The 60948-nt window shown below is 30.3% G+C and overlaps 7 protein-coding genes and 8 pseudogenes across 10 annotated transcripts; 11 read left to right on the plus strand and 4 right to left on the minus strand.

The window, feature by feature from the left end:
- Positions 1 to 745: 745 nt before the first annotated feature.
- On the plus strand, positions 746 to 2547 carry LOC149496534 (UPF0481 protein At3g47200-like; annotated as a pseudogene).
- Positions 2548 to 2794: 247 nt separating this feature from the next.
- Positions 2795 to 3619, minus strand: LOC149496535 (putative WRKY transcription factor 46; annotated as a pseudogene).
- Positions 3620 to 9701: 6082 nt separating this feature from the next.
- On the plus strand, positions 9702 to 11573 carry LOC149496536 (UPF0481 protein At3g47200-like; annotated as a pseudogene). Its single transcript, XR_016320881.1, has 3 exons — positions 9702 to 9785; positions 10037 to 10704; positions 10737 to 11573. The product of XR_016320881.1 is annotated as a UPF0481 protein At3g47200-like (transcript).
- A 7790-nt stretch (positions 11574 to 19363) lies between these two features.
- On the plus strand, positions 19364 to 19895 carry LOC149496537 (NADPH HC-toxin reductase 1-like). The gene is made up of 2 exons (XM_089721358.1): positions 19364 to 19617; positions 19754 to 19895. The coding sequence occupies exons 1-2, from the start codon at positions 19364 to 19366 to the stop codon at positions 19893 to 19895; spliced, it is 396 nt and encodes a 131-aa protein (XP_089577484.1).
- A 713-nt stretch (positions 19896 to 20608) lies between these two features.
- On the plus strand, positions 20609 to 22498 carry LOC149496538 (UPF0481 protein At3g47200-like). Its single transcript, XM_089721880.1, has 2 exons — positions 20609 to 20793; positions 20918 to 22498. Exon 2 carries the CDS (start codon positions 20935 to 20937, stop codon positions 22384 to 22386), a length of 1452 nt encoding a protein of 483 aa, XP_089578006.1. The 5' UTR covers positions 20609 to 20793; positions 20918 to 20934; the 3' UTR covers positions 22387 to 22498.
- A 2521-nt stretch (positions 22499 to 25019) lies between these two features.
- LOC149496539 (UPF0481 protein At3g47200-like) lies at positions 25020 to 26822 on the plus strand (annotated as a pseudogene).
- A 247-nt stretch (positions 26823 to 27069) lies between these two features.
- LOC149496540 (putative WRKY transcription factor 46) lies at positions 27070 to 27894 on the minus strand (annotated as a pseudogene).
- Positions 27895 to 33989: 6095 nt separating this feature from the next.
- On the plus strand, positions 33990 to 35866 carry LOC149496541 (UPF0481 protein At3g47200-like). Its single transcript, XM_089720990.1, is given in 3 exon segments — positions 33990 to 34073; positions 34330 to 34765; positions 34768 to 35866. Coding segments are annotated over 2 exon segments (1407 nt in total). The 5' UTR covers positions 33990 to 34073; the 3' UTR covers positions 35739 to 35866.
- Positions 35867 to 43682: 7816 nt separating this feature from the next.
- On the plus strand, positions 43683 to 44214 carry LOC149496542 (NADPH HC-toxin reductase 1-like). The gene is made up of 2 exons (XM_089721359.1): positions 43683 to 43936; positions 44073 to 44214. The coding sequence occupies exons 1-2, from the start codon at positions 43683 to 43685 to the stop codon at positions 44212 to 44214; spliced, it is 396 nt and encodes a 131-aa protein (XP_089577485.1).
- A 1078-nt stretch (positions 44215 to 45292) lies between these two features.
- LOC149496543 (UPF0481 protein At3g47200-like) lies at positions 45293 to 46646 on the plus strand (annotated as a pseudogene).
- A 484-nt stretch (positions 46647 to 47130) lies between these two features.
- Positions 47131 to 49016, plus strand: LOC149496544 (UPF0481 protein At3g47200-like; annotated as a pseudogene). Its single transcript, XR_016321025.1, has 2 exons — positions 47131 to 47257; positions 47489 to 49016. The product of XR_016321025.1 is annotated as a UPF0481 protein At3g47200-like (transcript).
- A 2257-nt stretch (positions 49017 to 51273) lies between these two features.
- LOC149496545 (UPF0481 protein At3g47200-like) lies at positions 51274 to 53081 on the plus strand. Its single transcript, XM_089722098.1, has 2 exons — positions 51274 to 51397; positions 51647 to 53081. Exon 2 carries the CDS (start codon positions 51647 to 51649, stop codon positions 53018 to 53020), a length of 1374 nt encoding a protein of 457 aa, XP_089578224.1. The 5' UTR covers positions 51274 to 51397; the 3' UTR covers positions 53021 to 53081.
- Positions 53082 to 53142: 61 nt separating this feature from the next.
- Positions 53143 to 53978, minus strand: LOC149496546 (putative WRKY transcription factor 46; annotated as a pseudogene).
- Positions 53979 to 56919: 2941 nt separating this feature from the next.
- On the plus strand, positions 56920 to 58873 carry LOC149496547 (UPF0481 protein At3g47200-like). Of its 2 annotated transcripts, none has more exons than XM_089721219.1 (2): positions 56920 to 57038; positions 57281 to 58873. In XM_089721219.1, the coding sequence occupies exon 2, from the start codon at positions 57281 to 57283 to the stop codon at positions 58688 to 58690; it is 1410 nt and encodes a 469-aa protein (XP_089577345.1). In that variant the 5' UTR covers positions 56920 to 57038; the 3' UTR covers positions 58691 to 58873. The 2 variants fall into 2 exon arrangements, with proteins under 2 accessions (XP_089577345.1, XP_089577344.1); XM_089721218.1 differs by having other exon boundaries at positions 56951 to 57038; positions 57267 to 58873.
- A 154-nt stretch (positions 58874 to 59027) lies between these two features.
- Positions 59028 to 60748, minus strand: LOC149496548 (putative WRKY transcription factor 53). Its single transcript, XM_089721221.1, has 3 exons — positions 60254 to 60748; positions 60023 to 60151; positions 59028 to 59801 (listed from the first exon to the last, which is right to left on the minus strand). The coding sequence occupies exons 1-3, from the start codon at positions 60526 to 60528 to the stop codon at positions 59261 to 59263; spliced, it is 945 nt and encodes a 314-aa protein (XP_089577347.1). The 5' UTR covers positions 60529 to 60748; the 3' UTR covers positions 59028 to 59260.
- Between the last annotated feature and the right edge of the window lie 200 nt (positions 60749 to 60948).

A 60948-nucleotide genomic window follows, 5' to 3' on the forward strand; every position in this document is an offset into this window, starting at 1 on the left:
CATAATGATTTTTTAAAAATATAGAATAAAATGCGTAAATTGTCCTTCTTAATATATTAAAAGCTCTTTATCTAATTTTGCTATAAAACACTCAATAAATATAGATAAAATTTTTAAAAATAATAATTAATATAGTCTCAAAATCTTAAATAAATACTTAAAGTAGAACAAGATAAAATGTCTAATTGTTACTGTTAAAGTGTAACGAAGGCGGGAGTACTATATTAGGACAGGACAGATTGCATTATCGAGGAGAAAAGGACAATGAAAGAGATCATTCGACTTAAATTGATTGGAAAAATATGCACCCTACTATATATTATACCTAACACATTTTTGTCGCTTTTGAAGGGATAAAATCTATCTTTCAATCGCCAAAACACTTCTCGCACTTCAGGTTTGCACCCTTCTCCCTTTCATATATAAACATGTATTTTCATGTTCACATTGAGATAGTATTCGGTTAAAATTTTGTAACGATAAATTTTTGAGAAATACACTTGAAACGTACCTTATCTTTTTAAGAAAAAACTTTAATTTTGTTATCCGTCAACTGATTTACAAACAAAAGAAATTAATATAAAAGGTACTACTGATAAAGACAATACAATTATCAAAATTAATTAATTAATTAATTGGAAGGACAACAGAGCCTTGCATTATTAATGAGAAAAGAAAATTCAAAGAGAGCATTCGTCTATAAAAAGGTTTAAATTGTTTGGATACACCCACGCCCAACACATTTTTGTCGCCTTTGAAGGAGAAAATCTGAGTGCTTTCAACTGCCAACTAGACCACTTCTTCAGGCAAAGATCTTGCACTTCAGGTTGGCACACTCTCCTGAAAAATTTTGCCGTTTTTTTAGTAATGAAATGTAATATTGATAACCTTGAATTAACTTTGATTTCCAATTCTTATACATTTCCTTTTATATCAGTTTTGATCTCTCCCTGTCAAAAGTTCTTTTTGATTGCTAAAAAGATGTGTTGTGTGCAAATGGAGTTAATTAATTAACAAATATTTTTTTAAAAAAGATATATATGAAGTATATTAGGTGTTCTTGGGCAGATGGGACAGAATGGTGAAGGAAGTAATTCAAATGATGTCGAAGCTGAAAGCGGAAAGCAATTAGTCATTGACATAACAGACAACTTAGCGCGTTTACTATCGGAGCCAGCTTTATGGCCAGAAATTTGTATCTACAGAGTTCCAAGAAAACTTCGAGCTATAAATCCGTCAGCCTACACTCCTCAAATGATTTCCATAGGCCCTTTTCACCACAATGAAGATTCATTGAAACCTATGGAGAAGCAAAAACTGAGATATTTGGCAGAATTCTGCAGAAGGACTGGCAAGACTTGGGTTGAGCTTGAAAACAAAATTAGAGAATACGAATTAACAATCCGTCACTGTTATGACCAAACATTTGAGCAGTATGAACAGAACATGTTTGTAAGAATGATTCTATTGGATTCTGTGTTCATTATCGAATTTTTCTTGAAAAGAGGAGAGAGTTTTATTTGGACAGAAAAATATAAAGCTGATTATATATTAGGCAAACCATCGCGCGAAGATGGCATATTAGAAGATTTGATATTGCTTGAAAATCAGCTGCCTTATTTTGTGCTTGAGGATTTATATAAATTTGCTACTGGAAATTTTGGTTTTCTTTCTCTCGTGCGCCTCAACTTATCGAATTACTTGCGTCCTCCGAAACTTCGTGATGATGATCATAAAACTCGCGATTGCTTCTCCATTTTTTATGGGTTTTGGATTTCGAATATGTTCTGCTGTCAAAAAGAGAACAAAACTATGAGAGTGCAAGCGTAGAAGGAGAAGAAATTGAGGAGAAACCTAAGCACTTGACTGATTTGATTAGAAGAAGAAGATCCTACAAACATCCAGTGTCAAAGAATGATGCTTGTATTGAAAGTCTTTATAGTGCTACAAAGTTAAATGAGGCAGGAGTCAAGTTTAAGGTGGATAAACAGGCGTGGCCCCTAGATATAAAATTTGAAAGTGGAGAATTGAAAATGCCGAGATTTGAATTTCATGATGGCACAGAACGATTGATAAGAAATCTGATGGCTTTTGAGCAGTGTCACTATCCAAATGATCCTTACATATGTGAGTATATATGGATATTAGATTTTCTAGTAGATACTGAGAGAGATGTGGAATTGCTTATTCAAAATGGTATTATCACTAATTTGCTTGGGGAGTACAAATCAGTGGCTAAGATGGTGAATAAGCTTTGTCTTGAAATTACAACATGTGGGTCTTGTTTCTATGGAGTAAGTGTGGATCTTAATAAACATTATGAGAATCGTTGGTTTAAGACTGTGGCTATCATGAGAAGTGTATATTTTAGCAATCTCTGGAGAGGGACTGGAACTATTGCAGCACTTGTACTTCTATTTCTCACTTTTATACAATCTGTATACTCGCTCAGTCGTATATTTTAAGTTCAGTATGCTTATGTTGTTGTAGTGATGTTCTTATTATATGTTGTTGTGGTAATGTTATTATATTTTAATGTTCTTATTATATTATATGTTACTTTAATAAGACTCTGCTCGGTTTGTGATTTGTATTTGTTTTCCAACTTTTGACATTCTAATAAGAGTTTGCTTTATCTGTATTGCAAAGTGCTTCGGCTCCCTTCATCCCCTCCCTCCTTTTTATTGCTTTGTTTAGCTATCAAAAGGGCAGAGTCTTACTGTTTTAGCTGTAAGTTACCTTATCTGCCGCATTTGCCAAATTTAAAGCCATAAACTTTTAGTCCACAAGCGAATTAATTTTTAATCTACTATTAGTTTACGAGCCAAATTGATAAAAAAAAAAGGTTACACCTACTCGTCATTAAACTCCCTAATCAACTGAAAAATTTTCTGGGAAGGCACCACCCGAGACTCAAGAACCTTCTCTTAATCTCTCTTTCGAAGCACTGACCCATCAACATCATAAAATTAATCCTATTAATAATTAACCAAATAATTCTAAAGGGAGATTGGAGTCGAAATCCACCTTATCTATTGAAAGATCCCAATCTCCGATTGGCGAATTGGTAACTGAAGTTGGAGCGGAATCAGATTCCGGCGTTCTTGCATTATTGTCTATTCCAAAGCCGGACGACGTCGCCGGAGATATCGATGCAGGTGAAAAATTAATAAAGAAATCATTCTCCATTATTGACTTCTTGAAAATATCAGTTTCTTCATTGAGAGAAAATGGTGGAAATATTTCCAAGTCGTCGCTTTTACTGAGTCCTTCTCTGTAGTTGAAAGATATCTCTTTGAATAGCTTGGGCTTCACTTCTTCGTGTTGTTGCTGTCGTTCTATTGAGCAATTATCCTCACCTTCTTGCGACTTGTCGTTTATTGAGGCTGCTAAACGAGCAGCTTGAAAACATGTGTGCCTTCCTCTATAGGTCACTTGAAATATTGGTCTTGATCTGATCTCTGAAATTGTTTTGTGGCTAAACAAACTTGTGAGTGACGGTGAGTGCATCTATAGTATCCTCTGCAACAAAACATGTCGTTTAGTGAATGTGGTGTGGTGTCTGGAAAACTCAGAATTTTATATTTTAAGATTATAAAAGTCAAAATTGGTGTGAATATCGTGGAATGGAAATATTATATTTTTTGGTTCCTTGAATCAAATCTATATCACGTAGAAAAGTGAAATAATGAGATTTTCGATAATGCCTTTAATGAAATTTAAAATGTTATAAAATAACTTTATTAATAACCAATTAATTTTTTTAAATATTATGTTTAATGAATAATTAAAGTTAAACACATACCAATTAAATTTTTATTTTAAATACTATGCTTAATAGATAATTAATGTTAACCATATATTAATAATATATTTTATTTTTAATTATTTTAATGTCATATAATAAGGCTATACGTGAAAATTAAAAATTCTTTTATTTACGATATGCTTTAAATTTTATTCAATTTATGATTTAAATTAAATGTTAGAGCGAAATACATATTATATACTTCATGTATTTATTATTTAACTTAATAGATAATAAAATAAATTTACAATCTATAATCTACGTACATGTGGGAATAGAGGAGGGAATTATGAGATTTCCTAAAGTAACCCTAGTTTAATTTGAAATTCATGATATATCATTTTAATTAATTTTTTAATGCATTTTAATCGGAGAAAATAAATCTATTTATCCTTTTGAAGATCCTTTTTATTCTATTTTTACTGCCTTTTAATCGAAGAAATAGATTTCATTTATACTTTTGAATATCCTTTTAGTTAGATTTTTATGCATTTAATTCGAGAAAATATATATATATATATATATATATATATTCTCTATTTGATCTTGTAATATTATTGTCTAATGATTTTTATAATTAATAGTTTTTTATATTTTTAATCATATATTCTCGTGTTATATTGCTTTTTATGAGGTAAATCGAAAACTTTATTTCAACTATTGAAAGTGGAACTTAAATTCTATTAATTTATTATGTTATAAATTTTTAAAATAACTAAACATTTTATTATTACTATATTAGTTAATTACAATGAAATTAAAATAATTTTTTTAAATATATAATTTCTCTTTAATTTTTTTAGAGAGGATGATGTACACTTATTTGAATCATTTACGTATTATTGTATTTTAAAATTTTTTAAATTTAACAAAACAATGGAATTATGAAACTATAATATTTGACTAATATAAAAAAATAGATTTTTTTATATTTTTTTAGTCTAATGAAATTTTTTTGAAAAAATATGCTATAAATATTTGAATTTGCTAGAAATAAAAAGAAAATTCAAGAGCTCTATTTTCATTCAATATTTTATTCTTTTATTTTTGAAATTTATAGAAATTTATTTAATTTTTCTATAATTTAATAGGATATGTTTTTTAAAATATTTTTTAATAGATATAAAGATAATTAGACCTTTAAAATTTTAATATTTTTTCAAATATTTTATACGTGACTTTGTAATTTTTGAATTTAATCTCATTTATATCTTCTTTAAACTTGATAAAGTACATTCTATTATTAATGTTATTAATTACAACTTTAAGTAATTTATTTTGGATTTTGTGCAAAGATATTGTCCAAAATATTATCTACTATTGATAAAATTTCAGTTTAATTTCATCCGATGAAAATAATTGATGTGAAGATCAAAGTCATACATTATATTGTGGCTATGTACAGTAAATCGTGATTTATTAGATTAATGTTATAATATTACCAAATTATAGAATATTTTGCAGTATGATAAATGCGAATTTGTAGTGATTTTATAAAATTAATTAACAATAAAATTATATATATTTTTTATTAAAGAGGGAGAAACATAAACATCATTTTCTTTTGTAATTAGATATTATAATACAATACACATTTAAAATTTCATTGTATATATAAAATGCAACATTAATAAATCGTTGTTTTTATTTTAATTTAAATAAAAATTTATACTTAAATATTATGTAAATAAAAAATAACAAAGTTAAACGAGTAAAGTCCACGTGGAACTTCCGTCATAAAATAACTGGTCATAATAAATGTAATAACATTAAAGAGTTAAAGACTTATGTTAAAAGTGAGGGCTATTAAAGTTTGCCACAAAATTTTACCTTGGAAAATTAACTCTAGTGTACTGAGAGATCAAGACATGAATTTATTACTCTAGTGTACTAGTCAATAACAATGTGGACCTACAAATTTATTACTTCCTTGTTCTAGGAAAATTTAATTTTTTCATAAAAATTAAAAAATGATTGAAATATATTGATTTTTCAAAAATATAAAGTAGAATGTGTAAATTATTCTTATTAAAATTAAAAGATCCTTATCTAATTTTGCTAAAAAATACTTAATAATATAAATAAAATTAAAAAATAATAATTAATATAGTCTCAAAATACTAAATAAATACGTAAAGTAAAACAAAATAAAATATTTAATTATTGCTATTAAAGTGTAACGAAGGGAGGAAGTGATATATTAGAATAGGAAAGATTGCATTATCGAGGAGAAAAGACAGTGAAAGAGAGCATTTGGTCTTAAATTGGTTGGAAAAATATGCACCCCACTATATATAATAACCTAACACATTTTGTAGCTTTTGAAGGGATAAAATCTATCTTTCAATCTCCACAAACACTTCTTGCATTTCAGGTTTGCACACTCCTCCCTTTCATATATAAACATGTATTTCAAATATAAATTGAGATAGTATTCGGTTAAAAATTTTGTAACTGGTGAATTTTAAAAAAATTACGAGATTATTTTTTAAAGAAAAAACTTTAATTTTCTTATCCATCAACTTATTTACAAACAACAAAAGTAATATGAAATGCATGATTGATAAAGAAAATACAATTATCAACTTTAATAGTGGGAAGGACAGGATGGCGTTGCATTATTAACGAGAAAAGAAAAATTTAGAGAGTATGTGTCTAATACGCAGCCAACACATTTTTTTCGCATTTTGAAGGAGAAAAATCTGAGTGCGTTCAACTGCTAGCTAGACCACTTCTTCAGACAAAGATCTTGCACTTCAGGTTTGCACACTCTCCTGAAAAATTTGCCATATTCTTTTTCAGTACTGAAACATTATATTGATACCTTGAATTAACTTTGATTTCCAATTCTCATGGATGTCGTTGTATATCAGTTTTGATCTCTCCCTATCAAAAGTTCTTTTTAGTTGTTAAAAGATGTGTTTCTGTCCAAATGGAGTTTATTAGCTAACATTTAAAAAAAAAAAAAAAAAAATTGAAATGTATTAGGCGTTCTTGGTTAGATGGGACAGAATGGTGCAGGAAGTAATAATTCAAATGATGTCAAAGCTGAAAGCAGAAAGCAATTAGTCATTGACATACCAGACAACTTAGAGGATTTACTATCGCAGCCAGCTTTATGGCCAGAAATTTGTATCTACAAAGTTCCAAGAAAATTCGAGCTATAAATCCGTCAGCCTACACTCCTCAAATGATTTCCATAGGCCCGTTTCACCACAATGAAAAATCGTTGAAACCAATGGAGAAGCACAAAATGAGATATTTGGCAGAATTCTGCAGAAGGACCGGTAAGAATTGGGCTGATCTTGCAGAGAAAATTAAGAATGGGAAGAAACAATCCGTCACTGTTATGACCAAACATTTGAGTCGTATGAAAACAACATGTTTGTAAAACTGATTCTATTGGATTCTGTGTTCATCATCGAATTTGTCCGTGACATCCTCCCCCACTCAATCTTCAGCACGTCCTCGTGCCGAGGGAGGACGACTCGCCCTTGGACCGTTCTTGCTTTACGCCCCACTTCGACCCACTTCTCTGGCTCTGCTCTATCCATGCTTGCTCCGTTAAATATGCTCCTATCCACATTCACGGTGCCTGAGGTCTCCATGCCATTGCTTCGACACTGCCGATGCCTAGGACTTCGCCATTGCTTCGACATCGGGTGGAGTAACGATGCCTACGACTGCGCCATTGCTTCGACATCGCCTGGAGTTGTGGTGCCTAGGACTGCGCCATTGCTTCGACACCACGTGGTGTCAAGACACAGGGCGGTACATTTGACTCTTAACCCTGGAGTGCGTGTTTAGTCAAGTGGACTTCGAAAACGTGCAGCAAGTCGACTCTGATACCACTCTGTAATGGCCTGGAGTCTTGCGCAGCACTGCGCCCGTGCGGGCGCCCCGGGAGCCTGCCCACATGGCAGTACTTTGTCTCCGAGGCAAGCCTTATCATACCGTACCACACTGGTTTCGCCCTGCCATGGGCTCATAAGGGAAGCAGCCCAGCTCCCGACCAGTTGTGCCCCGCGGCACAATACCTCGCCTGCATGTAGACTTTGCATGGGGTAAGGGCCACTAGGGTGGAACAACGCCTTAATCGCTAAGCCGCCCGAACCCTTGCAGGTTGAAACGCAGCCTAGTACGCTCTTTCATAAGGGCCTAACACAGTCACGGAATTTGTCCGTGACATTGGGCTTCACTTCTTCGTGTTGTTGCTGTCATTCTACTGAGCAATTATCCTCACCTTGTTGCGACTTGTCGTTTATTAAAGCTGATAAACGAGCAGCTTGAAAACACGTGTGCCTTCCTCTATAGGTCACTTCAAATATTATAGAGTTCTGATCTCTGAACTTATTTTGTGGCTAAACAACCTCGTGAGGGCATCTATAGTATCTCTGCAATAAAATTTGCTACCAATATTTTACCTTGGAAAAATTAACTATAGTGTACTGAGAGATCAAGACATGAAATATAATCAATTACTAGTCAATAACAAAGTGGACCTACTCCCTTTCAAAAAAAAAAAAAAAAACAACGTGGACCTACAAATTTATTACTTCATCCGTTTGAGCGACATTTAATTTTATACCTAAATTGGTTGGAAAAATGTGCACCCCACTATATATAATATACCTAACACATTTTGTCGCTTTTGAAGGGATAAAATCTTTCTTTTGAATTTTATAGAATTTTGTTTAATTTTTCTATAATTTAATTGGATATATATTTTAAATATTTTTTAAATAGATATAAAGATAATTAGACCTTTAAAATTTTAATATTTTTTCAAACACTTTATATGTTACTTTGTAATTTTTTAATCTAATCTCATTTAAATCTTCTTTAAACTTGATAAAGTACATTCTATTACCAATATTATTGTTTACAACTTTACATATTGATACTCATGTAGAGTTGAAAACTTTAAGTAATTTATTTTTAATTTGTGCAAAGATATGGTCCAAAATATTACATGTTATTGACAAAATTTTAGCTTAACTTCATCAATTACTAATCTAAGTATGTGAGACCAAGACATGAAATATAATTAGTTACTAGTCAATAACAACGTGGACCTACAAATTTATTACTTCCTCTCTTCCAATTTACGAGCGACATTCAATTTTTTCATAAAAATTAAGAAAATAATTGAAATATAATGATTTTTTAAAATATAGAGTAGAATGTGTCAATTGTCCTTCTTAAAATTAAAAGCTCCTCATCTAATTTTGCTACAAATACTTAATAAATATGGATAAAATTTTAAAAAATAATAATTAATATAGTCTCAGAATTCTGAATAAATACTTAAAGTGGAATAAGATAAAATGCATAATTGTTACTATTAAAGTGTAACGAAGGAGGGAGTACCATATTAGGACAGAACAGATTGCATTATCAAGGAGAAAAGAACAATGAAAGAGAGCATTCGACTTAAATTGGTTGGAAAAATATGCACCCCACTATATATAATATACCTAACATATTTTTGTTTGAAAGGATAAAATCTGCCTTTCAATCTCCAAAACACTTCTTGCACTTCAGTTTTGCGCACTCCTCCCTTTCACATAGAAATATGTATTTTCACATTTAAATTGAGATAGTATTGAGTTAAAATTTTGTACCAGTGAGTTTTTAAAAAATTACCCAGAAATACACTTTTGAAACTACCTTATTTTTTAAGAATAACTTTAATTTTGTGATCCATCAACTGATTTACAAACAAAAGAAATTAATATAAAAGCTACGACTGATAAAGGCAATACAATTATCAAATTTAATTAATTAATTGGTAGGACCAGAGCGTTGCATTGTTGATGAGAAAAGAAAAATCAAAGAGAGCATTCGTCTATAAAAAGGTTAATATTGTTTGGATACACCCACGCCCAACACATTTTGTCGCCTTTGAAGGAAAAAAACCTGAGTGCTTTCAACTGCTAGCCAGACCACTACTTCGGGCAAAGATCTTGCACGTAAGGTTTGCACACTCTCCTGAAAAATTTTGCCTTTTTTTTTTTTTCATTACTGAAATGTAATATTGATAACCTTGAATTAACTTTGATTTCCAATTCTTATACATGTCCTTGTATATCAGTTTTGATCTCTCCCTGTCAAAAGTTCTTTTTGGTTGCTAAAAAGATGTGTTGTGTGCAAATGGAGTTAATTAATTAACAAATATTTTTTTAAAAAAGAATATATATATGAAGTATATTAGGTGTTCTTGGGCAGATGGGACAGAATGGTGAAGGAAGTAATTCAAATGATGTCGAAGCTGAAAGGGGAAAGCAATTAGTCATTGACATAACAGACAACTTAGCGCGTTTACTATCGGAGCCAGCTTTATGGCCAGAAATTTGTATCTACAGAGTTCCAAGAAAACTTCGAGCTATAAATCCGTCAGCCTACACTCCTCAAATGATTTCCATAGGCCCTTTTCACCACAATGAAGATTCATTGAAACCTATGGAGAAGCAAAAACTGAGATATTTGGCAGAATTCTGCAGAAGGACTGGCAAGACTTGGGTTGAGCTTGAAAACAAAATTAGAGAATACGAATTAAAAATCCGTCACTGTTATGATCAAACATTTGAGCAGTATGAACAGAACATGTTTGTAAGAATGATTCTATTGGATTCTGTGTTCATTATCTAATTTTTCTTGAAAAAAAGACTATTGCAACAGAAGAATCAGAAGAATATAAAGCTGATTATATATTAGGAAAACCATCTAGCGAAGATGCCATATTAGAAGATTTGATATTGCTGGAAAATCAGCTGCCTTATTTTGTGCTTGAGAATTTATATGAATTTGCTACTGGAAATTCTGATTTTTTTTCTCTCGTGTTCACCAACTTAGGGTATTACCTGCGTGCTCCAAGCATTGATGATGACGATCATAAAATAATAGATGTTGCGATTGCTTCTTCTCCATTTTTTATGGGTTTTGGATTTCGAATATGTTCTGCTGTCAAAAAGAGCACAAAGACGATGAAAGTACAAGTACAGAAGGAAAAGAAATTGAGGAGAAGCCTAAGCACTTACTGATTTGATTAGAAGATTAAGATCCTACAAACATCCAGTGTCAAAGAATGATGCTTGTATTAAAAGTCTTTATAATGCTACAAAGTTACACGAGGCAGGAGTCAAGTTTAAGGTGGATAAAAAGGCGTGGCCTCTTGATATAAAATTTGAAAGGGGAGAATTGAAAATGCCAAGATTTGAAGTTGAAGATGGCACAGAACGATTGATAAGAAATCTGATGGCTTTTGAGCAGTGTCACTATCCATATGATCCTTACATATGTGACTATATGTTGATATTAGATTTTCTAGTAGATACTGAGAGAGATGTGGAATTGCTTATTCAAAATGGTATTATCACTAATTTGCTTGGGGAGCACAAATCAGTGGCTGAGATGGTGAATAAGCTTTGTCTTGAAATTACAACACGTGGGTCTTGTTTCTATGGAGTAAGTGTGGATCTTAATAAACATTATGAGAATTGTTGGTTTAAGACTGTGGCTATCATGAGAAGTGTATATTTAGCAATCTCTGGAGAGGGACTGGAACTATTGCAGCAGTTATACTTCTATTTCTCACTTTCATACAATCTGTATACTCTCTCAGACGTATATTTTAAGTTCAGTGTGCTTATGTTGTAGTAGTGATGTTCTTATAATATGTTGTTATGGTGATGTTATTATATTTTAATGTTCTTATTATAGTATATGTTATTTTAATAAGACTCTGCTCGGTTTGTGATTTGTATTTGTTTTCCAACTTTTGACATTCTAATAAGAGTTTGCTTTATCTGTATTGCAAAGTGCTTCGGCTCCCTTCATCTCCTCCCTTCTTTTTATTTCTTTGTTTAGCTATCAAAAGGGCAGAGTCTTACTGCTTTAGCTGTAAGTTGCCTTATCGGCCGCATTTGCCAAATTTAAAGCCATAAACTTTAGTTCAATTTTCATAACGACCATTGCGCTCAATGATTCTAAATATTTATTTCAGTCCACAAGCGAAAGTAATTTTCAATCTGCTATTAGTTTGCAAGCCAAATTGATAAAAAAAGGGTTACACCTATTCGTCATTAAACTACCTAATCAACTGAAAAATTTTCTGGGAAGACACCGCCCGAGACTCAAGAACTTTCTCTTAATCTCTCTTTTCAAGCACTGACCCATCAACATCATAAAATTAATCCTATTAATATTTAAGCAAATAATTCTAAAGGGAGATTGGAGTCGAAATCCACGCTATCTATTGAAAGATCCCAATCTCCGATTGGCGAATTGGTAACTGAAGTTGGAGCGGAATCAGATTCCGGCGTTCTTGCATTATTGTCTATTCCAAAGCCGGACGATGTCGCCGGAGATATAAATGCAGGTGAAAAGTTAACAAAGAAATCATTCTCCGTTATTGAGTCCTTGAAAATATCATTTTCTTCATTGAGAGAAAAGGGTGGAAATATTTCCAAGTCGTCGCTTTTACTGAGTCCTTCTCTATAGTCGAAAGATATCGCTTTAATAGCTTGGGCTTCACTTCTTCGTGTTGTTGCTGTCGTTCCACAAACTGATGGACCGCGCGTATCCTCGTCCAACACCGAATTAATATGATATTATCCGCTTTGAACCAAGCCCTCACAAATTTATTTTTGATTACCTTCCAAAAAATCTCATACTAATGGATTGAGTTTGAATCATTATATTTTAATTCCTCTTCTCTTTTTCATTTGACGTGGGACTTGGGAGGATATCCCAACATAAACAACCTTGTGAGTGACGATGAGTGCATCTATAGTATCCTCTGCAACAAAACATGTCGTTTAGTGAATGTGGTGTGGAGTCTGGAAAACTCAGAATTTTATATTTTAAGATTATAAAAGTCAGAATGTGGTGTGATGATATATCATTTTAATTAATTTTTATGCATTTTAATTGGAGAAAATAAATATGTTTATCCTTTTGAAGATTCTTTTTATTCTATTTTTACTGCCTTTTAATCGAAAAAAATATATTTCATTTATATTTTTGAATATCCTTTAGTTAGATTTTTATGCATTTAATTCGAGAATATATATATATATATATATATATATATATATATATATATTTTCTATTTGATCTTGTAATATTATTGTCCAATGATTTTATAATTAATAGTTTTTCTATTTTTAATCATATATTCTCATGTTATATTACTTTTTAGGAGATAAATGGAAAACCTTATTTCAACTATTGAAAGTGGAACTTAAATTCTATTAATTTATTATGTTCTAAATTTTTTAAAATATGACTAAACACTTTATTCTTATACTATATTAGTTAATTACAACGAAATTAAAATAATTTTTTAAAAAATATTATTTCTCTTTAATTTAATTTGGAGAGAACACTTATTTGAATCATTTACATATTATTGTATTTTAAAATTTTTAAATTTAACAAAACAATGGAATTATGAAATTATAGTATTTGACTAATATAAAAAAATAGATTTTTTTTATATTTTTTTAGGCTAATGAAATTTTTTTGAAAAAAATATGCTATAAATATTTGAATTTGCTATTATTTTTGTTTTCAACCTTTCTATATTAAAAATGAAATAAAAAGAAAATTCAAGAGCTTTATTTTCATTCAATATTTTATTCTTTTATTTTTGAAATTTGTAGAATTTTATTTAATTTTTCTATAATTTAATTGGATATGTTTTTTAAATATTTTTTAATAGATATAAAGATAATTAGACCTTTAAAATTTTAATATTTTTTCAAATATTTTTATGTGTGACTTTGTAATTTTTGAATTTAATCTCATGTATATCTTCTTTAAACTTGATAAAGTACATTCTATTACCAATATTATTGTTTACAACTTTGCATATTGATTCTCATGTGTAGTTGAGAACTTTAAGCACTTGATTTTTGGATTCTATGCAAAGACATGGTCCAAAATATTACAAGCGATTGATAAAATTTCAGCTTAACTTCATCCGACGAAAATAATTGATGTGGAGATCAAAATCATATATTATATTGTGGCTATGCAGAGTAAGTCGTGATTTATTAGATTAATGTTATAATATCGCCAAATTATAGAATATTTTGCAGTATGATAAATGCAAATTTGTAGTGATTTTATATAATTAGTTAACAATAAAATTATATATATATTTTTTATTAAAGAGGGAGAAACATAAACATCATTTTCTTTTTAATTAGATATTATAATAGAATACATGTTCAAAATTCCATTGTATATATAAAATGCAACATTAATAAATCATTATTTTTATTTTAATCTAAATAAACATTTATACTTAAATATTATGTAAATTAAAAATAAAAAAAGTTAAACAAGTAACGTACACGTGGAACTTCCGTCATAAAATAACTGGTCATAATAAATGTAAGAACATTCAAGAGTTAAAGACTTATGTTAGAAGTGAGGGCTATTAAAGTTTGCCACCAATATTTTACTTTGGAAAATTAACTATAGTGTACTGCGAGATCAAGACATGAAATATAATCAATTACTAGTCAATAACAATGTGGACCTATAAATTTATTACTTCCCCAGTTCCAGTCGAAGTTTAATTTTTTCACAAAAATTAAAAAATGAATGAAATTTATTGATTTCTTAAAAATATAGAGTAGAATGTGTAAATTGTCCTTCTTAAAAATTAAAAGCTATTCATCTAATTTTTGATACAAAACATCTAATAAATATGGGTAAAATTAAAAAAAATAATAATTTATATAGCTTCAAAGTCCTGAATGAACACGTAAATTAGAACAAGATAAAATATTTTAATTGTTACTATTAAAATGTAACGGAGGACGGAGTACTATATTAGAACAGGACAGATTGCATTATCGAGGAGAAAAGAATAGTGAAAAAGAGCATTCGTCTTAAATTGGTTGGAAAAATATGCACCCTGCTATATAAAATATTTCTAACATATTTTTGTCACTTTTGAAGGGAAAAAAATCTGTCTTTCAATCGCCAAAACACTTCTTGCACTTGAGGTTTGCACCCTCCTCCCTTTCGTATATAAACATATATTTTTACATTTAAATTGAGATATTATTCGGTTAAAATTTCGTAATGGTGAATTCTTAAAAATTACCAAGATTATTTTCTTAAGAAAAAACTTTAATTTTGTTATCCATCAACTTCTTTACAAACAAAAACAAAAGTAATATGAAATGCATGATTGATAAAGAAAATACAATTGTCAACTTTAATTAGTGGGAAGGACAGGATGGCGTTGCATTATTAACGAGAAAAGAAAAATCAAAGAGAGTATGTGTCTAATACGCGGCCAACACATTTTTTTCTCTTTGAAGGAGGGAATTATGAGATTTTCTAAAGTAACCTTAGTTTAATTTGAAATTCATGATATATCATTTTAATTAATTTTTTATGCATTTTAATCGGAGAAAATAAATATATTTATCCTTTTGAAGATCCTTTTTATTCTATTTTTACTTCCTTTTAATCGAAAAAAATATATTTCATTTATACTTTTGAATATACATTTAATTAGATTTTTATGCATTTAATTCGAGAATATATATATATATATATATATATATATATATATGTGTGTGTGTGTGTGTGTGTGTGTGTGTGTTCTCTATTTGATCTTGTAATATTATTGTCTAATGATTTTTACAATTAATAGTTTTTTCTATTTTTAATCATATATTCTCAAGTTATATATAATACCCTGAATTTTTATTTTCAAAACTTTTGAATTTTTAATAAATCAAAAATCTGAATTTGTGACAGTATGGGCTTAAGTACTAAACAATTTTGATCTGAGCCCAAATTGTGACTTGGTCTTAAGTCCAACACAAGTTATCGGAACTTCTAGTCGAAAATAAATTAAACTTCTTAGAATTGATATTGGACCACTTAAAATAATAATAATAATAATAATAACTATTGAATCTGTAAACGCAAAGGATAGTGAATTATGGAGCAGAGTTCCGCAATTATATTCCAACTGGGTTGTAAATGAATAAATAGAGTATAGACATTTATTATTTGGATTGTACTTTGGAAATATTTGTGAAATAAATTATTGGGCTTGAATCAACAATTGTGAATAGAACGCGAGTCTTAAGTAATACAGGCTTACTACGGGTTTCGGGGGCCTTAAGTCCACCCAGGTCCTAGTGCCGATCCCGCCCACGGAAATGGGTCGTGACAAAGTTGGTATCAGAGCATAAGTTGGGCCTTAGGAATCAATTGCGGAACATAGGAAATTAAATATAGAGCTCCTATGTTGGGGTCGGCCGTAACCAACAAAGGAGATGTAGTCTGGATTGAATTCCATTTTAGTGCCGGTGGACGCATCGTGCATGAAGATGGAAGGAAATCTCTATGAAACTTAGGATGAGAACTATAGGTACATAAATAATAGTGAGGTATAGAAAGGTCTAGGTAACTGACGTTTATAAAAGAAAATATTTTGAGTTTTGCTAAATTCCCTCCATCTATTTTGAAGCAGAAGATCAGTTGGAAATTGGTGTAATGGCTTGATCACCCAGTACACCTTGATTCGACAAGAGACACTGCTTCAAAAAAAAAAAAATTATTTGAAACTGTTTAGAAAAGAATTCGGAGTTTTAAAGACAGTAACAAAGTGAATTTATTTGAACTATGATTTGAGAAAAATGTCTTGTTATTTGCTTATTGGAAATTATTTTTTTTGTTGTTTGGTTTTATTGTTTTGTCGGCATGTCAAAAATTTGTTTGATTTTAGACTTTAAATGACTTACGAGGATTGCATGTTTGATTTATTTTGATCATATTGTCTATCTCGAGGACTAAATTAGGCCTATAGAAATTAATAATGATAAACTAATAGAGATCAAATTCTAGAAATGTTACTGTTAGGGATTAAAAAGTGGAAATTGTAATTACAAAGGTTAGAAAAGGAGGATCTAAGACAAATAATCATACTTATAAGAAATCCTAAATTTACCATGGTGAAACTCATGAATGTGAATGTATATAAAAAAAAAAAGGGTGAGAATTTAAATTGTAGTAAGTGTACTAGACATGATATATTTAAGATTCTAGCACATGTAGGATACTTAATGGGCTAGACCAAGTTCATAAATCTATTATAATAAAATGAATGTAGAAAATGATGAATAACTTTAAATCACAAATGGGGAATGAATGGAGAAAGGAACGTGGATGCTGTAGGAAAACTTAATAATTAAGGGAATTTGATGTATCTAGATAAAGAGTCATGTAGAAAGGACTAATACTATTTATTAATCTAAGTTAAGAAAATGTATATAAAATCTGCTTTAAAGAATTAAGTACGAAATTAGATCGATGTGCTAAATAAAATAAAATAAAAATTTAATAAATTTTTTAAAAAAAAATCATCAGTAGAGATTGAAAAATTAGAATTAGAAATCCAAGAAACAATGACCTTACGACGTAATTAAATTTTGTGTAAAATGATGGTTTCACGCCATAGATTCATGTACCCATGATTAAAATTCTTTTAAGGATAAGATTTAATGAGATGGGTACACTAATGAGACATGGAGGATAAAAAAAAAATTAAACTGAATCAAAAAAACTAAAGAATTTGGATAAGACTAGGGGATGTTAAATCGTAGAAAGGCCGATGATGATAATATGGTTAATTAATTTATCTACTATGAACTGCTAGAATAAATAATAAGAAATGAATCGGGAAAGAAGTAAAAATTCAGATGTAAGAAATATGCATATATATATATATATATATATATATATATATATATATATATATATATATATATATATATATATATATATAAAATGATAAAACAAATAACTAAATAAATAAAGATAAAATAATAATATAGTATAAATATAAATATAAATAATAAATAATAATAAATCAATAAAAATAAAAATAATAAAAATAATAAAGATAAATTTTGGAAAAATTTAAAGTGTGGATCAATTTACTTGATAGACTAGTAACAGCAAAAGGAATAGTAATGCTAGAGATTAGAATGTTCTTGGAATGAAATATGAGATAGTAGACTGGAACTAGATGACTTAAGGATTATCCTCGTGGAGATAGACAATTCATTTTTATTAAATACCAAAAGGTTTTAGAAAATACAATGAGTATTGATTTCAAACTTCATGAAAACATTTTTTTTTATACCACGATTGATATTGGTCTTGAAATGAAATAAAAGTTAAATGCAAATTTTTATTATAAGAATTTCAAAGTTATGTGTGAGTGATATGCCGATATTTTTAAAAGTGAAAAGGGAAAGTTTTTGAAAGTTTTTAAATAGCCAGTTACTCATAAGATGGTCAACCTAGGCTGTAGTTGTCAACTCATTAGTCGAATTTTTAAATAAACGATTAATCTAACAATTAATATCGCTGAAACAATGTATAGTAGAACTATTAGAAAAAGAGGACTCTTAAATTGCTCAAAAATCCTTAGTTAGTAGACACATTAGGTGAAATTCAGTATTGTAGACTATTAGTAGGAATGAATCTAATGAGGTAGAAATTTCTCAAGAATAAGAAATACAAATCAATAAAACTTAGAGATAGATACATTAAGAATTGAAATTTTAGTACTATTCCTTTTTGACCGTAGTGAATTGTGACAAATCAGAACTAGAGAGATTTGATAATTTAAGCTTTTGGGTAGTTTGTCATATCATAAGAAAATTATTCAACTCTAGGGGATGTTTTGAAGTTAATGATATGTTGATAAATACAACTTAAACATGTGGTAATTAATTTCTTCTGGCTTTTCGATAAATATTAAAATTAATACATTGAATTCCTTACAGTAAAAGAATAAAAGAATCTAGTGAAGTGAATCATGAAGCAATTGATAAAAATTTTGACATGCTAGCCAAAGGAGGAAAGATCTGAACTAAGTCGAGATCTAGATAATAACACCAGGTAACATTATGCTAACCTGAGAAACTAAAGATGATAAGGTTGAATGGATAAATTTAAGGAAGTCACAAAATACCTTGCTAAACTTAAATAAGAAAAGGTTAGATAGATAAGTTGATATTATATTTTAAAACTTTGATGAAAGTAAAACAATTAGTTTATGTAGTATAGATGCTAATTAGAGATTTGCTACTGTTTCATAATTAAGGCATAAACTGAAGTCCCATATAGAAATGAATAAATTATTTAGTTGACATAGAATTTGACGCCTATTTATTTGATGTAATATTTGGATGGTAAGATAACATATAGAGTCGGGATTTAAGAAATTTCATTTAAGACTTTTATATATTGATAGGTATTAGGTGAAAGGTAAATAGTTGGGGCAATGACTGTACGAATAACTTCGTTGCATAAATAAATAAATTAATAATCGATTAATTCTGTATAATACATATTAAAATTAACAGTAAACTGCAAACTATTTATTAGGCATACACACGATCGAAGACGCTCTCAGAGCAAGAAGTGCTTAGGCATAATAGCGAAAAGCTTGAAGTAGTGAGCATTACATGTGGATTAGTGGGAGGAGGAACCGTACATTCTGCGATGTCTCAGAGTATGGGAATACTAATCTCACAAGTTACAGAGGATAAGATTTGGTATCCCACACCTAGGCAATTGGAAGACATAATAGGAAAGCTACCAATTGTTCATATTGAAGATGTTCGCGAGGCTCATATTTTCTGCATAGAGAAGCCATCCGTTAGCGGTAGATTTTTATGTGCTAAAGCTTTATTATCATCGGCAGAGATTGCCAATTATTGGCAAAAGAAATACCCACATATTGCTATTAATGGAGAGTAAGTTAATTTCTGAGTATTGAAAGCAATAAATAATTCATATTAGAGTGTGTATTTCTAAAAATGAGAGACCTCAATCTCGAAATTCAATTAGAAATGAATTAAGAAAAGTAATAATTTATTGATTGATTTTCAGGTTTGTGGAGAATTTGGACAGGGAAATTGTTTTGAGCTCTACGAAACTGAAGGAACTTGGATTTGAATACAAGCATGGCGTCGAGAAGATTTTAGATGATACTTTAAAGTGTGCTCAAGAATTGGGCCAGCCTCAGTTTTAACTCAGCCCATTTAGTGCTAATTAAATAATTAATTAATGTGATATGCTAAAAATAAATATGATGATGCAAGGCTTGACTCTCTTTATATATATATATATATATTCGCTAATAAAATTTATTCTGGTAGCAACTTTACTTTATTTTATGAATTAAAAAAGACTTGCACCAATTTGGGTTATTTCCCTATTTTGTAATGTACTGCTATTTGAATTTAAAAAAAAAAAAAAAAAAAAAAAAAGACTTGAAGAATTCAGGTCTCGCTAATTAAAGGAGCAAAAAGTCAACAAGCAAACCCTAACAACCAAGAGAAACTGACATATGCTTCAAAAAAACAATTTTTTGTCTGCCATTTTATTCAACCAATGTATTCTAAATCTTATCAACCAGGGTTAAATCGAACATAATTTGGAGTCTATTAGTAACATTAATTTTTCAAAAAAAAAATATTTAAATATTTAGTAAATATTATAAAATTAATTAATTAATTTTCTCACGCCATATCGGATCCACGACTTTCAATTAAAAATAAACTAAATAAGTCAAAAAAAAAAAAAAAAAAGAAACGGGAAGGACTCTATATGATCTAACTACCCCACTAAAATAATTTGAACATTCATCTTATAAAATTAAATAAATGTGACCATTTATACATTGTATTCTAACAAATCGATCGTCAAGATTTCTTTTATTTTCCATTTTTTTTATCCAACCAATCGTGCAAAATTTCTTGTGTGGATGGACATGCATATTCTCATTGGAGAAGAAAAGGCTGATATGTAACATTTTTTTCCCATCGATGAGGGATATCAGTCATATAAGTGGATGAAATATAGATAATTACGCTTACATCTCAGCCAAAGTATCCATTTTAGCATGCACATTCCATAATATTTGCTAAGTAAGTATATTTTTTTACACATTTAATTTTACTTGTAATGGATCGATTAAGTTGAGGTTAGAGTTGTAACGTATGATTGCGTATATCAGAACTGATTAAAAATTCTTTTTGTTTGTATCGCTAGATCAAGCATTCTAAGTGATGGGAAAGAACGAAACAGCAGATTCAGATGCTTCAAAAGAAACAAAAAACCAAACCAAAGTTGAAATTCCACTACTTCACGAGTTGCAGCGTTTAATTTCAGAGCCAGGCTTATGGCCATCTGAGCTTTGTATCTACAAAGTTCCAAGAAAACTTCGAGCTTTAAATCCAGCAGCCTACACTCCTCAAATGATTTCAATCGGCCCTTTTCACCTCAACGACGACGGTTTGAAAGTCATGCAAAAGCAGAAATTGAAATACTTGGTTGGCTTCTGCACGAGAACTGGTAAAAAAGATTGGGTTGATCTTGTAGACAAAATCCGAGACTGGGAGAAAACAATTCGCCACTGTTATGAAGTTTCAACAACTGATGAGATATCCAAAGAAGATTTTGCAAATATGATTCTGTTGGATTCTGTGTTTATTATCGAACTTTTCTTGAGAAGAGGAGAAAAATATAAATTCTTTGAGAACGGAAATAATGACAAATATGAAGAGGATTATATTCTTGGAAAATCGACGAGAGAATATGGTTTATTAGAGGATTTAATATTAGTGGAAAATCAGTTACCGTATTTTGTTCTTGAAGATTTATATGACCTCACCGTCGGAAAGTTAAACGAAGAAGGCTATCCTTCTTTTTCCGATCTTATGGTCAAAAATTTATGGGACTATTTATCTCCGCCACCAATTGACGAAGAACATAAAAAATGTAGCTGCGATTGCTTCTCTTGCTTTTATTGTTTTTGGATTCCTAGATGCTTCTCATGTTCAAAGCTCAACGATCAAAGCGTCAAAGGAGAAGAAGAAGACGACTTTAAAGAGAAACCGTTAAATTTCACGGATCTAATTCGACAATATCGTTGCTATAAGCGTCCCAAGTCAAATAACAATAACGGAAAAACAGTGAAAAATCTATACAGAGCTACAAGGTTACACGAAGCAGGAGTGAAGTTCAAAGTGAGTCCAAAAGCCTGGCCAATCAACATGCAATTTGAAAGAGGAGAATTGAGAATGCCATTATTTATAGTGGATGATAATACAGAGCGATTGATTCGAAATCTGATGGCATTTGAACAGTGTCATTATCCAAACGATCCATTCATCTGCGATTATATTTGGATTCTTGATTTTCTGATATACACAGAGCAAGACGTTGATTTGCTTTGTAGAAAGGGGATTATTGTTAATCTGTTAGGTGATAATGAATCAGTGGCTAAGTTGGTTAATAATCTTGGTTTGCAAATAAGGGCGTCTGGTTCTTGTTTTTACGATATGAGCGTAAGGCTCAATGAACACTACGATAATCTATGGTATCGTTCGGTGGCGGTCTTGAGAAGGGTGTATTTTGAGGATCTTTGGAGAAGCACCGGAACTGTCGTCGCCATTTTGTTACTGGTTTTCACCGTCACACAGTCTGCGTCTTCTATTAGAGATTTGTTACAAAATTAAGACTGTTTGGTTGTGCAATCTTTTCAATTTTTTTTCTATTTCCTGATTCATTGTTCTATCTGTAATGTTTATCTCTTTGAACGTTTCGCTATTCTAATAACAGCTTTTCATATTCGAATTTGAAACTGCAAATCTTAAAGTCAGAAAATACGATGCTAAGCTTTATGACAGTCCAATCTATTCCCACTCATTTTGGGCCAAATAGCCCATTATGATAAATTGAGGACCAATGCTCAATTTATTATTATATTGTAATCGCGATCCACTTTCAGAAACTCAATTCCAGCGTAAGAGATTATATTAGTATATTAGAACAGGACAGATTGCATTATTGAGGGGAAAGCATAGTCAAAGAGACAGTCGTCGGTTGGGAAAAATATGCACCCTATATATATATACACTTGAAAAATGCACCTACTTCGACTTATCCCTTTTTTTTTTTTAAGAAAAATATTTAATTTTGTTATACATCAACTTATTTACAAACAAAAACAAAATTAATTTGAAATGCATGACTGATAAAGACAATACAATTATCAACTTTAATTAGTGGGAAGGACAGGATGGCGTTGCATTATTGAGGAGAAAAGAAAAATCAAAGAGAGTATGTGTCTAATACCCGGCCAACACATTTTTTTCTCCATTATTGACTCCTTGAAAATATCATTTTCTTCATTGAGAGAAAAGGGTAGAAATATTTCCAAGTCGTCGCTTTTACTGAGTCCTTCTCTGTAGTTGAAAGATATCTCTTTTAATAGCTTGGACTTCACTTCTTCGTGTTGTTGCTGTCGTTCTACTGAGCAATTATCCTCACCTTGTTGCGACTTGTCGTTTATTGAAGCTGCTAAACGAGCAGCTTGAAAACATGTGTGCCTTCCTCTATAGGTCACTTCAAATATTGTAGGGTCTTGATCTGATCTCTGAACCTCGTGAGGGCATCTATAGTATCTCTGCAATAAAGTTTGCTATCAAAATTTTACCTAGGAAAATTTACTATAGTGCACTGAGAGATCAAGACATGAAATATAATCAATTACTAGTCAACGACAACATGTACCTACAAATTTGTCCGTTTCAGCGACATTTGATTTTTATCCCTAAATTGATTGGAAAAATATGCACCCCACTATATATAATATACGTAACACATTTTTGTCGCTTTTAAAGGGATAAAATCTGTCTTTTGAATTTTATAGAATTTTGTTTAATTTTTCTATAATTTAATTGGATATATATTTTTAAATATTTTTTAAATAGATATAAAGATAATTAGACCTTTAAAATTTTAATATTTTTTCAAACACTTTTATATGTTACTTTGTAATTTTTTAATTTAATCTCATTTATATCTTCTTTAAACTTGATAAAGTACATTCTATTACTAATATTATTGTTTACAACTTTACATATTGATTCTCATGTGTAGTTGAGAACTTTAAGTAATTTATTTTTTAATTCTGTACAAAGATATGGTTCGAAATATTATATGCTATTGATAAAATTTCAGTTTAACTTCGTCCGACGAAAATAATTGATGTGAGATCAAAGTCAAGTAAGTCATGATTTATTATATTAATGTTATAGCATGGCCAAATTATAAAATATTTTGCAGTATGATAAATGCGAATTTGTAGTGAATTTATATAATTAATTAATAATAAAATTATATATTTTTTATTAAAGAGGTAGAAAAATAAACATCATTTTATTTTTAATTATATATTATAATACAACACATGTTCAAAATTTCATTGTATATATAAAGTGCAATATTAATAAATTATTATATTTATTTTAATCTAAATAAAAATTTATGCTTTCATTATATAAATAATAAAATTAAATGAATAAAATCTACGTGAAACATGTGTCTAAAACAACTAGTCATAATGATTTTTTAAAAATATAGAATAAAATGCGTAAATTGTCCTTCTTAATATATTAAAAGCTCTTTATCTAATTTTGCTATAAAACACTCAATAAATATAGATAAAATTTTTAAAAATAATAATTAATATAGTCTCAAAATCTTAAATAAATACTTAAAGTAGAACAAGATAAAATGTCTAATTGTTACTGTTAAAGTGTAACGAAGGCGGGAGTACTATATTAGGACAGGACAGATTGCATTATCGAGGAGAAAAGGACAATGAAAGAGATCATTCGACTTAAATTGATTGGAAAAATATGCACCCTACTATATATATTATACCTAACACATTTTTGTCGCTTTTGAAGGGATAAAATCTATCTTTCAATCGCCAAAACACTTCTCGCACTTCAGGTTTGCACCCTTCTCCCTTTCATATATAAACATGTATTTTCATGTTCACATTGAGATAGTATTCGGTTAAAATTTTGTAACGATAAATTTTTGAGAAATACACTTGAAACGTACCTTATCTTTTTAAGAAAAAACTTTAATTTTGTTATCCGTCAACTGATTTACAAACAAAAGAAATTAATATAAAAGGTACTACTGATAAAGACAATACAATTATCAAAATTAATTAATTAATTAATTGGAAGGACAACAGAGCCTTGCATTATTAATGAGAAAAGAAAATTCAAAGAGAGCATTCGTCTATAAAAAGGTTTAAATTGTTTGGATACACCCACGCCCAACACATTTTTGTCGCCTTTGAAGGAGAAAATCTGAGTGCTTTCAACTGCCAACTAGACCACTTCTTCAGGCAAAGATCTTGCACTTCAGGTTGGCACACTCTCCTGAAAAATTTTGCCGTTTTTTTAGTAATGAAATGTAATATTGATAACCTTGAATTAACTTTGATTTCCAATTCTTATACATTTCCTTTTATATCAGTTTTGATCTCTCCCTGTCAAAAGTTCTTTTTGATTGCTAAAAAGATGTGTTGTGTGCAAATGGAGTTAATTAATTAACAAATATTTTTTAAAAAAGAATATATATATGAAGTATATTAGGTGTTCTTGGGCAGATGGGACAGAATGGTGAAGGAAGTAATTCAAATGATGTCGAAGCTGAAAGCGGAAAGCAATTAGTCATTGACATAACAGACAACTTAGCGCGTTTACTATCGGAGCCAGCTTTATGGCCAGAAATTTGTATCTACAGAGTTCCAAGAAAACTTCGAGCTATAAATCCGTCAGCCTACACTCCTCAAATGATTTCCATAGGCCCTTTTCACCACAATGAAGATTCATTGAAACCTATGGAGAAGCAAAAACTGAGATATTTGGCAGAATTCTGCAGAAGGACTGGCAAGACTTGGGTTGAGCTTGAAAACAAAATTAGAGAATACGAATTAACAATCCGTCACTGTTATGACCAAACATTTGAGCAGTATGAACAGAACATGTTTGTAAGAATGATTCTATTGGATTCTGTGTTCATTATCGAATTTTTCTTGAAAAGAGGAGAGAGTTTTATTTGGACAGAAAAATATAAAGCTGATTATATATTAGGCAAACCATCGCGCGAAGATGGCATATTAGAAGATTTGATATTGCTTGAAAATCAGCTGCCTTATTTTGTGCTTGAGGATTTATATAAATTTGCTACTGGAAATTTTGGTTTTCTTTCTCTCGTGCGCCTCAACTTATCGAATTACTTGCGTCCTCCGAAACTTCGTGATGATGATCATAAAACTCGCGATTGCTTCTCCATTTTTATGGGTTTTGGATTTCGAATATGTTCTGCTGTCAAAAAGAGAACAAAGACTATGAGAGTGCAAGCGTAGAAGGAGAAGAAATTGAGGAGAAACCTAAGCACTTGACTGATTTGATTAGAAGAAGAAGATCCTACAAACATCCAGTGTCAAAGAATGATGCTTGTATTGAAAGTCTTTATAGTGCTACAAAGTTAAATGAGGCAGGAGTCAAGTTTAAGGTGGATAAACAGGCGTGGCCCCTAGATATAAAATTTGAAAGTGGAGAATTGAAAATGCCGAGATTTGAATTTCATGATGGCACAGAACGATTGATAAGAAATCTGATGGCTTTTGAGCAGTGTCACTATCCAAATGATCCTTACATATGTGAGTATATATGGATATTAGATTTTCTAGTAGATACTGAGAGAGATGTGGAATTGCTTATTCAAAATGGTATTATCACTAATTTGCTTGGGGAGTACAAATCAGTGGCTAAGATGGTGAATAAGCTTTGTCTTGAAATTACAACATGTGGGTCTTGTTTCTATGGAGTAAGTGTGGATCTTAATAAACATTATGAGAATCGTTGGTTTAAGACTGTGGCTATCATGAGAAGTGTATATTTTAGCAATCTCTGGAGAGGGACTGGAACTATTGCAGCACTTGTACTTCTATTTCTCACTTTTATACAATCTGTATACTCGCTCAGTCGTATATTTTAAGTTCAGTATGCTTATGTTGTTGTAGTGATGTTCTTATTATATGTTGTTGTGGTAATGTTATTATATTTTAATGTTCTTATTATATTATATGTTACTTTAATAAGACTCTGCTCGGTTTGTGATTTGTATTTGTTTTCCAACTTTTGACATTCTAATAAGAGTTTGCTTTATCTGTATTGCAAAGTGCTTCGGCTCCCTTCATCCCCTCCCTCCTTTTTATTGCTTTGTTTAGCTATCAAAAGGGCAGAGTCTTACTGTTTTAGCTGTAAGTTACCTTATCTGCCGCATTTGCCAAATTTAAAGCCATAAACTTTTAGTCCACAAGCGAATTAATTTTTAATCTACTATTAGTTTACGAGCCAAATTGATAAAAAAAAAAGGTTACACCTACTCGTCATTAAACTCCCTAATCAACTGAAAAATTTTCTGGGAAGGCACCACCCGAGACTCAAGAACCTTCTCTTAATCTCTCTTTCGAAGCACTGACCCATCAACATCATAAAATTAATCCTATTAATAATTAACCAAATAATTCTAAAGGGAGATTGGAGTCGAAATCCACCTTATCTATTGAAAGATCCCAATCTCCGATTGGCGAATTGGTAACTGAAGTTGGAGCGGAATCAGATTCCGGCGTTCTTGCATTATTGTCTATTCCAAAGCCGGACGACGTCGCCGGAGATATCGATGCAGGTGAAAAATTAATAAAGAAATCATTCTCCATTATTGACTTCTTGAAAATATCAGTTTCTTCATTGAGAGAAAATGGTGGAAATATTTCCAAGTCGTCGCTTTTACTGAGTCCTTCTCTGTAGTTGAAAGATATCTCTTTGAATAGCTTGGGCTTCACTTCTTCGTGTTGTTGCTGTCGTTCTATTGAGCAATTATCCTCACCTTCTTGCGACTTGTCGTTTATTGAGGCTGCTAAACGAGCAGCTTGAAAACATGTGTGCCTTCCTCTATAGGTCACTTGAAATATTGGTCTTGATCTGATCTCTGAAATTGTTTTGTGGCTAAACAAACTTGTGAGTGACGGTGAGTGCATCTATAGTATCCTCTGCAACAAAACATGTCGTTTAGTGAATGTGGTGTGGTGTCTGGAAAACTCAGAATTTTATATTTTAAGATTATAAAAGTCAAAATTGGTGTGAATATCGTGGAATGGAAATATTATATTTTTTGGTTCCTTGAATCAAATCTATATCACGTAGAAAAGTGAAATAATGAGATTTTCGATAATGCCTTTAATGAAATTTAAAATGTTATAAAATAACTTTATTAATAACCAATTAATTTTTTTAAATATTATGTTTAATGAATAATTAAAGTTAAACACATACCAATTAAATTTTTATTTTAAATACTATGCTTAATAGATAATTAATGTTAACCATATATTAATAATATATTTTATTTTTAATTATTTTAATGTCATATAATAAGGCTATACGTGAAAATTAAAAATTCTTTTATTTACGATATGCTTTAAATTTTATTCAATTTATGATTTAAATTAAATGTTAGAGCGAAATACATATTATATACTTCATGTATTTATTATTTAACTTAATAGATAATAAAATAAATTTACAATCTATAATCTACGTACATGTGGGAATAGAGGAGGGAATTATGAGATTTCCTAAAGTAACCCTAGTTTAATTTGAAATTCATGATATATCATTTTAATTAATTTTTAATGCATTTTAATCGGAGAAAATAAATCTATTTATCCTTTTGAAGATCCTTTTTATTCTATTTTTACTGCCTTTTAATCGAAGAAATAGATTTCATTTATACTTTTGAATATCCTTTTAGTTAGATTTTTATGCATTTAATTCGAGAAAATATATATATATATATATATATATATATATTCTCTATTTGATCTTGTAATATTATTGTCTAATGATTTTTATAATTAATAGTTTTTTATATTTTTAATCATATATTCTCGTGTTATATTGCTTTTTATGAGGTAAATCGAAAACTTTATTTCAACTATTGAAAGTGGAACTTAAATTCTATTAATTTATTATGTTATAAATTTTTTAAAATATAACTAAACATTTTATTATTATACTATATTAGTTAATTACAATGAAATTAAAATAATTTTTTTAAATATATAATTTCTCTTTAATTTTTTTAGAGAGGATGATGTACACTTATTTGAATCATTTACGTATTATTGTATTTTAAAATTTTTTAAATTTAACAAAACAATGGAATTATGAAACTATAATATTTGACTAATATAAAAAAATAGATTTTTTTATATTTTTTTAGTCTAATGAAATTTTTTTGAAAAAATATGCTATAAATATTTGAATTTGCTAGAAATAAAAAGAAAATTCAAGAGCTCTATTTTCATTCAATATTTTATTCTTTTATTTTTGAAATTTATAGAAATTTATTTAATTTTTCTATAATTTAATAGGATATGTTTTTTAAAATATTTTTTAATAGATATAAAGATAATTAGACCTTTAAAATTTTAATATTTTTTCAAATATTTTATACGTGACTTTGTAATTTTTGAATTTAATCTCATTTATATCTTCTTTAAACTTGATAAAGTACATTCTATTATTAATGTTATTAATTACAACTTTAAGTAATTTATTTTTGGATTTTGTGCAAAGATATTGTCCAAAATATTATCTACTATTGATAAAATTTCAGTTTAATTTCATCCGATGAAAATAATTGATGTGAAGATCAAAGTCATACATTATATTGTGGCTATGTACAGTAAATCGTGATTTATTAGATTAATGTTATAATATTACCAAATTATAGAATATTTTGCAGTATGATAAATGCGAATTTGTAGTGATTTTATAAAATTAATTAACAATAAAATTATATATATATTTTTTTATTAAAGAGGGAGAAACATAAACATCATTTTCTTTTGTAATTAGATATTATAATACAATACACATTTAAAATTTCATTGTATATATAAAATGCAACATTAATAAATCGTTGTTTTTATTTTAATTTAAATAAAAATTTATACTTAAATATTATGTAAATAAAAAATAACAAAGTTAAACGAGTAAAGTCCACGTGGAACTTCCGTCATAAAATAACTGGTCATAATAAATGTAATAACATTAAAGAGTTAAAGACTTATGTTAAAAGTGAGGGCTATTAAAGTTTGCCACAAAATTTTACCTTGGAAAATTAACTCTAGTGTACTGAGAGATCAAGACATGAATTTATTACTCTAGTGTACTAGTCAATAACAATGTGGACCTACAAATTTATTACTTCCTTGTTCTAGGAAAATTTAATTTTTTCATAAAAATTAAAAATGATTGAAATATATTGATTTTCAAAATATAAAGTAGAATGTGTAAATTATTCTTATTAAAATTAAAAGATCCTTATCTAATTTTGCTAAAAAATACTTAATAATATAAATAAAATTAAAAAATAATAATTAATATAGTCTCAAAATACTAAATAAATACGTAAAGTAAAACAAAATAAAATATTTAATTATTGCTATTAAAGTGTAACGAAGGGAGGAAGTGATATATTAGAATAGGAAAGATTGCATTATCGAGGAGAAAAGAACAGTGAAAGAGAGCATTTGTCTTAAATTGGTTGGAAAAATATGCACCCCACTATATATAATAAACCTAACACATTTTTGTAGCTTTTGAAGGGATAAAATCTATCTTTCAATCTCCAAAACACTTCTTGCATTTCAGGTTTGCACACTCCTCCCTTTCATATATAAACATGTATTTTCAAATATAAATTGAGATAGTATTCGGTTAAAATTTTGTAACTGTGAATTTTTAAAAAATTACCGAGATTATTTTTTTAAAGAAAAAACTTTAATTTTCTTATCCATCAACTTATTTACAAACAAACAAAAGTAATATGAAATGCATGATTGATAAAGAAAATACAATTATCAACTTTAATAGTGGGAAGGACAGGATGGCGTTGCATTATTAACGAGAAAAGAAAAATTTAAGAGAGTATGTGTCTAATACGCAGCCAACACATTTTTTTCGCTTTTGAAGGAGAAAATCTGAGTGCTTTCAACTGCTAGCTAGACCACTTCTTCAGACAAAGATCTTGCACTTCAGGTTTGCACACTCTCCTGAAAAATTTGCCATATTCTTTTTTCAGTACTGAAACATTATATTGATAACCTTGAATTAACTTTGATTTCCAATTCTCATGGATGTCGTTGTATATCAGTTTTGATCTCTCCCTATCAAAAGTTCTTTTTAGTTGTTAAAAGATGTGTTTCTGTCCAAATGGAGTTTATTAGCTAACATTTAAAAAAAAAAAAAAAAAATTGAAATGTATTAGGCGTTCTTGGTTAGATGGGACAGAATGGTGCAGGAAGTAATAATTCAAATGATGTCAAAGCTGAAAGCAGAAAGCAATTAGTCATTGACATACCAGACAACTTAGAGGATTTACTATCGCAGCCAGCTTTATGGCCAGAAATTTGTATCTACAAAGTTCCAAGAAAAATTCGAGCTATAAATCCGTCAGCCTACACTCCTCAAATGATTTCCATAGGCCCTTTTCACCACAATGAAAAATCGTTGAAACCAATGGAGAAGCACAAAATGAGATATTTGGCAGAATTCTGCAGAAGGACCGGTAAGAATTGGGCTGATCTTGCAGAGAAAATTAAAGAATGGGAAGAAACAATCCGTCACTGTTATGACCAAACATTGAGTCGTATGAAAACAACATGTTTGTAAAACTGATTCTATTGGATTCTGTGTTCATCATCGAATTTGTCCGTGACATCCTCCCCCACTCAATCTTCAGCACGTCCTCGTGCCGAGGGAGGACGACTCGCCCTTGGACCGTTCTTGCTTTACGCCCCACTTCGACCCACTTCTCTGGCTCTGCTCTATCCATGCTTGCTCCGTTAAATATGCTCCTATCCACATTCACGGTGCCTGAGGTCTCCATGCCATTGCTTCGACACTGCCGATGCCTAGGACTTCGCCATTGCTTCGACATCGGGTGGAGTAACGATGCCTACGACTGCGCCATTGCTTCGACATCGCCTGGAGTTGTGGTGCCTAGGACTGCGCCATTGCTTCGACACCACGTGGTGTCAAGACACAGGGCGGTACATTTGACTCTTAACCCTGGAGTGCGTGTTTAGTCAAGTGGACTTCGAAAACGTGCAGCAAGTCGACTCTGATACCACTCTGTAATGGGCCTGGAGTCTTGCGCAGCACTGCGCCCGTGCGGCGCCCCGGGAGCCTGCCCACATGGCAGTACTTTGTCTCCGAGGCAAGCCTTATCATACCGTACCACACTGGTTTCGCCCTGCCATGGGCTCATAAGGGAAGCAGCCCAGCTCCCGACCAGTTGTGCCCCGCGGCACAATACCTCGCCTGCATGTAGACTTTGCATGGGGTAAGGGCCACTAGGGTGGAACAACGCCTTAATCGCTAAGCCGCCCGAACCCTTGCAGGTTGAAACGCAGCCTAGTACGCTCTTTCATAAGGGCCTAACACAGTCACGGAATTTGTCCGTGACATTGGGCTTCACTTCTTCGTGTTGTTGCTGTCATTCTACTGAGCAATTATCCTCACCTTGTTGCGACTTGTCGTTTATTAAAGCTGATAAACGAGCAGCTTGAAAACACGTGTGCCTTCCTCTATAGGTCACTTCAAATATTATAGAGTTCTGATCTCTGAACTTATTTTGTGGCTAAACAACCTCGTGAGGGCATCTATAGTATCTCTGCAATAAAATTTGCTACCAATATTTTACCTTGGAAAATTAACTATAGTGTACTGAGAGATCAAGACATGAAATATAATCAATTACTAGTCAATAACAAAGTGGACCTACTCCCTTTCAAAAAAAAAAAAAAAACAACGTGGACCTACAAATTTATTACTTCATCCGTTTGAGCGACATTTAATTTTTATACCTAAATTGGTTGGAAAAATGTGCACCCCACTATATATAATATACCTAACACATTTTTGTCGCTTTTGAAGGGATAAAATCTTTCTTTTGAATTTTATAGAATTTTGTTTAATTTTTCTATAATTTAATTGGATATATATTTTAAATATTTTTTAAATAGATATAAAGATAATTAGACCTTTAAAATTTTAATATTTTTTCAAACACTTTTATATGTTACTTTGTAATTTTTTAATCTAATCTCATTTAAATCTTCTTTAAACTTGATAAAGTACATTCTATTACCAATATTATTGTTTACAACTTTACATATTGATACTCATGTAGAGTTGAAAACTTTAAGTAATTTATTTTTAATTTTGTGCAAAGATATGGTCCAAAATATTACATGTTATTGACAAAATTTTAGCTTAACTTCATCAATTACTAATCTAAGTATGTGAGACCAAGACATGAAATATAATTAGTTACTAGTCAATAACAACGTGGACCTACAAATTTATTACTTCCTCTCTTCCAATTTACGAGCGACATTCAATTTTTTCATAAAAATTAAGAAAATAATTGAAATATAATGATTTTTTAAAAATATAGAGTAGAATGTGTCAATTGTCCTTCTTAAAATTAAAAGCTCCTCATCTAATTTTGCTACAAAATACTTAATAAATATGGATAAAATTTTAAAAAATAATAATTAATATAGTCTCAGAATTCTGAATAAATACTTAAAGTGGAATAAGATAAAATGCATAATTGTTACTATTAAAGTGTAACGAAGGAGGGAGTACCATATTAGGACAGAACAGATTGCATTATCAAGGAGAAAAGAACAATGAAAGAGAGCATTCGACTTAAATTGGTTGGAAAAATATGCACCCCACTATATATAATATACCTAACATATTTTTGTTTGAAAGGATAAAATCTGCCTTTCAATCTCCAAAACACTTCTTGCACTTCAGTTTTGCGCACTCCTCCCTTTCACATAGAAATATGTATTTTCACATTTAAATTGAGATAGTATTGAGTTAAAATTTTGTACCAGTGAGTTTTTAAAAAATTACCCAGAAATACACTTTTGAAACTACCTTATTTTTTTAAGAAATAACTTTAATTTTGTGATCCATCAACTGATTTACAAACAAAAGAAATTAATATAAAAGCTACGACTGATAAAGGCAATACAATTATCAAATTTAATTAATTAATTGGTAGGACCAGAGCGTTGCATTGTTGATGAGAAAAGAAAAATCAAAGAGAGCATTCGTCTATAAAAAGGTTAATATTGTTTGGATACACCCACGCCCAACACATTTTTGTCGCCTTTGAAGGAAAAAAACCTGAGTGCTTTCAACTGCTAGCCAGACCACTACTTCGGGCAAAGATCTTGCACGTAAGGTTTGCACACTCTCCTGAAAAATTTTGCCTTTTTTTTTTTTTCATTACTGAAATGTAATATTGATAACCTTGAATTAACTTTGATTTCCAATTCTTATACATGTCCTTGTATATCAGTTTTGATCTCTCCCTGTCAAAAGTTCTTTTTGGTTGCTAAAAAGATGTGTTGTGTGCAAATGGAGTTAATTAATTAACAAATATTTTTTTAAAAAAGAATATATATATGAAGTATATTAGGTGTTCTTGGGCAGATGGGACAGAATGGTGAAGGAAGTAATTCAAATGATGTCGAAGCTGAAAGGGGAAAGCAATTAGTCATTGACATAACAGACAACTTAGCGCGTTTACTATCGGAGCCAGCTTTATGGCCAGAAATTTGTATCTACAGAGTTCCAAGAAAACTTCGAGCTATAAATCCGTCAGCCTACACTCCTCAAATGATTTCCATAGGCCCTTTTCACCACAATGAAGATTCATTGAAACCTATGGAGAAGCAAAAACTGAGATATTTGGCAGAATTCTGCAGAAGGACTGGCAAGACTTGGGTTGAGCTTGAAAACAAAATTAGAGAATACGAATTAAAAATCCGTCACTGTTATGATCAAACATTTGAGCAGTATGAACAGAACATGTTTGTAAGAATGATTCTATTGGATTCTGTGTTCATTATCTAATTTTTCTTGAAAAAAAGACTATTGCAACAGAAGAATCAGAAGAATATAAAGCTGATTATATATTAGGAAAACCATCTAGCGAAGATGCCATATTAGAAGATTTGATATTGCTGGAAAATCAGCTGCCTTATTTTGTGCTTGAGAATTTATATGAATTTGCTACTGGAAATTCTGATTTTTTTTCTCTCGTGTTCACCAACTTAGGGTATTACCTGCGTGCTCCAAGCATTGATGATGACGATCATAAAAATAATAGATGTTGCGATTGCTTCTCCATTTTTTATGGGTTTTGGATTTCGAATATGTTCTGCTGTCAAAAAGAGCACAAAGACGATGAAAGTACAAGTACAGAAGGAAAAGAAATTGAGGAGAAGCCTAAGCACTTTACTGATTTGATTAGAAGATTAAGATCCTACAAACATCCAGTGTCAAAGAATGATGCTTGTATTAAAAGTCTTTATAATGCTACAAAGTTACACGAGGCAGGAGTCAAGTTTAAGGTGGATAAAAAGGCGTGGCCTCTTGATATAAAATTTGAAAGGGGAGAATTGAAAATGCCAAGATTTGAAGTTGAAGATGGCACAGAACGATTGATAAGAAATCTGATGGCTTTTGAGCAGTGTCACTATCCATATGATCCTTACATATGTGACTATATGTTGATATTAGATTTTCTAGTAGATACTGAGAGAGATGTGGAATTGCTTATTCAAAATGGTATTATCACTAATTTGCTTGGGGAGCACAAATCAGTGGCTGAGATGGTGAATAAGCTTTGTCTTGAAATTACAACACGTGGGTCTTGTTTCTATGGAGTAAGTGTGGATCTTAATAAACATTATGAGAATTGTTGGTTTAAGACTGTGGCTATCATGAGAAGTGTATATTTTAGCAATCTCTGGAGAGGGACTGGAACTATTGCAGCAGTTATACTTCTATTTCTCACTTTCATACAATCTGTATACTCTCTCAGACGTATATTTTAAGTTCAGTGTGCTTATGTTGTAGTAGTGATGTTCTTATAATATGTTGTTATGGTGATGTTATTATATTTTAATGTTCTTATTATAGTATATGTTATTTTAATAAGACTCTGCTCGGTTTGTGATTTGTATTTGTTTTCCAACTTTTGACATTCTAATAAGAGTTTGCTTTATCTGTATTGCAAAGTGCTTCGGCTCCCTTCATCTCCTCCCTTCTTTTTATTTCTTTGTTTAGCTATCAAAAGGGCAGAGTCTTACTGCTTTAGCTGTAAGTTGCCTTATCGGCCGCATTTGCCAAATTTAAAGCCATAAACTTTTAGTTCAATTTTCATAACGACCATTGCGCTCAATGATTCTAAATATTTATTTCAGTCCACAAGCGAAAGTAATTTTCAATCTGCTATTAGTTTGCAAGCCAAATTGATAAAAAAAGGGTTACACCTATTCGTCATTAAACTACCTAATCAACTGAAAAATTTTCTGGGAAGACACCGCCCGAGACTCAAGAACTTTCTCTTAATCTCTCTTTTCAAGCACTGACCCATCAACATCATAAAATTAATCCTATTAATATTTAAGCAAATAATTCTAAAGGGAGATTGGAGTCGAAATCCACGCTATCTATTGAAAGATCCCAATCTCCGATTGGCGAATTGGTAACTGAAGTTGGAGCGGAATCAGATTCCGGCGTTCTTGCATTATTGTCTATTCCAAAGCCGGACGATGTCGCCGGAGATATAAATGCAGGTGAAAAGTTAACAAAGAAATCATTCTCCGTTATTGAGTCCTTGAAAATATCATTTTCTTCATTGAGAGAAAAGGGTGGAAATATTTCCAAGTCGTCGCTTTTACTGAGTCCTTCTCTATAGTCGAAAGATATCGCTTTTAATAGCTTGGGCTTCACTTCTTCGTGTTGTTGCTGTCGTTCCACAAACTGATGGACCGCGCGTATCCTCGTCCAACACCCAATTAATATGATATTATCCGCTTTGAACCAAGCCCTCACAAATTTATTTTTGATTACCTTCCAAAAAATCTCATACTAATGGATTGAGTTTGAATCATTATATTTTAATTCCTCTTCTCTTTTTCATTTGACGTGGGACTTGGGAGGATATCCCAACATAAACAACCTTGTGAGTGACGATGAGTGCATCTATAGTATCCTCTGCAACAAAACATGTCGTTTAGTGAATGTGGTGTGGAGTCTGGAAAACTCAGAATTTTATATTTTAAGATTATAAAAGTCAGAATGTGGTGTGATGATATATCATTTTAATTAATTTTTTATGCATTTTAATTGGAGAAAATAAATATGTTTATCCTTTTGAAGATTCTTTTTATTCTATTTTTACTGCCTTTTAATCGAAAAAAATATATTTCATTTATATTTTTGAATATCCTTTTAGTTAGATTTTTATGCATTTAATTCGAGAATATATATATATATATATATATATATATATATATATATATATATATATATATATATATTTTCTATTTGATCTTGTAATATTATTGTCCAATGATTTTATAATTAATAGTTTTTCTATTTTTAATCATATATTCTCATGTTATATTACTTTTTAGGAGATAAATGGAAAACCTTATTTCAACTATTGAAAGTGGAACTTAAATTCTATTAATTTATTATGTTCTAAATTTTTTAAAATATGACTAAACACTTTATTCTTATACTATATTAGTTAATTACAACGAAATTAAAATAATTTTTTAAAAAATATTATTTCTCTTTAATTTAATTTGGAGAGAACACTTATTTGAATCATTTACATATTATTGTATTTTAAAATTTTTTAAATTTAACAAAACAATGGAATTATGAAATTATAGTATTTGACTAATATAAAAAAATAGATTTTTTTTATATTTTTTTAGGCTAATGAAATTTTTTTGAAAAAAATATGCTATAAATATTTGAATTTGCTATTATTTTTGTTTTCAACCTTTCTATATTAAAAATGAAATAAAAAGAAAATTCAAGAGCTTTATTTTCATTCAATATTTTATTCTTTTATTTTTGAAATTTGTAGAATTTTATTTAATTTTTCTATAATTTAATTGGATATGTTTTTTTAAATATTTTTTAATAGATATAAAGATAATTAGACCTTTAAAATTTTAATATTTTTTCAAATATTTTTATGTGTGACTTTGTAATTTTTGAATTTAATCTCATGTATATCTTCTTTAAACTTGATAAAGTACATTCTATTACCAATATTATTGTTTACAACTTTGCATATTGATTCTCATGTGTAGTTGAGAACTTTAAGCACTTGATTTTTGGATTCTATGCAAAGACATGGTCCAAAATATTACAAGCGATTGATAAAATTTCAGCTTAACTTCATCCGACGAAAATAATTGATGTGGAGATCAAAATCATATATTATATTGTGGCTATGCAGAGTAAGTCGTGATTTATTAGATTAATGTTATAATATCGCCAAATTATAGAATATTTTGCAGTATGATAAATGCAAATTTGTAGTGATTTTATATAATTAGTTAACAATAAAATTATATATATATTTTTTATTAAAGAGGGAGAAACATAAACATCATTTTCTTTTTAATTAGATATTATAATAGAATACATGTTCAAAATTCCATTGTATATATAAAATGCAACATTAATAAATCATTATTTTTATTTTAATCTAAATAAACATTTATACTTAAATATTATGTAAATTAAAAATAAAAAAAGTTAAACAAGTAACGTACACGTGGAACTTCCGTCATAAAATAACTGGTCATAATAAATGTAAGAACATTCAAGAGTTAAAGACTTATGTTAGAAGTGAGGGCTATTAAAGTTTGCCACCAATATTTTACTTTGGAAAATTAACTATAGTGTACTGCGAGATCAAGACATGAAATATAATCAATTACTAGTCAATAACAATGTGGACCTATAAATTTATTACTTCCCCAGTTCCAGTCGAAGTTTAATTTTTTCACAAAAATTAAAAAATGAATGAAATTTATTGATTTCTTAAAAATATAGAGTAGAATGTGTAAATTGTCCTTCTTAAAAATTAAAAGCTATTCATCTAATTTTTGATACAAAACATCTAATAAATATGGGTAAAATTAAAAAAAATAATAATTTATATAGCTTCAAAGTCCTGAATGAACACGTAAATTAGAACAAGATAAAATATTTTAATTGTTACTATTAAAATGTAACGGAGGACGGAGTACTATATTAGAACAGGACAGATTGCATTATCGAGGAGAAAAGAATAGTGAAAAAGAGCATTCGTCTTAAATTGGTTGGAAAAATATGCACCCTGCTATATAAAATATTTCTAACATATTTTTGTCACTTTTGAAGGGAAAAAATCTGTCTTTCAATCGCCAAAACACTTCTTGCACTTGAGGTTTGCACCCTCCTCCCTTTCGTATATAAACATATATTTTTACATTTAAATTGAGATATTATTCGGTTAAAATTTCGTAATGGTGAATTCTTAAAAATTACCAAGATTATTTTCTTAAGAAAAAACTTTAATTTTGTTATCCATCAACTTCTTTACAAACAAAAACAAAAGTAATATGAAATGCATGATTGATAAAGAAAATACAATTGTCAACTTTAATTAGTGGGAAGGACAGGATGGCGTTGCATTATTAACGAGAAAAGAAAAATCAAAGAGAGTATGTGTCTAATACGCGGCCAACACATTTTTTTCTCTTTTGAAGGAGGGAATTATGAGATTTTCTAAAGTAACCTTAGTTTAATTTGAAATTCATGATATATCATTTTAATTAATTTTTTATGCATTTTAATCGGAGAAAATAAATATATTTATCCTTTTGAAGATCCTTTTTATTCTATTTTTACTTCCTTTTAATCGAAAAAAATATATTTCATTTATACTTTTGAATATACATTTAATTAGATTTTTATGCATTTAATTCGAGAATATATATATATATATATATATATATATATATATATATATATAGATATGTGTGTGTGTGTGTGTGTGTGTGTGTGTGTGTGTGTTCTCTATTTGATCTTGTAATATTATTGTCTAATGATTTTTACAATTAATAGTTTTTTCTATTTTTAATCATATATTCTCAAGTTATATATAATACCCTGAATTTTTATTTTCAAAACTTTTGAATTTTTAATAAATCAAAAATCTGAATTTGTGACAGTATGGGCTTAAGTACTAAACAATTTTGATCTGAGCCCAAATTGTGACTTGGTCTTAAGTCCAACACAAGTTATCGGAACTTCTAGTCGAAAATAAATTAAACTTCTTAGAATTGATATTGGACCACTTAAAATAATAATAATAATAATAACTATTGAATCTGTAAACGCAAAGGATAGTGAATTATGGAGCAGAGTTCCGCAATTATATTCCAACTGGGTTGTAAATGAATAAATAGAGTATAGACATTTATTATTTGGATTGTACTTTGGAAATATTTGTGAAATAAATTATTGGGCTTGAATCAACAATTGTGAATAGAACGCGAGTCTTAAGTAATACAGGCTTACTACGGGTTTCGGGGGCCTTAAGTCCACCCAGGTCCTAGTGCCGATCCCGCCCACGGAAATGGGTCGTGACAAAGTTGGTATCAGAGCATAAGTTGGGCCTTAGGAATCAATTGCGGAACATAGGAAATTAAATATAGAGCTCCTATGTTGGGGTCGGCCGTAACCAACAAAGGAGATGTAGTCTGGATTGAATTCCATTTTAGTGCCGGTGGACGCATCGTGCATGAAGATGGAAGGAAATCTCTATGAAACTTAGGATGAGAACTATAGGTACATAAATAATAGTGAGGTATAGAAAGGTCTAGGTAACTGACGTTTATAAAAGAAAATATTTTGAGTTTTGCTAAATTCCCTCCATCTATTTTGAAGCAGAAGATCAGTTGGAAATTGGTGTAATGGCTTGATCACCCAGTACACCTTGATTCGACAAGAGACACTGCTTCAAAAAAAAAAATTATTTGAAACTGTTTAGAAAAGAATTCGGAGTTTTAAAGACAGTAACAAAGTGAATTTATTTGAACTATGATTTGAGAAAAATGTCTTGTTATTTGCTTATTGGAAATTATTTTTTTTGTTGTTTGGTTTTATTGTTTTGTCGGCATGTCAAAAATTTGTTTGATTTTAGACTTTAAATGACTTACGAGGATTGCATGTTTGATTTATTTTGATCATATTGTCTATCTCGAGGACTAAATTAGGCCTATAGAAATTAATAATGATAAACTAATAGAGATCAAATTCTAGAAATGTTACTGTTAGGGATTAAAAAGTGGAAATTGTAATTACAAAGGTTAGAAAAGGAGGATCTAAGACAAATAATCATACTTATAAGAAATCCTAAATTTACCATGGTGAAACTCATGAATGTGAATGTATATAAAAAAAAAAAGGGTGAGAATTTAAATTGTAGTAAGTGTACTAGACATGATATATTTAAGATTCTAGCACATGTAGGATACTTAATGGGCTAGACCAAGTTCATAAATCTATTATAATAAAATGAATGTAGAAAATGATGAATAACTTTAAATCACAAATGGGGAATGAATGGAGAAAGGAACGTGGATGCTGTAGGAAAACTTAATAATTAAGGGAATTTGATGTATCTAGATAAAGAGTCATGTAGAAAGGACTAATACTATTTATTAATCTAAGTTAAGAAAATGTATATAAAATCTGCTTTAAAGAATTAAGTACGAAATTAGATCGATGTGCTAAATAAAATAAAATAAAAATTTAATAAATTTTTTAAAAAAAAATCATCAGTAGAGATTGAAAAATTAGAATTAGAAATCCAAGAAACAATGACCTTACGACGTAATTAAATTTTGTGTAAAATGATGGTTTCACGCCATAGATTCATGTACCCATGATTAAAATTCTTTTAAGGATAAGATTTAATGAGATGGGTACACTAATGAGACATGGAGGATAAAAAAAAAATTAAACTGAATCAAAAAAACTAAAGAATTTGGATAAGACTAGGGGATGTTAAATCGTAGAAAGGCCGATGATGATAATATGGTTAATTAATTTATCTACTATGAACTGCTAGAATAAATAATAAGAAATGAATCGGGAAAGAAGTAAAAATTCAGATGTAAGAAATATGCATATATATATATATATATATATATATATATATATATATATATATATATATATATATATAAAATGATAAAACAAATAACTAAATAAATAAAGATAAAATAATAATATAGTATAAATATAAATATAAATAATAAATAATAATAAATCAATAAAAATAAAAAATAATAAAAATAATAAAGATAAATTTTGGAAAATTTAAAGTGTGGATCAATTTACTTGATAGACTAGTAACAGCAAAAGGAATAGTAATGCTAGAGATTAGAATGTTCTTGGAATGAAATATGAGATAGTAGACTGGAACTAGATGACTTAAGGATTATCCTCGTGGAGATAGACAATTCATTTTTATTAAATACCAAAAGGTTTTAGAAAATACAATGAGTATTGATTTCAAACTTCATGAAAACATTTTTTTTTATACCACGATTGATATTGGTCTTGAAATGAAATAAAAGTTAAATGCAAATTTTTATTATAAGAATTTCAAAGTTATGTGTGAGTGATATGCCGATATTTTTAAAAGTGAAAAGGGAAAGTTTTTGAAAGTTTTTAAATAGCCAGTTACTCATAAGATGGTCAACCTAGGCTGTAGTTGTCAACTCATTAGTCGAATTTTTAAATAAACGATTAATCTAACAATTAATATCGCTGAAACAATGTATAGTAGAACTATTAGAAAAAGAGGACTCTTAAATTGCTCAAAAATCCTTAGTTAGTAGACACATTAGGTGAAATTCAGTATTGTAGACTATTAGTAGGAATGAATCTAATGAGGTAGAAATTTCTCAAGAATAAGAAATACAAATCAATAAAACTTAGAGATAGATACATTAAGAATTGAAATTTTAGTACTATTCCTTTTGACCGTAGTGAATTGTGACAAATCAGAACTAGAGAGATTTGATAATTTAAGCTTTTGGGTAGTTTGTCATATCATAAGAAAATTATTCAACTCTAGGGGATGTTTTGAAGTTAATGATATGTTGATAAATACAACTTAAACATGTGGTAATTAATTTCTTCTGGCTTTTCGATAAATATTAAAATTAATACATTGAATTCCTTACAGTAAAAGAATAAAAGAATCTAGTGAAGTGAATCATGAAGCAATTGATAAAAATTTTGACATGCTAGCCAAAGGAGGAAAGATCTGAACTAAATCGAGATCTAGATAATAACACCAGGTAACATTATGCTAACCTGAGAAACTAAAGATGATAAGGTTGAATGGATAAATTTAAGGAAGTCACAAAATACCTTGCTAAACTTAAATAAGAAAAGGTTAGATAGATAAGTTGATATTATATTTTAAAACTTTGATGAAAGTAAAACAATTAGTTTATGTAGTATAGATGCTAATTAGAGATTTGCTACTGTTTCATAATTAAGGCATAAACTGAAGTCCCATATAGAAATGAATAAATTATTTAGTTGACATAGAATTTGACGCCTATTTATTTGATGTAATATTTGGATGGTAAGATAACATATAGAGTCGGGATTTAAGAAATTTCATTTAAGACTTTTATATATTGATAGGTATTAGGTGAAAGGTAAATAGTTGGGGCAATGACTGTACGAATAACTTCGTTGCATAAATAAATAAATTAATAATCGATTAATTCTGTATAATACATATTAAAATTAACAGTAAACTGCAAACTATTTATTAGGCATACACACGATCGAAGACGCTCTCAGAGCAAGAAGTGCTTAGGCATAATAGCGAAAAGCTTGAAGTAGTGAGCATTACATGTGGATTAGTGGGAGGAGGAACCGTACATTCTGCGATGTCTCAGAGTATGGGAATACTAATCTCACAAGTTACAGAGGATAAGATTTGGTATCCCACACCTAGGCAATTGGAAGACATAATAGGAAAGCTACCAATTGTTCATATTGAAGATGTTCGCGAGGCTCATATTTTCTGCATAGAGAAGCCATCCGTTAGCGGTAGATTTTTATGTGCTAAAGCTTTATTATCATCGGCAGAGATTGCCAATTATTGGCAAAAGAAATACCCACATATTGCTATTAATGGAGAGTAAGTTAATTTCTGAGTATTGAAAGCAATAAATAATTCATATTAGAGTGTGTATTTCTAAAAATGAGAGACCTCAATCTCGAAATTCAATTAGAAATGAATTAAGAAAAGTAATAATTTATTGATTGATTTTCAGGTTTGTGGAGAATTTGGACAGGGAAATTGTTTTGAGCTCTACGAAACTGAAGGAACTTGGATTTGAATACAAGCATGGCGTCGAGAAGATTTTAGATGATACTTTAAAGTGTGCTCAAGAATTGGGCCAGCCTCAGTTTTAACTCAGCCCATTTAGTGCTAATTAAATAATTAATTAATGTGATATGCTAAAAATAAATATGATGATGCAAGGCTTGACTCTCTTTATATATATATATATATATTCGCTAATAAAATTTATTCTGGTAGCAACTTTACTTTATTTTATGAATTAAAAAAGACTTGCACCAATTTGGGTTATTTCCCTATTTTGTAATGTACTGCTATTTGAATTTAAAAAAAAAAAAAAAAAAAAAAAAGACTTGAAGAATTCAGGTCTCGCTAATTAAAGGAGCAAAAAGTCAACAAGCAAACCCTAACAACCAAGAGAAACTGACATATGCTTCAAAAAAACAATTTTTGTCTGCCATTTTATTCAACCAATGTATTCTAAATCTTATCAACCAGGGTTAAATCGAACATAATTTGGAGTCTATTAGTAACATTAATTTTTCAAAAAAAAAATATTTAAATATTTAGTAAATATTATAAAATTAATTAATTAATTTTCTCACGCCATATCGGATCCACGACTTTCAATTAAAAATAAACTAAATAAGTCAAAAAAAAAAAAAAAAAGAAACGGGAAGGACTCTATATGATCTAACTACCCCACTAAAATAATTTGAACATTCATCTTATAAAATTAAATAAATGTGACCATTTATACATTGTATTCTAACAAATCGATCGTCAAGATTCTTTTATTTTCCATTTTTTTTTATCCAACCAATCGTGCAAAATTTCTTGTGTGGATGGACATGCATATTCTCATTGGAGAAGAAAAGGCTGATATGTAACATTTTTTTCCCATCGATGAGGGATATCAGTCATATAAGTGGATGAAATATAGATAATTACGCTTACATCTCAGCCAAAGTATCCATTTTAGCATGCACATTCCATAATATTTGCTAAGTAAGTATATTTTTTTACACATTTAATTTTACTTGTAATGGATCGATTAAGTTGAGGTTAGAGTTGTAACGTATGATTGCGTATATCAGAACTGATTAAAAATTCTTTTTGTTTGTATCGCTAGATCAAGCATTCTAAGTGATGGGAAAGAACGAAACAGCAGATTCAGATGCTTCAAAGAAACAAAAAACCAAACCAAAGTTGAAATTCCACTACTTCACGAGTTGCAGCGTTTAATTTCAGAGCCAGGCTTATGGCCATCTGAGCTTTGTATCTACAAAGTTCCAAGAAAACTTCGAGCTTTAAATCCAGCAGCCTACACTCCTCAAATGATTTCAATCGGCCCTTTTCACCTCAACGACGACGGTTTGAAAGTCATGCAAAAGCAGAAATTGAAATACTTGGTTGGCTTCTGCACGAGAACTGGTAAAAAAGATTGGGTTGATCTTGTAGACAAAATCCGAGACTGGGAGAAAACAATTCGCCACTGTTATGAAGTTTCAACAACTGATGAGATATCCAAAGAAGATTTTGCAAATATGATTCTGTTGGATTCTGTGTTTATTATCGAACTTTTCTTGAGAAGAGGAGAAAAATATAAATTCTTTGAGAACGGAAATAATGACAAATATGAAGAGGATTATATTCTTGGAAAATCGACGAGAGAATATGGTTTATTAGAGGATTTAATATTAGTGGAAAATCAGTTACCGTATTTTGTTCTTGAAGATTTATATGACCTCACCGTCGGAAAGTTAAACGAAGAAGGCTATCCTTCTTTTTCCGATCTTATGGTCAAAAATTTATGGGACTATTTATCTCCGCCACCAATTGACGAAGAACATAAAAAATGTAGCTGCGATTGCTTCTCTTGCTTTTATTGTTTTGGATTCCTAGATGCTTCTCATGTTCAGAGCTCAACGATCAAAGCGTCAAAGGAGAAGAAGAAGACGAAGAGGACGACTATCTTGAAGAGAAAACCGTTAAATTTCACGGATCTAATTCGAAAATATCGTTGCTATAAACGTCCCAAGTCAAATAACAATAACGGAAAAACAGTGAAAAATCTATACAGAGCTACAAGGTTACACGAAGCAGGAGTGAAGTTCAAAGTGAGTCCAAAAGCCTGGCCAATCAACATGAAATTTAAAAGAGGAGAATTGAGAATGCCATTATTTATAGTGGATGATAATACAGAGCGATTGATTCGAAATCTGATGGCATTTGAACAGTGTCATTATCCAAACGATCCATTCATCTGCGATTATATTTGGATTCTTGATTTTCTGATATACACAGAGCAAGACGTTGATTTGCTTTGTAGAAAGGGGATTATTGTTAATCTATTAGGTGACAATGAATCAGTGGCTAAGTTGGTTAATAATTCCTGATTCATTGTTCTATTTGTAATGTTTATCTCTTTGAACTTTTCGCTATTCTAATAACAGCTTTTCATATTCGAATTTGAAACTGCAAATCTTAAAGTCAGAAAATACGATGCTAAGCTTTATGACACAGTCCAATCTATTCCCACTCATTTTGGGCCAAATTGCCCATTATGATAAATCGAGGCCCAGTGCTCAATTTATTATTATATTGTAATCGAGATCCACTTTCAGAAACTCAATTCCAGCGCAAGAGATTATATTAGTATATTGGAACAGGACAGATTGCAATATTGAGGGAAAAGCATAGTCAAAGAGACATTCGTCGGTTGGAAAAAATACGCACCCTATACATATATTAATATACCTAACAATTTCAATTTTCACACTTAAAATTCATTTTTAGTCTTCGAACCTTAAAGATTACCGAGAAATACACTCGAAATGCACCTACTTCGACTTATCCTTTTTTTTTTTTTTTTTTTTTTGTAAGAAAAAGATTTAATTTTGTTATCCATCAACTTATTTACAAACAAAAACAAAATTAATATGAAATGCATGACTGATAAAGACAATGCAATTATCAACTTTAATTAGTGGGAAGGACAGGATGGCGTTGCATTATTGAGGAGAAAAGAAAAATCAAAGAGAGTATGTGTCTAATACGCGGCCAACACATTTTTTTTCTCCTTTGAAGGAGACATTCTGAGTGCTTTCAACTGCTAGCTAGACCACTTCTTCAGACAAAGACCTTGCACTTCAGGTATGCACACTCACCTGAAAAATTTGCCATTTTCTTTTTTCAGTACTGAAACATTATATTGATAACCTTGAATTAACTTTGATTTCCAATTCTTATGCATGTCGTTGTATATCAGTTTTGATCTCTCCCTATCAAAAGTTCTTTTTAGTTGTTAAAAGATGTCTTTGTGTCCAAATGGAGTTAATTAGCTAACATTTTTTTAAAAAAAAAAAAAAAATTAAAATATATTAGGCGTTCTTGGGCAGATGGGACAGAATGGTGCAGGAAGTAATAATTCAAATGATGTCAAAGATGAAAGCAGAAGGCAATTAGTGATTGATATACCAGACAACTTAGAGGATTTACTATCGCAGCCAGCTTTATGGCCAGAAATTTGTATCTACAAAATTCCAAGAAAACTTCGAGCTATAAATCCGTCAGCCTACACTCCTCAAATGATTTCCATAGGCCCTTTTCACCACAATGAAAAATCATTGAAACCTATGGAGAAGCACAAACTGAGATATTTGGCAGAATTCTGCAGAAGGACCGGTAAGAATTGGGCTGATCTTGCAGAGAAAATTATAGAATGGGAAGAAACAATCCGTCACTGTTATGACCAAACATTTGAATCGTATGAAAACAACATGTTTGTAAAAATGATTCTATTGGATTCTGTGTTCATTATCGAATTTTTCTTGAGAAGAGGAGAGAATTTTATTTCGACAGAAAAATATAAAGCTGATTATATATTAGGCAAACCATCGCGCGAACATGGCATATTAGAAGACTTGATATTGCTTGAAAATCAGCTGCCTTATTTTGTGCTTGAGGATTTATATGAATTTGCTACTGGAAATTCTGGTTTTCTTTCTCTCGTGTCCTCCAACTTATTGGATTACCTGCTTCCTCCAAGAATTGATGATGACGATCATAAAAAGAATAGATCTTGCGATTGCTTCTCCATTTTTTATGGGTTTTTGGATTTCGAATAGGTTCTGCTGTCAAAAAGAGCACAAAGACGATGAGAGTACAAGCGTAGAAGGAAAAGAAATTGAGGAGAAACCTAAGCACTTGACTGATTTGGTTAGAAGATCAAGATCCTACAAACATCCAGTGTCAAACAATGATGCTTGTATTGAAAGTCTTTATAGTGCTACAAAGTTACACGAGGCAGGAGTCAAGTTTAAGGTGGATAAAAAGGCGTGGCCTCTTGATATAAAATTTGAAAGGGGAGAATTGAAAATGCCAAGATTTGAAGTTCACGATGGCACAGAACGATTGATAAGAAATCTGATGGCTTTTGAGCAGTGTCACTATCCAAACGATCCTTACATATGTGAGTATATATTGATATTAGATTTTCTAGTAGATACTGAGAGAGATGTGGAATTGCTTATTCAAAATGGTATTATCACTAATTTGCTTGGGGAGTGCAAATCAGTGGCTAGGATGGTGAATAAGCTTTGTCTTGAAATTACAACATCTGGGTCTTGTTTCTATGGAGTAAGTGTGGATCTTAATAAACATTATGAGAATCCTTGGTTTAAGACTGTGGCTATCATGAGAAGTGTATATTTTAGCAATCTCTGGAGAGGGACTGGAACTATTGCAGCACTTATACTTTTATTTCTCACTTTTATACAATCTGTATACTCTCTCAGACGTATATTTTAAGTTCAGTGTGCTTATGTTGTAGTAGTGATGTTCTTATAATATGTTGTTATGGTGATGTTATTATATTTTAATGTTCTTATTATAGTATATGTTACTTTAATAAGACTCTGCTCGGTTTGTGATTTGTATTTGTTTTCCAACTTTTGACATTCTATTAAGAGTTTGCTTTATCTGTATTGCAAAGTGCTTCGGCTCCCTTCATCTCCTCCCTTCTTTTTATTTCTTTGTTTAGCTATCAGAAGGGCAGTGTCTTACTGTTTTAGCTGTAAGTTACCTTATCGGCCGCATTTGCCAAGTTTAAAGCCATAAACTTTTAGTTCAATTTTCATAATGACCATTGCGCTCAATGATTCTAACATTTATTTCAGTCCACAAGCGAATTAATTTTTAATCTACTATTAGTTTACAAGCCAAATTGATAAAAGAAAAAAGGGTTAAACCTACTCGTCATTAAACTCCCTAATCAACTGAAAAATTTTCTGGGAAGGCACCACCCGAGACTCAAGAACTTTCTCTTAATCTCTCTTTCCAAGCACTGACCCATCAACATCATAAAATTAATCCTATTAATAATTAACCAAATAATTCTAAAGGGAGAGTGGAGTCGAAATCCACGCTATCTATTGAAAGATCCCAATCTCCGATTGGCGAATTGGTAACTGAAGTTGGAGCGGAATTAGATTCTGGCGTTCTTGCATTGTTGTCTATTCCAAAGCCGGACGACGTCGCCGGAGATATAAATGCAGGTGAAAAGTTAACAAGAAATCATTCTCCATTATTGACTCCTTGAAAATATCATTTTCTTCATTGAGAGAAAAGGGTAGAAATATTTCCAAGTCTTCGCTTTTACTGAGTCCTTCTCTGTAATTGAAAGATATCTCTTTTAATAGCTTGGGCTTCACTTCTTTGTGTTGTTGCTGTCGTTCTACTGAGCAATTATCCTCACCTTGTTGCGACTTGTCGTTTATTGAAGCTGCTAAACGAGCAGCTTGAAAACATGTGTGCCTTCCTCTATAGGTCACTTCAAATATTGTAGGGTCTTGATCTGATCTCTGAACCTCGTGAGGGCATCTATAGTATCTCTGCAATAAAGTTTGCTATCAAAATTTTACCTAGGAAAATTAACTATAGTGCACTGAGAGATCAAGACATGATATATAATCAATTACTAGTCAACGACAACATGTACCTACAAATTTGTCCGTTTCAGCGACATTTGATTTTTTATCCCTAAATTGGTTGGAAAAATATGCACCCCACTATATATAATATACCTAACACATTTTTGTCGCTTTTGAAGGGATAAAATCTGTCTTTTGAATTTTATAGAATTTTGTTTAATTTTTCTATAATTTAATTGAATATATATTTTTAAATATTTTTTAAATAGATATAAAAATAATTAGACCTTTAAAATTTTAATATTTTTTCAAACACTTTTATATATGACTTTGTAATTTTTTAATTTAATCTCATTTATATCTTCTTTAAACTTGATAAAATACATTCTATTACCAATATTATTGTTTACAATTTTACATATTGATTCTCACGTGTAGTTGAGAACTTTAAATAATTTATTTTTTAATTTTGTGCAAAGATATGGTCTAAAATATTACATGCTATTGATAAAATTTCAGCTTAACTTCATCCGACGAAAATAATTGATGTGGAGATCAAAGTCAAGTAAGTCGTGATTTATTAGATTAATGTTATAGCATAGCCAAATTATAAAATATTTTACAGTATGATAAATGCGAATTTGTAGTGAATTTATATAATTAATTAATAATAAATATGGATAAATTTTTAAAAATAATAATTAATATAGTCTCAAAATCCTAAATAAATACTTAAAGTGTAACAAGATAAAATGTCTAATTATTACTATTAAAGTGCAACGAAGGAGGGAGCACTGTATTAGGACAGGACAGATTGCATTATCGAGGAGAAAAGAACAATGAAATAGATCATTCGACTTAAATTGATTGGAAAAATATGCACCCTACCATATATAATATACCTAACACATTTTGTCGCTTTTGAAGGGATAAAATCTGTCTTTCAATCGCCAAAACACTTCTTACACTTTAGGTTTGCACACTCCTCCATTTCACATATAAACATGTATTTTCACATTTAAATTGAGATATTTAAATTGAGATAGTATTGAGTTAAAATTTTGTACCGGCGAGTTTTTAAAAAATTACCCAGAAATACACTTTTGAAACTACCTTATTTTTTTAAGAAAAAACTTTAATTTTGTTATCCTTCAACTGATTTACAAATAAAAGAAATTAATATAAAAGGTACGACTGATAAAGGCAACGCAATTATCAAATTTAATTAATTAATTGGTAGGACCAGAGAGCGTTTCATTATTGATGAGAACAGAAAAATCAAAGAGAGCATTCGTCTATAAAAATCTGAGTGCTTTCAACTGCTAGCCAGACCACTACTTCGGGCAAAGATCTTGCACTTCAGGTATGCACACTCTCCTGAAAAATTTTGCCTTTTTTTTTTTCATTACTGAAATGTAATATTGATAACCTTGAATTAACTTTGATTTCCAATTCTTATACATGTCCTTGTATATCAGTTTTGATCTCTCCCTGTCAAAAGTTCTTTTTGGTTGCTAAAAAGATGTGTTGTGTGCAACTGTAGTTAATTAATTAACAAATAGTTTTTTAAAAAAGAATATATATGTGAAGTATATTTCGTGTTCTTGGGCAGATGGGACAGAATGGTGAAGGAAGTAATTCAAATGATGTCGAAGCTGAACGCAGAAAGCAATTAGTCATTGACATACCAGACAACTTAGAGCCTTTACTATCGCAGCCAGCTTTATGGCCAGAAATTTGTATCTACAGAGTTCCAAGAAAACTTCGAGCTATAAATCCGTCAGCCTACACTCCTCAAATGATTTCCATAGGCCCTTTTCACTACAATCAAAAATCATTGAAACCTATGGAGAAGCAAAAACTGAGATATTTGGCAGAATTCTGCAGAAGGACTGGCAAGACTTGGGTTGAGCTTGAAAACAAAATTAGAGAATACGAATTAACAATCCGTCACTGTTATGACCAAACATTTGAGCAGTATGAACAGAACATGTTTGTAAGAATGATTCTATTGGATTCTGTGTTCATCATCGAATTTTTCTTGAAAAGAGAGACAACAGAAGAATCAGAAGAATATAAAGCTGATTATATATTAGGAAAACCATCTCGCGAAGATGCCATATTAGAAGATTTGATATTGCTGGAAAATCAGCTGCCTTATTTTGTGCTTGAGGATTTATATCAATTTGCTACTGGAAATTCTGATTTTCGTCGGCTCGTGATGTTCAACTTATCGAAATACCTGGATCCTCCGGAACTTGATGATGATGTTCATAAAAAGCATAAAACTTGCGATTGCTTCTCCATTTTTTATGGGTTTTGGATTTCGAATATGTTCTGCTGTCAAAAAGAGCACAAAGACGATGAAAATACAAGGACAGAAGGAAAAGAAATTGAGAAGCCTAAGCACTTTACTGATTTGATTAGAAGATCAAGATCCTGCAAACATCCAGATCCAGTGTCAAAGAATGGTGCTTGTATTAAAAGTCTTTATAATGCTACAAAGTTACACGAGGCAGGAGTCAAGTTTAAGATGGATAAAAAGGCGTGGCCTCTTGATATAAAATTTGAAAGGGGAGAATTGAAAATGCCAAGATTTGAAATTGAAGATGGCACAGAACGATTGATAAGAAATCTGATGGCTTTTGAGCAGTGTCACTATCCATATGATCCTTACATATGTGACTATATATTGATATTAGATTTTCTAGTAGATACTGAGAGAGATGTGGAATTGCTTATTCAAAATGGTATTATCACTAATTTGCTTGGGGAGCACAAATCAGTGGCTGAGATGGTGAATAAGCTTTGTCTTGAAATTAAAACACGTGGGTCTTGTTTCTATGGAGTAAGTGTGGATCTTAATAAACATTATGAGAATTGTTGGTTTAAGACTGGCGCTAGCATGAGAAGTGTATATTTTAGCAATCTCTGGAGAGGGGCTGGAACTGTTGTAGCACTTAGTAAGTGTCTGCTCGGTTTGTGATTTGTATTTGTTTTCCAACTTTTGACATTCTAATAAGAGTTTGCTTTATCTGCATTGCAAAGTGCTTCGGCTTCCTTCATCTCCTCCCTTCTTTTTATTTCTTTGTTTAGCTATACCTTATCGGTCGCATTTGCCAAATTTAAAGCCATAAACTTCTAGTTCAATTTTCATAATGACCATTGCGCTTAATGATTCTAAACATTTATTTCAGTCCACAAGCGAATTAACTTTTAATCTACTACTAATTTACAAGCCAAATTGATAAAAAAAAGGGTTACACCTACTCGTCACTGAACTCCCTAATCAATTGAAAAATTTTCTGGGAAGGCACCACCCGAGACTCAAGAACTTCCTTTAATATCTCTTTCCAAGCACTGACCCATCAACATCATAAAATTAATCCTATTAATAATTAAGCAAATAATTCTAAAGGGGGATTGGAGTCGAATCCATATTGAAAGATCCCAATCTCCGATTGGCGAATTGGTAACTGAAGTTGGAGCGGAATCAGATTCCGGCGTTCTTGCATTATTGTCTATTCCAAAGCCGGACGACGTCGCCGGAGATATCAATGCAGGTGAAAAATTAATAAAGAAATCATTCTCCATTATTGACTTCTTGAAAATATCATTTTCTTCACTGAGAGAAAATGTTGGAAATATTTCCAAGTCGTCGCTTTTACTGAGTCTTCTCTGTAGTTGAAAGATATCTCTTTTAATAGCTTGGGCTTCACTTCTTCGTGTTGTTGCTGTCGTTCTATTGAGCAATTATCCTCACCTTGTTGCGACTTGTCGTTTATTGAAGCTGCTAAACAACCAGCTTCAAAACATGTGTGCCTTCCTCTATAGGTCACTTCAAATATTGTAGGGTCTTGATTTGATCTCTGAACTTGTTTTGTGGCTAAACAACCTTGTGAGTGACGGTTAGTGCATCTATGGTATCCTCTGCAACAAAACATGTCGTTTAGTGAATGTGGTGTGGTGTCTGGAAAACTCAGAATTTTATATTTTAAGATTATAAAAGTCAAAATTGATGTGAATATCGTGGAATGGAAATGTTATATTTTTTGGTTCTTTAAATCAAATAATTTTATGTATAAAAGTGAGAAGGGAAATCATGAAATTTTCGATAATATGTTTAATGAAATTTAAAATGTTATAAAATAATTTTATTAATAATCAATTAATTTTTTAAACTATTATGCTTAATAAATAATTAAAGTTAAACACATACCAATTAAATTTTTATTTTAAATATTATCCTTAATAGATAATTAACGTTAACTATATATTAATAATATATTTTATTTTTTAATTATTTTAATGTCATATAATAAGGCTATACATGAAAATTAAAAATTCTTTTATTTACTATATATGTTTTTAATTTTATTCATTTTATGATTTAAATTAAATGTTAGAGCAAAATACATATTATATACTTCATGTATTTATTATTTAACTTAATAGATAATAAAATAAATTTACAATCTATAATCTACATACACGTGGGAATAGAGGAGGAAATTATTAGATTTCCTGAAGTAACCCTAGTTTAATTTGAAATTCATGATATATCATTTTAATTAATTTTTTATGCATTTTAATTGGAGAAAATAAATCTATCTATCATTTTGAAGATCCTTTTTATTCTATTTTTACTGCCTTTTAATTGAAAAAAATATATTTCATTTATACTTTTAAATATCCTTTTAGTTAGATTTTTATGCATTTAATTCGAGAAAATATTGTCCAATGATTTTTATAATTAATAGTTTTTTCTATTTTTAATCATATATTCTCATGTTATATTACTTTTTAGGAGGTAAATCAAAAACCTTATTTCAACTATTGAAAGTGGAACTTAAATTTTATTAATTTATAATGTTCTAAATTTTTTAAAATATGACTAAACACTTTATTATTATACTATATTAATTAATTACAATGAAATTAAAATAATTTTTAAAAATATATTATTTCTCTTTAATTTAATTTAGAGAGGATGTTGTACACTTATTTGAATCATTTACGTATTATTGTATTTTAAAATTTTTTAAATTTAACAAAACAATGGAATTATGAAATTCTAGTATTTGACTAATATAAAAAATAGATTTTTTTTAGTCTAATGAATTTTTTTTGAAAAAAATATGCTATAAATATTTGAATTTGCTATTATTTTTTTTTTCAACCTTTCTATATTAAAAATGAAATAAAAAGAAAATTCAAGAGCTCTATTTTCATTCAATATTTTATTCTTTTATTTTTGAAATTTATAGAATTTTATTTAATTTTTCTATAATTTAATTGGATATGTTTTTTTAAATATTTTTTAATAGATATAAAGATAATTAGACATTTAAAATTTTAATATTTTTTCAAATATTTTTACGTGTGACTTTGTAATTTTTGAATTTAATCTCATTTATATCTTCTTTAAACTTGATAAAGTACATTTTATTACCAATATTATTATTTACAACTTTGCATATTGATTCTCATGTGTAGTTGAGAACTTTAAGTACTTGATTTTTGGATTCTATGCAAAGACATGGTCCAAAATATTACATGCGATTGATAAAATTTCAGCTTAACTTCATCCGATAAAAATAATTGATGTGAAAATCAAAGTCATATATTATACGGTAGCTATGCAGAGTAAGTCGTGATTTATTAAATTAATGTTATAACATCGCCAAATTATAGAATATTTTGCGGTATGATAAATGCAAATTTGTAGTGATTTTCTATAATTAATTAACAATAAAATTATATATATATATATATTAAAGAGGGAGAAACATAAACATCATTTTCTTTTTAATTAGATATTATAATAAAATACATGTTCAATATTTCATTGTATATATAAAATGCAACATTAATAAATCATTATTTTTATTTTTATCTAAATAAAAATTTATACTTAAATATTATGTAAATTAAAAATAAAAAAGTTAAACTAGTAAAGTACACGTGGCACTCCCGTCATAAAATAACTAGTCATAATAAATGTAAGAACATTAAAGAGTTAAAGACTTATGTTAGAAGGTGAGGGCTATTAAAGTTTGCCACCAATATTTTACTTTGGAAAATTAACTATAGTGTACTGCGAGATCAAAACATGAAATATAATCAATTACTAGTCAATAACAACGTAGAACTACAAATTTATTGCTTTCTCAGTTCCAGCGAAGTTTAATTTTTTCACAAAAATTAAAAAATGAATGAAACATATTGATTTCTTAAAATCTAGAGTAGAATGTGTAAATTGTCCTTAAAAATTAAAAGCTATTCATCTAATTTTTGATACAAAACATCTTATAAATATGAGTAAAATTAAAAAAATAATAATTTATATAGTTTCAAAGTCCTGAATAAACACGTAAATTAAAATAAAATAAAATATTTAATTGTTAATATTAAAGTGTAACGGATGACGGAGTACTATATTAGAACAGGACAGATTGCATTATCGAGGAGAAAAGAAGAGTGAAAGAGAGCATTCGTCTTAAATTGGTTGGAAAAATATGCACCCTACTATATATAATAAACCTAACACATTTTTGTAGCTTTTGAAGGGATAAAATCTGTCTTTCAATCGCCAAAACACTACTTGCACTTCAGGTTTGCAGACTCCTCCCTTTCATATATAAACATGTATTTTCACATATAAATTGAGATAGTATTCGGTTAAAATTTTGCTACGGTGAATTTTTTAAAAATTACCGAGATTATTTTTTTAAAGAAAAAACTTTAATTTTCTTATCCATCAACTTATTTACAAACAAAACAAAAGTAATATGAAATGCATGATTGATAAAGAAAATACAATTATCAACTTTAATTAGTGGGAAGGATAGGATAGCGTTGCATTATTAAGGAGAAAAGAAAAATCAAAGAGAGTATGTGTCTAATACGCGGCCAACAAATTTTTTTCGCTTTTGAAGGAGAAAATCTGAGTGCTTTCAACTCCTAGCTAGACCACTGCTTCAGACAAAGATCTTGCACTTCAGGTATGCACACTCTCCTGAAAATTTTGCCATTTTCTTTTTTCAGTACTGAAACATTATATTGATAACCTTGAATTAACTTTGATTTCCAATTCTTATGCATGTCGTTGTATATCAGTTTTCATCTCTCCCTATCAAAAGTTCTTTTTATTTGTTAAAAGATGTGTTTGTGTCCAAATGGAGTTAATTAGCTAACATTTAAAAAAAAAAAAAAAAATTGAAATGTAATAGGCGTTCTTGGGCAGATGGGACAGAATGGTGCAGGAAGTAATAATTCAAATGATGTCAAAGCTGAAAGCAGAAAGCAATTAGTCATTGACATACCAGACAACTTAGAGGATTTACTATCGCAGCCAGCTTTATGGCCAGAAATTTGTATCTACAAAGTTCCAAGAAAACTTCGAGCTATAAATCCGTCAGCCTACACTCCTCAAATGATTTCCATAGGCCCTTTTCACCACAATGAAAAATCGTTGAAACCAATGGAGAAGCACAAACTGAGATATTTGGCAGAATTCTGCAGAAGGACTGGTAAGAATTGGGCTGCTCTTGCAGAGAAAATTATAGAATGGGAAGAAACAATCCGTCACTGTTACGACCACACATTTGAGTCATTTGAACACAACATGTTTGTAAAACTGATTCTATTGGATTCTGTGTTCATCATCGAATTTTTCTTGAGAAGAGGAGAGAATTTTCTTTCGACAGAAAAATATAAAGCTGATTATATATTAGGGAAACCATCGCGCGAACATGGCATATTAGAAGATTTGATATTGCTTGAAAATCAGCTGCCTTATTTTGTGCTTGAGGATTTATATGAATTTGCTACTGGAAATTCTGGTTTTCTTTCTCTCGTGTCCTCCAACTTATTGGATTACCTGCTTCCACCAAGAATTGATGATGACGATCATAAAAAGAATAGATCTTGCGACTGCTTCTCCATTTTTTATGGGTTTTGGATTTCGAATAGGTTCTGCTGTCAAAAAGAGCACAAAGACGATGAGAGTACAAGCGTAGAAGGAAAAGAAATTGAGGAGAAACCTAAGCACTTGACTGATTTGGTTAGAAGATCAAGATCCTACAAACATCCAGTGTCAAAGAATGATGCTTGTATTGAAAGTCTTTATAGTGCTACAAAGTTAAATGAGGCAGGAGTCAAGTTTAAGTTGGATAAAAAGGCGTGGCCCCTTGATATAAAATTTGAAAGTGGAGAATTGAAAATGCCGAGATTTGAAGTTCATGATGGCACAGAACGATTGGTAAGAAATCTGATGGCTTTTGAGCAGTGTCACTATCCAAATGATCCTTACATATGTGAGTATATATTGATATTAGATTTTCTAGTAGATACTGAGAGAGATGTGGAATTGCTTATTCAAAATGGTATTATCACTAATTTGCTTGGGGAGCACAAATCAGTGGCTAAGATGGTGAATAAGCTTTGTCTTGAAATTACAACATCTGGGTCTTGTTTCTATGGAGTAAGTGTGGATCTTAATAAACATTATGAGAATCCTTGGTTTAAGACTGTGGCTATCATGAGAAGTGTATATTTTAGCAATCTCTGGAGAGGGACTGGAACTGTTGTAGCACTTATACTTCTATTTCTCACTTTTATACAATCTGTATACTCTCTCAGTCGTATATTTTAAGTGCAGTGTGCTTATGTTGTTGTAGTGATGTTCTTATAATATGTTGTTATGGTGATGTTATTATATTTTAATGTTCTTATTATAGTATATGTTACTTTAATAATACTCTGCTCGGTTTGTGATTTGTATTTGTTTTCCAACTTTTGACATTCTAATAAGAGTTTGCTTTATCTGTATTGCAAAGTGCTTCGGCTCCCTTCATCTCCTCCCTTCTTTTTATTTCTTTGTTTAGCTATCAAAAGGGCAGAGTCTTACTGTTTTAGCTGTAAGTTACCTTATCGGCCGCATTTGCCAAATTTAAAGCCATAAACTTTTAGTTCAATTTTCACAATGACCATTGCGCTCAATGATTCTAAATATTTATTTCAGTCCACAAGCGAATTAATTTTCAATCTGCTATTAGTTTACAAGCCAAATTGATAAAAAAAGGGTTACACCTACTCGTCATTAAACTCCCTAATCAACTGAAAAATTTTCTGGGAAGGCACCACCCGAGACTCAAGAACTTCCTCTTAATCTCTCTTTCCAAGCACTGACCCATCAACATCATGAAATTAATCCTAATAATAATTAAGCAAATAATTCTAAAGGGAGATTGGAGTCGAAATCCACGTTATCTATTGAAAGATCCCAATCTCCGATTGGCGAATTGGTAACTGAAGTTGGAGCGGAATCAGATTCCGGCGTTCTTGCATTGTTGTCTATTCCAAAGCCGGACGACGTCGCCGGAGATATAAATGCAGGTGAAAAATTAACAAAGAAATCATTCTCCATTATGGACTCCTTGAAAATATCATTTTCTTCATTGAGAGAAAAGGGTGGAAATATTTCCAAGTCGTCGCTTTTACTGAGTCCTTCTCTGTAGTTGAAAGATATCTCTTTTAATAGCTTGGGCTTCCCTTCTTCGTGTTGTTGCTGTCGTTCTACTAAGCAATTATCCTCACCTTGTTGCGACTTGTCGTTTATTGAAGCTGCTAAACGAGCAGCTTGAAAACATGTGTGCCTTCCTCTATAGGTCACTTCAAATATTGTAGGGTCTTGATCTGATCTCTGAACTTGTTTTGTGGCTAAACAACCTTGTGAGTGACGGTGAGTGCATCTATAGTATCCTCTGCAACAAAACATGCCGTTTAGTGAAAGTGGTGTGATGTCTGGAAAACTCAAATTTTGATATTTTAAGATTATAGAAGTCAAAATTGGTGTGAATCTCGTGGAATGGAAAACTACTGTTTGCTTCCTTGACTCAAATCATAATAAATATAAGAACAGGAAAGAGTTAAAGACTCAGCTTGGAGGGCCAGGGGCTATTGAAGTTTGCCCCCATTATTTTACCTTGGAAAATTAGCTCCCAGAATATCTTTCTGGCCATACTTTCTCCAGTTATAACCGTCATCAAGTGGTCCTTCAAGTCCCATCCCTGAACAAACCTTTACTTGTTCAGTCCATCTGGGTTGTGTCTTTCTGCGCATCCAAACATAGCCAATTCCAATGCAGTTCAAAATTTTACCTCGAACTTTGGTATATCTATGCAAGTATAAACTTATTATATACATAAATATTTACCTCTTCTTGTAAACATCTCTCTGGAATTCTTGGTCGGAGATCTCACTTCTCGGGCTGCTATTAGCACAGGAATGTGGTGATTCCAATGCACTGATTGAAGGTTTAGTTTCCCAATTCAGAATGGAAAGTGCTTTCTCATAAGAAGAAAGTATTTTCTCAACAAGAAACTGACGCGTTTCAGGCGATGATAAAGAGGTAAGATGTTTCCTTAGCTGCTCTGTGTGCTCTTTCCCCTGAGTAAGCTCACTGATTAGAGTCTTTTGTTCCCGATCCATGGAATGGTTTTCCACTTACAAAAATTGACAAGAACGAACAACAAGAAGCGAGCTAGACAACGAGACGAAGTAGCAAATTTAAGATTTCAGTCATCAAAACAGACAAAACTCCAAATGTAAGAGTAGATATGAAATGACGAGGTATATATCTATGCAAAGAAAGGGAAAGGCTTTTTTCTTAGTGGGGAAGTTGTAAGGAAGATGGGAGATATAAAGAGGAGAAAATAGAAAATATTGACTTGGGAAAAAATAAAAATAAAAAACAAAAGTTTTTTGTTTTATTTTGCTTCAGTACATAGGATATTATATAGACATAATTAGGTGAATTAAATGAAAATTGAATAAATGGAGATAGAGAAATATCCCAATTGCTGACTATTTCAAAAGATGCAAAAAAGGTGACCAATGACCAATGACCAA

This window comes from Jatropha curcas, chromosome 5 (genome assembly GCF_041381405.1).
Source record: "Jatropha curcas cultivar XTBG-Jc1 chromosome 5, XTBG_Jcur_1.0, whole genome shotgun sequence".
Taxonomy (NCBI): Eukaryota; Viridiplantae; Streptophyta; class Magnoliopsida; order Malpighiales; family Euphorbiaceae; genus Jatropha; species Jatropha curcas.

Bases quoted from the DNA above. Each gene is read 5' to 3' on its own strand.
- LOC149496537 (XM_089721358.1), top strand. From the start codon at position 19,364: ATGTCTCAGAGTATGGGAATACTAATCTCACAAGTTACAGAGGATAAG. The intron at 19,618-19,753 runs GTAAGTTAATTT...ATTGATTTTCAG, and splicing joins CATATTGCTATTAATGGAGA to GTTTGTGGAGAATTTGGACA.
- LOC149496538 (XM_089721880.1), top strand. From the start codon at position 20,935: ATGGGAAAGAACGAAACAGCAGATTCAGATGCTTCAAAAGAAACAAAA.
- LOC149496542 (XM_089721359.1), top strand. From the start codon at position 43,683: ATGTCTCAGAGTATGGGAATACTAATCTCACAAGTTACAGAGGATAAG. The intron at 43,937-44,072 runs GTAAGTTAATTT...ATTGATTTTCAG, and splicing joins CATATTGCTATTAATGGAGA to GTTTGTGGAGAATTTGGACA.
- LOC149496545 (XM_089722098.1), top strand. From the start codon at position 51,647: ATGGGACAGAATGGTGAAGGAAGTAATTCAAATGATGTCGAAGCTGAA.
- LOC149496547 (XM_089721219.1), top strand. From the start codon at position 57,281: ATGGGACAGAATGGTGCAGGAAGTAATAATTCAAATGATGTCAAAGCT.
- LOC149496548 (XM_089721221.1), bottom strand. From the start codon at position 60,528: ATGGATCGGGAACAAAAGACTCTAATCAGTGAGCTTACTCAGGGGAAA. The intron at 60,152-60,253 runs GTAAATATTTAT...TTGGATGCGCAG, and splicing joins AGAGATGTTTACAAGAAGAG to AAAGACACAACCCAGATGGA. The intron at 59,802-60,022 runs GTAAAATAATGG...GTTTTGTTGCAG, and splicing joins CTGGGAGCTAATTTTCCAAG to AGGATACTATAGATGCACTC.